The following is a 72089-nucleotide window of genomic DNA, read 5'->3' as shown; positions in this document are numbered from 1 at the left end:
AGACTCTTTCATGAAACAGGAACCCTGAAGGTTCATCTCACCTTTAGGCAAGTTCAGTCATCATTTCTCTGCAGGTTATGCATATCCAGTGAAGCAGTCCAGGCAAGAGCTGTTTCTTGCCCAAATGGCTAACCAACTCTATAAGGAGTCTCTTCAATGTTCATCATCCTTTTGAAGTAGCTTGATGCTGCCAGGAGCAGATGTGTCTCACTGTTATGAAAAGTTCTAAGTTCTTAAAACTTTTTAAATGCCATATTCCGAGGGTCTCTGAAAGATTTGAAGAATACCTAACTGAAATGTGTCTCTATACATTTAGAAAATCTAACTAATATGACTACAAACTTGACTATTATAGATGATTACCCATTAACCTGTATTTCTTAATTATACATTACATTTTTAAATGAACTACACAATCACAACACCTCAACCAAGAGCAAAAATATACATGTAACAAGATTGGCCTTAAATTTTTATCAATAAACTATGATCCATACCAATAAAAATTATTCATGCCTGTATCATATCCCCCTTTAAATGTAAATAAACATTTATAGACAATATTTGGGAGTATGGGCTCAGTTCTGTCAATACTTCTTCCTGCTGACTGGGGGCAGTGTTAATCAGGTCATTCATGGTGTATCCTGTATGCTAGGTTCATCTCAGTCAGCAGTTGGTCAAAGTAATTTTTCTAGGGTATTCACAGCAACCTTTCAGTTGGGCATGGTCTATCATACTATATTGGTCTAGAAGCAATATACAGGGTCTCATTTTCTATGAAAACAAAAGAAGAACCTCTTTCTCAAAGCAACTTCTCCTTTGACCCAAATTTTGAAACCATGCTGGTTTAGCTTAGTAATGCATGTAATGAAATGTCTATCTGTACTTAGCTCCTTTACAGTCAAAAAATTTAAAGACAACACAATAATATACATAATCAAGAGTCTCTTTTTATAGTTCATGTTTACAAAGCTTGTTTTTCTCTATTACTTTTAAATATTTATTTTATTATTTTTACTCCTTTAATCTATGACTGTCTTCTCTGTCTCTTTAAAGACTTTACTTTTTTAAGGCATTTACTTTATTTTATGACTCTATACTCTTTTATTCTATCTTTTAAGCTGACACACATTTATCCAGCAGTATGATCAATTTATAAGTCTTTTATGTCTGAATCTGTCCTACTGTATATTTGTAATTCTTTACTGTCCAGGTGCACTTCTGAAAATGCTAAGTGCTTCTTAAAAACTTAAACTGTGTCATTGCTCTGGTCAGTGCCTGTTTGCCCCACCCAGTCCAGCACGGCAGAGTCACTGGCACCTCTGAGCCATGCTGAGCCATGTGCACTGCCCCACTTCCATACACACAGAGAGTCCATGTTGCCATCAAGCAAGCCTTCGTCCTTTACTCACAAACCCCATCCAAATGCTTGGTCTCCTGAAAGAGCCAGAGGTCGCACTACTGGCATTTCAAAACTGCCACTTTTTTCCTGCTGTGGCTGTTGAGTCAGGAAAATCTCTCTTAAAGGAGCTCTGGCATGCCACCAGCAACCAGAAATAAGCTGTGTTAAACTCTCTTTCTCTATTTTTTTCTAGAATTCTTTTTTCAAGACCTCTCAGGTTTTATGTGGATTTAGTTGATCACGTTGGAGTGCCAATTGTTTCAGAGAGAGGGCCACCATGGAGCTCCCAGAGTCAGACATGTAGAATCTTTTCCAGTAAGCAACTGCCACATGGCGATATACAGATTAATAGAAATGGGTTAAATCAAAATGTGAGAGTTAGCAAATGAGAGGCTAAAGATAATGGGCCAGGCGGTGATTTAATTAATATAATTTCTGTGTGGTTATTTCGAGGCTAAGCTAGCTGGGCATCTGAAACGAATAAAAGGCCCTTTCTCTGCAACAATATATATGAAAGAAAGAGAGTCTTAAAAATAGTCTCTTTTATGTTTTAATATTATAATAAAATGGCATCATTTTTACCTTTTCTTTTGATCCTCTAAACACTACCACATACCCCTCTTTCCTCTCTTTTTCTCTTTTAAATTTATGGTCATTTTATGCATTGTTACTTCATGTTATTACATATGAATACATATCAAGCACACATATCATAAATCAGTTTTATGCACTTGAAATCAACTTATTTATTTTATTTTTAAAGGATGTTTGTTAAATAAATTTAATTTTTTTAAAAAAATTGGCACAATAGAATTTCATTCAGCTGAGAAGAAAACAGAATATGAAATTTCAAGTAAAATTGATAGAAATAGTAAAAATAATATTAATTCAGTAACTCGCAGTTAAAAATAGAAACATCCCCTGATTTTAAATCATGAAACCACAGAGTTTCCAGTAATTCAGAACAGATGACTATCTATTGTTTCAAAATTTGAAGTTAGCAAATTTGAATCTATGGTTGTTATCTTAGATGAAAAAGTAACTATATCTACATTGGAGTCAAAATAAAAACTAATAAACAGTGCAATAAAATGGGTGCCAGGTAAATTGAACATTTATTTACATCAGGCAAAAATAAACTTGTCTTTTTTCTGAGACAATATAAAATATAAAGATATGAAATCATTAAGAGAAGCCAAATCATAGGCATTTTAATGTATGTATAATTTAACCCTGTTCTATATATATATATTTCAAAAATTTATTATTTTATTTTTAAAAGCTGAAATATTTTATTAACTTACCTGTCATAAAAACAATACCAGAAAAAGATAACATGTCCTTCATACTAAGATATGATCATGACCCTGATATGCATATTTAAAAAATCTGGAAATTATTTTGATGTTTAATTTGATTAAACATCACTGACAACAGTTGTTGTTGCTTTCTCTCTTGCTCTCTCTTTCTCTCTCTCTCTCTCTCTCTCTATATATATATATATATGTGTGTGTGTGTGTGTGTATATATATATATAATAGGCTATATATAGAGTATAGTCTTCCTATATATAATTATATATAGTATAGGCTCACTATACTTCAGCAGTCTATAAAATATAAATACTACTATCATAATTTTTCTATGTAAGTGCTTCAACTGATTCAAAATTTCATACATTTCTCTGTCCTCTTTTCTATGTTTCTACTTATTTATTTTACAAACTATAATAAGTTTATTATACTCCTTTGTTATATAAAGCTTCTAAACAACATATTCTTGTCTAATAATTCTCCTTTGAAATCTCACACAGCATTTATCTTTAAAGTAAGAACTTAGAAAGAGATTTTGTCTTGTCAGAAAGCACATTTTGCTTTTCTTACTAGAGAACAAATGTTCATTATTTTTTTACTTTATTTTCCAGTAAGCTAAATACTTTACTCCAACTTTCACACAAACTTTCATATATTAAGGCTTGGTATCTATTTTTTCTTGTTTTGATGTTTTCAGTACAGCTATCCATTCTCCCAATTTATCTCTCCCATTTTGTTTTCCTTTCTTCCCTCCTTTCTTACTACCTTCCCTTTTCTTTTTTTTTTTTGTAGTGCTGAGAATCAAACCAGGAGCTTTGCATATTTTATATAACCAGGATTCTATTGCTTATTAAAGAACCAGTTGAAATTTTCTTTTGATTAAAGATGTGACAGATACAAAAAAAAAAAAACAAACAGTGTCCTTTGCTTTACAGAAGCTTCTCAGTTTCAGTAGGTCCCATTTATTCATTGCTTCTCTTATTGTCTGTGCTACTGGGGTTCTACTTAGGAAGTGGCCTACTATGCCTATATCTTGTAGACTACTTCCCACTTTCTCTTCTATCAGGTTCAATGTGGTCAGATTAATATTGAGGTCTTTAATCCATTTGGACTTGAGTTTTGTGCATGGTGATAGATATGGATCTACTTTCATTCTTCTACAGGTTGACATCCAGTTATGCCAGCACCATTTGTTAAAGATGCTTTCCTTCTTCCATTGTATGCCTTTAGCTCCCTTGTTGAAAATTAGGTGTTCATAGGTTTGTGGGTTAGTATCCGGGTCTTCTATTCGATTCCATAGGTCGACTTCTCTGTTGTTATGCCAATACCAAACTGTTTTCAATACTGTAGCTCTGTAATAGAGTTTGAAGTCAGGGATGGTAATGCCTACAGAAGTTCCTTTATTGTATAAGATTGTTTTGGCTATCCTGGGTTTTTTGTTTTGCCATATGAACTTGATTATTGTTCTCTCAAGGTCTGTGAAGAAGTTTGATGGGATTTTGATGGGAATTGCATTGAATCTATAGATTGCTTTTGGTAGAAATGCCATTTTTACTATGTTGATCCTCCCAATCCAAGAGCAGGGGAGGTCTTTCCATTATCTGGTATCCTCCTCAATTTCTTTCTTCAAAGACTTAATGTTCTTGTCAAATAGGTCTTTCATTTCCTTGGTTAGAGTTACCCCAAGATATTTTATGCTATTTGTGGCTATCGTGAAAGGTGATGTTTCTCTGATTTCTCTCTCTGCTTCTTCATCCTTTGTGTATAGGAGGGCAACTGATTTTTTGGAGTTGATATTGTATCCTGCCACATTATTAAAGGTGTTTATCAGCTGTAGGAGTTCTTTGGTAGAGTTTTTGGGGTCGCTTATGTACACTATCATATCGTCTGCAAATAATGAAAGTTTAACTTCATCCTTTCCAATTCGAATCCCCTTGATCTCCTTATGTTGTCTTATTGCTATTGCTAGAACTTCAAGCACTATATTGAAGAGGTATGGAGAGAGTGGACAGCCTTGTCGTGTTCCTGATCTTAGTGGAAAGGCTTTGAGTGTCTCTCCATTCAATTTGATGTTAGCTGTCGGCTTGCTGTACATTGCTTTTATTATATTTAGGTATGATCCTTGTATCCCCAGTCTCTCCAACACCTTTATCATAAATGGGTGTTGAATTTTGTCAAATGCAGATTGCAAGGCAAACTTGGGTACACGAGGGGGTAGGGGGGTGGAAGTATGGGGAGAGGGTTAGGGAGAGGGGAGAGGGTGAGGATCAGGGATGGATTGGGGGAATGGGAGGGGGAGGGAGGAAGGATGGTTATGGGAGCAGGGAAGTTTATATCTCAACTAAGGGAGCCATTTTAGGGTATGCAAGAGACTTGATTCTGGAGGGGTTCCCAGGCCCAAGGAGAGGTCCCCAGATTGTACTCTGGGCAGCAGAGGAGAGGGTGTGTGATCTGGCCTTGGCCCATAACCATACTGATGAACATTTTGCATATCACCACAGAACCTTCATATGGCGATGGATGGAGATAGAGACAGAGACACATATTGGAACACTGGACTTAACTCCCTACGCCCAAATGAGAAGCAGAGGGAGGGAGATCGTGAGCAAGGAAAGCAATATCAGAGGGGGCCTTCATCTGACGATGGATGGAGATAGAAACGGAGACCCACATTGGAGCACTGGAAGTCAGGACTGGGAAGGGAGCGTTCACCCACTGATACAAGGGGACTGAACGAATGAGAGCTCACCAAGGCCAGCTGGACTGGGACTGAACAAGAATGAGATCAAACCGGACTCTCTGAATGAGGTTGACATGGGGGCTGACTGAGCCCCCAAGGTCCAAATGAAGACTAAGAAGACATTGACAATGGCACTGGGTCTTGTTTTGTCTGCATGGACCGACCTTTTGGGATCCTGGCCTGTTTGGATGCTCACCTTCCTGGACCTGGAGGAAGGGGGGAGGAACTTGGATTTCCCACAGGGCAGGAAACCCTGACTACTCTGGGGAATGGTGAGGGAGGAGGAGAGGGAGTGGAGGGAGTGGGGGGAGCGGGAGGGTAGTGGGAGGAGGGGAGGAAGTTGAAAGAGTGTTTTCAGATACTTGAATAAACAAGTCTAACGGTAAAAAAATAAAAAGTATTCAAAAAAAAAACAGCATTGGTTTTGGCTTTTCTCAACATCAGCAAACTTACTAAGTGAACTATATTGTATACATCCATGCTATCCTATTGTTGTTCATGATACTTCACTTACTTTCTATAGTATGCTCATAAACATCTGTCCTAGAAATTTTCTGGTACCCATGTCTTACATTAATCCTAACATGTTTAATTAAAACTGACTTTATCTTTTCCTAAAAGCTACCCATTTGCCACTATCATTTTTAAGTTTTAAATTATCAAACATAATAATGGTTTTCATTATAGCATGTTAACACCTATTTTTGTGCTGATCCTCTTCTTCCAGATCCTACACTGTTCTCTGACTCATTTCTTGGTCATACTTTTACCACTCTGCATAGCCTTTCACATAGTCACAATTATCTTATAAGCCTTTTGCTCAAGGCTGGTCAATGATTACATTTTTTTTATCTCTCTCTAATGTTCCCTTCTCTTTTAAAACTTACTCACTTCATACATTCATATACAAATCAAATAATAAAATCTAGTATTTGTATGAGAGATAAAGCATGTGTTACTTGTCTAAATCTATGATGTTGCATATCATATTTGTTACTGCCATTTTCTCTTTTCCAACATATTATTTTTGTTAATTATTTGGAAATTTCACATTATGGATCCCGATCATACTCACTTCCAATTTCTCCCATGTCTTACTCCCATCCTTGAAACCTACCACTACTCCCCCCCACCAAAAAAAGATAAAAGGACTAAAAACATGTCCAATTTTTGATGTCCATATACTTACTGGAGAATGGTCAGACTCCCATTGGCCAGACCCTTACAGAAAACTGAGTCCTCCACCTGCACTCTGCCAACTGCCATCTATTGTAGAGAACTACACTTCAGTATCCTTATCACAATTTTTAAGGGGTTTCTTTGATGGTTTCCTTTTTAGGATGTTACTTTGTGGGGAGCTTGTGTGGAGGTTGTCCCAGATGCCTTCCATATCCTTCTCTCTCAATTGAGCATCAACAGTCATTGTTATCACTGTGAAAGTAGCTTCCTTGCCCTTTACAGTCCGTGGGAGCATGGATCATCAACTTCGACAAGCTTTGTGGTGATAGCACAGCCCGTGAACATTCACATGGTTTCTACTAATAGAACATTCCAAGGACTTCCACTTCATCACTAGTGGCATTGCAGTCCATAGTTCTCTGCTGAAGCACAGATCACAGACAGCACAGGCCAGGAGCATCAATATGGCCTCCAGGTTAACATGGGTCACGGACACTAATATGGACTCCTGAAGCTCCCCAGTCCATGGATATCAACATGGACTCAGGCTGCAACACAGACCACAGGCAGATCATAGACATCAACATGGCTTCAGGTGGCAACATAGCCCACTGGCATTGGCATACGTTTGGATGGCGGCACAGACGACATCCACACCACCTTAGATGGTAACACAGGCCATAGATATCAACGTGACCCACAAGAACATCAGGACCAAAGACCCAGACACAACCCTTGGTAGCAGCATGGATCATGAGCATCAGCACACCCCCGAGTGACTGCATGGGTCATCCACATCAGCATGTCCTCAGGTGGCAGTGCAGCTCATGCACTTCAACATGATCATAGGTGGCAGCACAGATCAAGGAAATCAACATGACCACAGGTATCATTTACACAAGAAAGCAATGCACTGGAGTCTGGGCTTGTTAGAGTAAAGTTTGTTGTGTTCCTTTTGTTGCTGTGATAAACATGTCGACCAAAAGCAATTTCTTGAAGAAAAAAAAATTATTGTGGCTTCCAGGGGAAGAATTCATAATGATGCAGGATGTGTGGAAACAGACATCCAGAGTACAAAGAAGAGTTAGGAATCGGCTATTACCTCACAGTCTTCCCACAATGATGTACCTCCTATAGCAAGTTTCCTCCTCCTAATTTATCCACAATCTCCCTAAATAGCCTCACTAACTGGGGATCAAGTGTTCAGATGTAGGAGCCTATATAGGGAACATTTGTCACTCAAAACACCACATTATGTGAACATTAAGACCCATGTTCAGATTTCTAGCGCTTAAGTACAGCACAAAAGACCAAAGAGATTCAGGGTTAGCCGATGGATAAACTAATGATTTGTTTTCTCCCTGGTTTTGTGTGCCTAACACCTTATGGCACTATGAAAGACAAGCACTGTATATGAAGCTTCCAGCTCTGCAATGTAATTTTTAATGGCTTTTCAAGACAGGGTTTCTCTGCGTGAAAGCTCTGGCTGTCCTGGAGCTAAATCTGTAGACCAGGATGGCCTCAAATTCACAGAGATGTACCTACCTCTATATCCTGAGTGCTGGGATTAAGGGTGTGTATCACCATTATTCTGCCTGTAATATATTTTAATAATTTCTGACTGGACCTCACAAATCAATCATTATAGAAAAGTATTTTTATCATTCATATATATATGTATATAATTATTGCTTTTGAAATTTTAGACACATGCATGAACAAGACAAATTAATTCATCATAATTTATATAAAGCAAACTTCTGATTACTTTCTTTATGATAAGTCTGCTCTATTTAAGGCTTTGATCTCTTCCTGGTTTAATCTTGAAAATATGAATGAAGATGTAAATTTGCCCATATTATTTATGATTTCTACATTAATGGAATATAGGTTTTAACATTATTCCTTTATCATGGTCTAAATTTCTTTGGGGTCTTTTGTAATAGTTCTCTATTCAATTGCAGTTATATTAATTTGAGGCTCCTATTCCTTTCCTTTGATTTATTAGGCAAAGCGTAGTAGTAAAAATCTTCAGTTGAAAAAGGCATAGATCTAGATGGATTCAAAGCTGAATTATTCCAGACTCTCAAAGAATATCAACAACCAATCCTTCTTTTTTTAATTAAAAATTTACACAATACATATTCATCACCGTTTTCCCACCCTCATCTCCTCCAGATCCTCACCATCTTTTCCTCATTCAACTCTACTTCTTTCTCCCTGTCTTTAGAAAACAAAATGAGTAAATAAAGAAATCAGGAATAACCACAAGCAAACAAACAAAAAAACCACAAGAACACAAACACATGCACACACACACAAACACAGAGAGAGAAAGAGAGAGAGAGAGAGAATAAATCCCACAAAAACACAAAATTGAAAAGCATAATGTACAAGTAAAAGACAAGTAAATTAAAAAAAAATACACTAACAAAGCAATGAGACAGAAAAACCTACAAAAATACCAGTAGGTTGGTTTTATGTTTGTCATTGGTTTTATGTTTGTCATTTACTTCTGGGCATGGAGTCTACAGTTAAATGTGGTTTATACATCCAGTGAGACTCCATTGGAAAGAATTGATATGTCTTTAATTATTAAACCAAATAAAAACTGAAAGAGAAGAGCATTTCCAATCTTTCTTTATGAAGCCAGTAGCACTCTTATACTGAAGCCAGGTAAAGACACACACACACACACACACAAAGAAAATTACAGGCCAATAGCCCTGACAAACATAGAAGCAAAAAATCTTAATTATGTGTTTGCATACCAAATAGGGGCGTATATTTCTCAGCGTGAATTTGCTATTCATATTTCTTTAGTTTTCCCTTAAGTCCTGTTTGTGTTCTTAGGCCTCATTCAGATATTATCTTGGATGTCATAGGAACACTGGCTTCTGTTTTTACTGACTGAATTTTACCATCTTTGAATTCAGATATGTTGGAAGTGTTGGGCAACTGCAAGCAACAATGGTAGCCATGAGTTTTGTAGAACATTTTTCAGTTGAAATTTATTTTGGTTATCATATGATTAGAATGGATGTTTATGTTTTTAAACTTCAGGTGTTTTTATTTCAGACATTGTATTTATTATAAGATCAATATGAAATATTCCATGTCTTAATCATCTGTTGTCAGTTTAAAGCTCCTTTTCTTCTTAAATATAAAATGTACTGATGACAGCTCTTGTTCTTGTCTCTTTTAAATATAGGTATGATTCACCTAATTGATTTATCCTTGTTATTAATTAAACTTACTTATTTCTTTGCATATTAGTTTAAATAAATTATGAATTGAGTTTCAGTTAATTTGAAATTAGCTTTGACCCATTTTAAAATTGAAATACTTCATATCATACTGAGTATTTTAAGAAACAGAAGTTAAGGGTTGGACATTGCTTTCATAATATTAAAACATCTACAATTAAAGAAACAAAATCACCAGCAATACAAATATTTAAAATTAAAATATATTCTTTCTATGTGTCAAAGTTCAGATATTTTCTACATTATTACAGTGTATTAAATATATTGTGATTTACTGTTTGAAAAGTATTGGGTATTTTCTCTGCTCTTTCTTATACAAAATATTGTTTTACTTATTATGCACATATGAGTATACTTCACTGAAAGGAGGGGAACTGAGAATATATAATATTTTTAATCTTTTTCATTATAGGGATTTATTGTATGTTTTATAGAAGTGATTATTCAAAAATTGTCTGAATATTAATTAAATTCTTAGAAAAATTCTATTATAAACCTTGTATCATCAACATACCAGAAGTACAATAAAAAATCCTTGTCCCAAGTTAAATATAAATATAAATTTAAAAAATGGAATAAAAATTTGCGGTATGTTAGTACTGTTTTTATTTATTTATTCTTAATGAGTTTTTTACTCTTTGAGGAAAAAATAAAGAATATTAAAAAGACAGATTCACCCACTTAACTACAGTAAACAACAATATTTGAGTCTATCAAACTAATAACATATACAAATATTCAAACTGTATTATAAAAATATGATATTATATTAGACCAAGAGTTGACAAATGCATTCCTTAAATGCTAATATAATATCATAATGGTTCATAAAATGGATAGTATGTGTAGCCATTAAAACACATTTCAACTTACATTTGAAATAGTACTCTCACTGTAAACTGATGGAGAAATAATCTAAGTACATAAAATGTAAAATGACCTTGAACTTTACACACTACATTTATTATAGAACTCATTGATACAGAATTGTAAAACTAAAAATTAGATAACGTTGCAAAGTGCCACTGTCAGGAAAAATGTTATTAATGTAGAATAAAGGAAAAGTAAACATGGAAAGTTAGGAAAAATGTTATTAATGTAGAATAAAGGAAAAGTAAACATGGAAAGTTAGGAAAAATGTTATTAATGTAGAATAAAGGAAAAGTAAACACAGAAAGTTAAGTTTAGTAAGATTTTTTAGTATCAATTAGACTTACTGAAATGGAAAACATATTAATGACAAGAAAATAGCAACCAGCATACATATTTTATTGACTAAGCTATTTGATAAGAATATCTTGAGTAATTGTTTGGATTAATGTTAAAAAGAGGAAAAGTACATAATTTTGGATCCTTTTGAAATACAAATTAATAGATTTGGAATGTTTACTTGGAAAGATTAGTGAAAAGAACTTAAAAATGTCTTATATCTTAGGCTATTTGCTGAGTGTCATTTACTGTGCTCAATACAATTGTAAGAAGAGGATAGTTAAATGAGGGAAAAAACCCTATTCTTAGCAGGAAAAATTGCCAAACACAAATACTCTTATGTACAATTAAATGTTTACTGAGAGAAGAAATATAAATAATATCAAATATAGAGACTAAATGTCTACATACGTATGTAATTAGCAATAAGTGGATAAAGAACATACTTCGTTTTTCTCAAAATTTCTCTTACAAATTTTAGATTATGTTGTGATATATTCTAGGCCATTCCATTGAATCAAGTTTGAATATCATAACTGGGTTCTCAAGCATGCCATTTCCATCGTCTGTGCCTTCTTAGGAATTTCTGTTAATGATCAGTTGTATCACATATTTAAGTTTCCATAGTTCTTCAGAGGTTTCTGTTTTTTTTTTAAATCAATGAGTACAGCTTCTATGTCTAGAAACTTAATAGTTTCTTCACTTTAAAGATACATGAGGTTGGAGTGCCGCCATTGCAGAACATTTGCCATGTATGTGTATAATACTTAGATTGATCCTTAGGACCAAAATAGATCATGAAAAACAAAGCAAAGCAAACAAATAGGCAATATCTTTTGTCTGATTTATTCAGACAAACATTTTTGTTTATTAGTTTCTTTTGAATATCAGTGAGCCTTAGGAATCTGTTCTTTTGTTTGTAAGTCTGATGAAACACACATCAGAATCTTCATTTCTACTCATTTTTACAAGAGTCATATCTAATCAGCTATACTAGTTTAGATGCTGTGGGGTAATGCTCTTGTATACTATAAAGATTTGTCACTCATATTGATTTAATGAAATGATTATTGGCAGTAGCCATATAGGAAGTATAGGTGGGGCAACTAGCCTAGGCAAATTCTGGGAAGCAGTAAGGCAGAGAGTGAGTCACCAGCCAGATGCAGAAGAAGCAAGGTGACAATGACTCACTGAGAAAAGATACCAATTCATGTGGCTAAACAAAGACAAGAATTATGGGTTAATTTAAATTGTAAGAGCTAGTTAATAATATGTCTGAACTAATAGGCCAATCTGTTTATAATTAATAAAACCCTCTGTGTACTTCTTTGGAACTGAACTTCTGTGAGACAGGCTGGGACAGAAACTTCTGTCTACATTTAGAGATATTTTTTCAAGCATTTTTCCATAGACCCTTTTATTGGCAGTAAATTGCATGAAAGTTTAATTTAAGAAGATAGACTAGTACACATGCCATGCTTTTCTATGCTTAGGATCATCTCTTAAAAGCCTCATGTTTCTGTAGTCACTGTTACATATTCTGCTGTTCAAAAACCCTTTGCCAGATGTTTTAAACTAATCATTTCTTTGTCCGTCTTTATATCTATTTCTCATTTTCTATCACTTAATTTTTCTATTTGTATTTCATTGCATGATTATATGAGATTTTACTGTTAACTTGATAACCTGGTCTACTTGATGATGTGGGTTCATTTCTCACAATAATATATCTCATTTGTCCAAATCAGTTGGTGACTGTGTATTATTTTCAATGGTAATTGATGTCATTTATTGAGTAGCATTTCCCCCTGTTATTCTATAAGAGGAATTGATGTAACTTCTGCAACAGAATATTTTAATCCTCATACAGTACTACCTTCCAAGCCTTTGTAAATGAATTGCATATATTAACTAATTTAATATTGAGAAATCTTAACTAACCCAGCATTATTATTTTCCACATTTAAAGAAGAGTTGTGTTTCACAATATATGAACTTTATTTATCATAAACTATATCCACATATCCATACATTATTACATATATTATAATGTTCAACACAATGTAAGTTAAAATGGAAAGAAAAAAATTAAATACAAATTAAAATGTTCCCCCAGGCTCTAATGGATCATCATGATTAGTCCCTCTAATGCCTGTAAACCAATTTAGGTATTACTACTTTCAGTAACCCTATAGTTTGATATTAGGATTTGGACTTAGAAAGACACTGAGGAAAAATAATATGTAATTTGCTTCTCTCAGCCTTTACATAACAGCTTATAAGGTGGAATGAATATTCATACAATATTACTATTACTCCCCTTGTTATATCCTGACCACCTCTAATAGTATATAATCTTTAATATTTAATATGAAATGTGCAAATTAATCTTAAAAGGTAACTAGAAGCTATATGTGAGTTTGCATTTTAGAAGCGGTATTGAAAAAAAAATCCAATATTTTCCTAGCTGCATCTCTAAACACAATATACTCTGTATATTCTCATAGATCCTAAAGGTTGGTTGACTATTTTAATTAGTAAAGAATTAGGGGCTTAATGGTAACCGATATCATCTGGTTTACTGGCCACATGAAAAGGCTGTCTGTCAATCAGACACTTGTTCCCAGAAGACAAGCGTTGTACCAGAGTGACTGCCAAAATGAACAAATAGTTCATAGATGTCACTGGCCCTTTGATTGGCAGGTTGCCTGTTTTGCTCTGGGTTTTTATTCACCTAGAAAATTTAGGGAAAAAAGGTCCAGTCAGAGCTAAACAGACTTAAATTGTAAGTACTCAAATGTGTGGAAGTCCAGAGAATATTTAATGCTATCCCAGGTTTCCAGCTACATACAGAGCATTCTTTGTTTATTTCTTCTCTGTGAAAACCAGAATTGTGTCACTATATTTTATTTTTAAACATTTTATTATAGAAGTGAAAATTATACCTGTGTGTAGGAAAAGAAAAATAATATTTCTCTTAGAGATACATAAGCAGAAACAAATATGAACATGCCAAATAGCACAAACACAAGCCATATATTAAAGGAAAGAGTAAACATCAAAATGGTTAAAGTTTAAAAACCAAACCAAACAAAATAAATCAATAAATCCCTGTGCCAACTGGTAATCAGCTTTTAAAATTCTACTCATCTTGTGCTCTTGAGCCAAAAAATACCTCTCAAGGAAGAAAGCTAAAAATTTTACTTTTTCTTTAGTTTTTAGCTTTTTTTTATTTTTTAACTCAGTGACTTCATTTTTCTGTATAAGAACTAATGGAAATAATAGTTAAGTAACAACTCTTAACAGCAGCTGTTACAGCCCGTCTTTCCAGTAATCTACTCTGTTCTCAGTTCCAAAATCTATTTTTTGTGGAATATTAGTTTGCCATGTTTATTATAAAAATGCTAGACAAACTGGATGGTGTCATATATTTTTAGAGACTGCAGTTCTAAAACAAGACATCAATAGAGCCATCCTCTTTTGGAATCCTTTGAGCCAAGAATCCTTCCTCTGTTCTTCAAATTCCTTGTAGCTACCAGCATCCCTCGACTGCATAAATATCAAGTCCAGACTCTAATGCCATTCACAAAAGACATTTTCCTTTGCTTCTTTGCATTATTTTCCATCAAGACATTTTATGTCTTAATTCCCTTTTTATAAGTGTGAGTAATATAAAAGGTCCACCAAACTGTCCTCATTTTACCTTGGTGACCTCTATAAACACCTCTTGTACAATAAGGTACCAGAGGTATTAGAATTAGTATGAACGTATACTTTTTACCATGCAGACTTTCACTGTCAGGTAAAACTCCTAATATTTTGGTGTCCATAGGTAAGACTCTTAATATCTTGGTGTCCATGGATAATCACCTAACATTAAATTAGGTCTAATCTACTTATAGACAGCACACTCATGTCTAGGTGAAAGACTTTTCAGTATTAAAACACATAATGCGTCCTTTTTGCAAGGTAATGGTTCTAAACTCCAGATATCCAAAAATGAGATTACTATCAATTTAAGGTTCTCCCAAACAAAATACATGATATTGATATCGTTTTCATATTTTAACTTGGTGAATTATCTCTTATTAACATTTTAGATCTTTAAATTTTACCCCAACATTTCAACCACTACAGTTATGCATGCATATTATATAAAAAAAAGTTGTTTTCATGACCAAATCAAATTAGGGATTCTTAAAATCTTCATGAATCCTCTCTATTTTCTGACATGCAGTTATTATTCTAATATATTGTTGACAAATTATATCACCAGGATTCTGTTTGCAATTTTCCATATAAACATTGAGTAGAAAGATAACAGCTTCTCCATGTATATTGTTGCTTTATTCACTAGATCCAGCCTGACTGTCCATAATCTGGTGAATAGACAATTAAAAACTGTTCCATTTATAGAATGCAATACTCAAACATGCATTATGCTGGATATGATCACTAGTAGTTTGATCACGCTATAAGGTCACATATCCAAGAGAATACGGGAAACAGACCGAATTGTTTTAGAGTACACAGAGTCAGGAGTGTAAGGAACAAGGGGGTAAATCTGGGAAAAGTAGAAGAAAGAAATTACTATGATTATAATATGGTATACAAAAATCTTAAAGAACTAGTAAGAATATAAGAAACAGTGTCAATGATATGACTAGTCTAGAATCAGGCAGCACATCAGGAGACCTGCCAAATATATTAACACTAATTGATTGCTTAATAGTCTTGAGGAGCAGTAAAATATCACCTTACTCTCCTGTTACGTATTCTTTACTGTGTCCTTGCAAAAAATTTCTATGAATCATCTGTGTTTTTGTCACTGAGTTAAGCACTAAAGAATGTACAGCTATGAAAAAAGTAGGAAATACAGTGTAAGCAAGGGAGGCAAGCCTAAAACATATTGAAAGAAGTGTAATAGGCTTTACCATATGTGATCCTGTATCATCATATTCTGCACAATGTGTAGATGAAAATTTTTTCTCTGTTATGCAGGTCCCAATGGATGAGCTACTCTCTGCTCACCAGGTGCCCGTATCTGCTTATGAAATATGCACTCTGATGCATAATATCAGTTACAAGCTATTGACCAATGGCCTGGACGTCTTACTACCTCTCTTTTATAAATTAATCCATTTTGTTAATCTGTGTATCACCACATGATTGTGGCTTACCAGTGATGCCCTGGGTTCTTGTTTACCTGGAAGCTACATGGCCTCTCCGTGACTCTGCCTTCTCTATCGCCCTATTTTTGTTTTCATTTCCCACCTAAGAATATTCTGCCTGGCTATTGGTTGAAACAGCTTTATTCATCAACCAATAAGAGAAAAACATAGTCACAATATACAGTAGGACATTCTACATTATCTCCCATTATCTGTTTAAATAAAAAGGAAGGTCTTAATTTTAACATAAAAATTCCATATAACAAAACAGTTTTTAAGTATGAATTACACTTACAATATTTAGTCTATTTGTATTTGACCAATTAAAAAATACTCTATTTGTCTATTCTATCTTTGTGAGTCTAAAATTTTAGACATAATATATCTTTTCTCATAACTAAGAAAAACTCTAACTGTTTTCAACATAATTAAAGACCCCAGAAAGATATAATATTATCTAAGTTGTTGCAGGAAGGGCCACTTGTTGGTCCAGGCTGCCTGGCTAGCTTAGCCCTGAAATAACCATACAAAAATTGTATTAATTAAATCACTGCTTGGCCCATTAGCCCTACCTTTTTATTGGATAACTGTTATATCTTAATTTAACCAATTTCTATTAATCTGTATATCACCATGAGGTTGTGGCCTACTAGCAAAGTTCCAGGATGTCTATCTCTGTCAGCGGATTGATGGTGTCCCTCTGACTTTGCCTTCCTTCTCCCAGCAATCAGCTCTGTCTACCCATCTACCTAATTTCTTCTCTATCAATAGGCCAAGGCAGTTTCTTTATTCATTAATGGTAATTACAGCACATAGAGGGGACTCCCATATCACCTCCCCTTTTCTGTTTAAATAAAAAAGAAAGCTTTAACTTAGTAAAATTATATATAACAAACAGGTATGAAATAAAAATTACAGTAACAATATTTATATCTATTTTATCTTTTATCATAACTAAGGAAAACTATATTATTACTATCTATTCTTCAACTCCATCAAAGACTCCAGTAGGATATAATATCACCTAAGTAAGCTGGACGTACACTATAAGCAACTTTCAAAACTCCAGAATTGATAGAGACATTTCACCTAAAGTTTTTCTGTACCATTGGGGTACCCATTTTCAGTCTACAGGTCCATAGTATCCAGTAGACTTTTCCACAAAGCAGGAAATTTCAAAAACAGTTTTGACTATATTGGTAGTTTGCCAGTCACTTTCTTTTGTAACATGCCGAATGTTTCGCAGACTCTTCCATGAAGTAGGAACCCACCTTTAGGCAAGTTCAGCATTCATTTCTCTGCGGGTCCTTCATGTCCAGTGAAGCAACCAGGTAAGAGCTGTTTCTTGCCCAAATGGCTAACCAACTCCAGAAGGAGTCTCTTTGATGCCCAGCTTCATCTTGAAGTAATTGGTGCTGCCAGGAATAGATGTGTCTCGTTGTCATGAAAAGCCCTAGGTTCTTAAAACATTTAAATACTATATTCTGAAGGTCTCTGAAAGATTTAAAGAATAACTATCTAACTGAAATATATCTATGTATCTAGAAAATCTAACTGACATGACAATTATAGATGACTATCTATTAAACAATATTTCTTAACTATACATTACATTTTCAAATGAACTACACAATCACAATACCATAATCAAGATCACAAATACATATACATATAACAAAATTAACCTTAAATTTGCATCAATAAACCAAGATCCATACCAATGCAAATTATTCACATCTATATCATATCCTTCTTGAAATGTAAACAAACATTTATAGTCAATATTTGGGAATATGGGAGTAGATTTGTCCATACTACTTCCTGCTGTTTGGAGGCATGGTTAATCATGTCTTTCATGGTATATCCTGTGTGCTAGGTTTATCTCAGTCAATAGTTAGGTGAAGTAATTTTTTGAGGGTGTTCACAGCAACCTTTTATGGGAAGCGTAGTCTATCAAACAATATTGGTCTGGAAACAATCCACAGGTTCTCATCTTCTGTGAAAACAGAAGAAGAGCTTCTTTTTTTCAAAACAACTTATCCTTAGACTCAAATTCTGAAGTCAAGATACCTTTATAATATACATGCTGGTTTAGCTTAGCAGCCCATACAATAAAATGTCTCTCTGTACTTAGCTCCTTCACAGTCAAAAAAATTTATAGATTGCACAATTATATATATATATATATATATATAACCCAGACTCTGTGAATTTTTTATTTTTAGATGGCTTATTTTTTACTCCTTTTAATCTATGCTTATTTGTACTCTGTCTCTTTAAAGACTTTTTAAAATGATTTTTAAACTCTCTATACTTTTTTTCTCCCAAGTCCATGTAAAATTTTCCAACACTGTGATCCATTTAGAGATTTATGTCTGAATCTGTCCTTATTGTATTATTTGTATTTTTTTTATTGTCCAGGAGCACTTTTGCTTTGAACTTTTAAAATGTTAAGCACTTAAGAATCTAAGTTGTGACATTACTAGTTCAAATATGGTACCACCCATTTACCTGCCTAGTCTAAAACTTAAGTTGCGCTATTACTATGGCATATATGGTACTGTCCCATGCACACTGTCCCAGTTCCAGGCATACAGCTGGTTCAAGTTGCCATCAAGCAAGCCAGAAGCAGCATGCTGCTCGCAAATCCCATCCAAATACTTGGTCTCCCTAAAGATCCAGAGGTCGCATTAGCCACATAGCCCAGAAAGTCAGCATTTTAAAACAGCCGAGGCTTTTTTCTTGCTCGGGCTAAATCAGGAATAATCTCTCTTAAAGAGCTATGGCACACCACCGGAAAACAGCAAGAAGCTGTGTTAAACTCTATATTTTTGTGTTTAGTAACTAAGTAATCAAAAAGCACATTGCAAGCAACTTCCGAAATTCTAGAAATGAGAGAGACATCTGGTTGCCTAAACAGTTACCCAAAATTCCTTTGCAATGTCAGGACAACTAACTTCAGTCTATTGGCCTAGAGATTTTGGCAGACTTCTTAGTGAAGCAGGGCATTTGAAGATCTGTTTAACCTTGTACTAGTAAAGTTTGTCAGTTGATTTCTTCTCTGTCCTGAAGAATGTATGGCAGCTTCCTTTGTGAAACAGGAAATAAGAAGAACTATCCCACCTTTTAGCAACTTTAGCAGTCACTTTTCTGTGGGTCGTTTGTCCCATTCAAAACACAGTTAAGCAGTCCAGGCAAGAGCGGTTTCTTATCCAAAAAGCAAGCCTTGCCACACTGAAGACAAATTCCATAATGAGTTTCACTGATACCCGTCATCTTCTCTAAAGTAATTGATACTGTGAGGAGCAGACGTGTCTCATTGTTGAAAAAAGCCAAAGTTCTTAAAAACATTTTAAATGTCATATTCTGTAGCTTTTGAAGATTACTAATTCAACTGAAATACATCTCTGTATATCTGAAAACCTAACTAACATGTCTATAAGTTTGACTATTATAGATGACTACTACATTTTTAAATGAGCTGCATAAACACAATGTGTTAAATAAAAGTAGAAATGTGTGTACAGTATAACAAAATTGACCTTATATTTGTATCAACAAATCAAAATCTAAACCAATGTGAATTATTTATTTATATATCATATGACCCTTATATCTTTAGAAAGAGATTGACTGTGACCACCAATCATTTATAACCAACTACCTTTAAATGAAAACAATCACTAATAAGCTATATTTGGGGAATTTGGTCATAGTTTTCTATATCACTTCTGGCTTATTAGAGGCATTATTAATCTTATAGTAGATTTTGATGATATCTTATTTGTACATATAAAGCTCGCCTGAAGAAAAGAAGGCAGAGCTAGCCACCAGCTAACCATAGAGGTCTGGAGGTATGTACAGACAGTAAGTAATATGACTGTATGGAGAGAAGAAATGATAAGGTGGGAGGATACATGAACTCAATCTCTTTCCAGTTGGGAAGTTTAGTAAGTAAGGTGACTGTGATTTGTTTCTTTGTCTTTCTGTTATCTTGACACTTCCCCCTATATCTGACCCTTGGCTTTTATTTTTAAGACCTATTAAAACTTGTACTACAACAGTGTTGTTCTTCTTGTGCTATATTTTTGTTATCAATTCAAATATTCTCATTTTTACATAATGAAAGGACTGTGTTTTTTATATCTCATCTGTTTTCTCAATAGCTTACATTTTTTCTAAATGGTAAATTCAAATGTATCATCTGTTAACTATACTTTCAGTAGTTTTCCTAAAGAACCTATCCTTTTCTACATAAAGTTAACCAAATAATGATGGAAGTCACAAAATAATCCCACACCAGTTCAGAATTATGAATAATAAGAGGGTTATTTGTTTAAGGGAAAAAGTAAAAATCATTGTCTTAGAAAACAGTCCTCTCTGCAAACAGGAACAGAGTCTTGCAGCTGGAAACAGGAGCAGGAAGCAAGAGAGGGAGCATATGCTTTATAGCTGCTTTTACAGTATAAGAGACCATGCCCAAGTGGGCTGGTATCTTAAAGACTATTGACTGAGGAGCGGGTTGTGTTCCCACAGTACCTCCCCATTTTGTTAAATAAGAGAGTTCCAAACCCAATAGAAAACTATATACACTAGGAACAGATATCAAGTACAAGATTAGAATTACAACCAGTATAAACAATATTAAGCAAGGAATGTATGTTAATGTTCTAATAAACATTCTATCCTAAGGAGTCTAAGTCTTGTATAGGAAATGGCTTGGTCAGATCATAAGAAAGTTGTATCTATGACTACCTAACCTTCAACCCCATCGAAGGCCTGAGAAGGGAGATAATATTACTTGAGTAGGCAGGAAGTGTAAACAGCTTCCAAAGTAAGCAATATATGATGGAGACAATTAGCTACCTGAGCAATCACCCAAAATCTCATTTGTATTGTTGAAGAAACCAAGTTTGGCTAAGGTCTATTGTAACTGACAGACCATTTTCAGAGGCAGGAAATTTTTTAGAACTGTCTTACTCTGTCTTGGCAAGATTTGACAGTTTTTTTCCTTGTGAGCTGAATAACCATTTCTGCATACCATGTACTTTGTCAGTGGTTGAGGCATGGGCAGTTCCTTGTCCAAAGGCCAAATGTGCCAAGAAGAAAACAAACTCCAAGTGGAATGCCTTCAGTGCTCAACATTCTCTCGGGAATCTGCCGTTCTAGTCAACCAATCGTGATAAACACAGTATGAACTCTTTACAAGATTTTAAATATTTTCAATAAAGTATTTATGAGGTTTATTACATTGAAGAATATTATTCAGTACTCATGAGATAGTCTTAGGAAAGTATGTACATAGTAGGGAAGCCAGGATTATTAATACCATGAACAACACTGATAAAAACAGAAGAAAGGAAAATCAAGTTATCATTCATCAACATGCCCAATTTTGAGTTACGTATCCTTAAAATAGCATATATGACAGTGTGTTTTATTTTATTTTTATTTTATCTTATTTTATTTGGTTTTTCGAGACAGGGTTTCACAGTGTCGCTTTGGTTGTCCTGGAACTCATTCCTGTAGAACAGGCGAGTCTGAAACTCACAGAGATCCAACTGTCTCTGCCTCCTGAATGTTGAGATTAAAGGTGTGCACCACCACCACTTGGCTGCCATTGTGTTTTAATTTCACAAATAAAAAAACTTAGATAACAGCTTATTCAAGTAAATTGTTCAAGAATATACAGTTTTATAAATGACAAACTTTGAAATTATTTGCTGAACTATTCGCTGATTTTATATTGAGATTAATTTTAAAATACCTTTGCTCTGGTAAATATGGGTAGCAGATCCCTTAATATTGCCATTATTTTAAGTCTACAATTCTATTGCATTGAACACATTCATATTAATTGTACGACCGTATCACCAATCATCTCTGGAATCCTCTCATCTTCCCAAATTGAAACTCCATAACAATTAAATACTAACTTTATCCCCTATACATTAACAATGCAAGAAAACACTTCTCTTTTTTTCTGTCTTTGTGAATCTATCTTGATAATTTACATAAATTTAATCACAGTTTTTTTCCTCTGTGACTGACTTACTGCACTTAGTACAGTTTGAACAGATTTCTGAAAACAGAGCAAACATCATATAAAAATTCTTATGAGGAATATGCAAGTATATCACATTAATTCATTCATTCACAATGGATACTAAATTGCTTCTATATTATGGCCAATATAAAGGTTGTTAGGGCAAAAATCATATCTGTCAGTTTTTGCTGTAATTTACGTTTGGTAATGACATGGATTGATCCCATAATATTTTTATATTTAATTTTGGATGAGTTTATATAGTGTTTTCTATAGCAAATAAATTATTTTATATTATAATTATCAAAAGGTTCCATTTTTTGTATTTTTCAAAACTTATCAATTGTTATATTCCTCATGATGTATGTGACATTATTATTACATTAGTGATTTTATTTTCCTTTGCATTTCCCTTATAGGTAGCAATATTGAGAATCTTTTCTTAAGCAATTTTTACATCCATATATCAATAGACAAATTTCCCTCCATTTCTATATGAAGTCAGATTGGCATATACATACATACATACATACATACATACATATACACATATACATACATATACTTATATATACATATAGACACAAAAATTTTCACTACTTGAGTGGGTTTCTCTGCAACTATACCGAATTTTTTAAATTATATATAGCAGCTCTTTGATAGAGTTTGTAAGACCTTTAATTCAATATATAATTTTAGCTATAAATAGAAGTATTATTTTCTTCTTTCAAAATTGGTTTCCTTTTTCTTTTATTTATTTGAGTTTTATTTATATGATTATGCGTTACCTGTTGGTTTGCATGTGTGCCTCATGCATGCTGTAATGCCTAAGAATGCCTGAAAGGGAGTTGGGTCCCCTGATCTGAGGTTAAAGGCAGCTGTAAGCTACATAGTAAGGTGCTGTGCTCTAACCACTTAAATATTTCATCCAGCCTTTTGTTTCCTCGCCTTGAGCACTTTATTTTTCCTGATCATCTGAACTACTAAGAACATGATATAGATGATGTGTCCAAGAGACTGGGTGTCTCAGTAGTCCCAAATTGGCAACAAGGACATGAGGGACTTCTGGTGAGGCACTGCCTCTCAGTCTACATCAGAGTTCTAGAAACATTGGTTCCAAAAACAGTAAAAGAATCAGATAAATAAGAAAATGGCTAATAAGCATTGTCCCTCTGCTACCAGAAGATACCTGCTACACTGAAATGAGTCTTCTCACAACAATTAAGGCAATGGATGTTATTCTTTGTTATCACTTTAAGAACTAAGCACGCCCACCTCAGCCACTTCGGCCCTTCCTCGCTGCCATCTCTCTCTCTCTCTCTCTCTCTCTCTCTCTCTCTCTCTCTCTCTCTCTCTCTCTCTCTGGTGTGTGTGTGTGTGTGTGTGTGTGTGTATGTCTTTGTTTTATGTTTGTCTATATCTCCCTTTTTAAGTAATAAATGTCTAGCTTTATATATAGCCTTATGTCCATTTACTCTGCCGTTCACGGCATCCAGCCTTGACTCTGCCGCTCGCCCGGGGACCCTGTACTGCTCCGGCGGCAGCTTCTGCCTGGCTTGCAGGCTGCCCAGACCATTATATCATATTCTTTTTAAAAGAACAAAAATGGAGACAATTCCTCAACTGAGCTTCCAGCTCAAGTGATTCTAAACTGTGTCAAGTTCAAAATAAATCTTCATACTTTTGCCCATTTCAATAAAATTTTGTGCTTTTTTAATGCTATTAAAAGAATATTATGTACCCTGATGTATGATTTTTAATGATAATATCCACCACAGGCTCAGACGTTTTAATAATCATTAGCCTCTAACTGGCAGCACTTGTTGGAGAGGACTACGAATTGCAGACATGTTAGAGAAAGTATGGAATGAGGGACAGGCTTAAAGTGCATAAAATTTGCACCATATTTAGTTAATTCTCTCGACTTTGTGCTTGGGATTAAAGATGTGAGCTTTCAGTTTACTGCTCCAGCTTTGATACCTATCTGCAGCCATACAACAGCACTATGATGATGATGGACAATTATTTCTCTAGAACCACAAGCCCCAAATAAGTTATTTTTTCTTATGAGGCACCTTGTCCCTAGTATTTTAACACAATAGTAAAAATAACTAATACATCTTAATAGAAAGTTCTTTCCATATGTGTGAATTTCCAGTTTTTATTTCTTTTCATGAATTAATTTAGCTCTGTTGACAATGTCTTTTGTGTATAAGAAGTATTTTTTAACTCAAGTCCAATTTTCATTTTGTTTAGTCTGTGATGTTGGAGTCCTATTCAAGAAATACCAAACCCCAAATCATGAAAGTTTCCTACTGTTTTCTTCTTGCAGCTTTATAGTTTCAACTCTCATATTTAGACCTGAGTCATAGTCAGATTTCTTCTTTTCTTTTTTTGTTTCTTTCTTTGTTTGTTTCTTTCTTTTCTTTTTTATTTAATCAATTAATTATTAAAATTACTTAATTTAAATAATGAAATTTAAAGTGTGCATTATTACAACCAAACAAATGAAAACAAAATAAATAGATAGACAGATAGATAGATAGATAGATAGATAGATAGATGGATAGATAAGTAAATCTAAGCATTATAAGGAATCATAAGCTAAAAAAACCACAAAGGTACAAACTAATTGTACCTATAAATATATCTTCATTACATTCTTAGTAAGTTGTGATTTCATTCATTCATGAACAAGATACAGATTTTAAATATGTTATATCACTTGTTATTTGAGAAAATAGAGTCATGGTAACTTGTAGCATGAAACACTGTACAAACTGCCAACAGAGATACTCAGATGAATAACTTAAGTATAGTTTGAAAATGAACTTATCAATTATGGTTGTTTCCTAGTACATCTCATCAATTAATTCTAACCCTTTTGCCTCTATAACTTTCCATTTTTATCAAAAGCTTTCCCCCCTTTCCTAATTGTCTTCTACATATATTTCTGATGCAAGATACACTAAAATAACACCTTTAAAGGCAAGCTTTCCTTAGTTCCATGTAGACTGCTAAATAAATTCAACTAGATAAATTGATATTCACCAATGTCATCAAACTAATCCTAAACATTTTTGTTTTCTTGTTTGGGAGGCACTTGTAAATCAATGTCTATTATGGAGGAACAGAAAACCAAACAGGATCAGAGGAAGGGATCACGGAAGAATCCTGTTTATAATCTTGGTTTACTACCTTTGTTTTTAGTTCCCTCTTACTTTTAATTAAAAGTAATTTATGAAATTTCTACCCCTCATCTCTTTCCTCCCTCCATCACTTCCATGTTCTAAATTTCCATATTTTCTTTGGTAAGACAAGTGGTAAAAGGAAAATTTTCACACAAACACACACACACACACACTCATACAGCTACATCTCCTTATTACCTTCACATCTTGGCTATTATTCTTCCTACTACAAATATTGCTTCTTCACTTTGCAAATATTTTCCTAATCTTTAAAACTGAGATCAAGTGTCACTACTTCTCAGATTTGTTCTGTGACTCTTTCAACACATATCAAGTATCCAATATGTATGATTGCATTATGATGAACTTCCCAAATTTAATTAAAGTTTTAATTACTTTGTTTTTCTTCTATTAGAAAATTAACTTCAAAGAACAGGAGTAGCATTGTATTTACCTTTATAATTTAATGTCTCACTATCTGCTTGTTATATACTAATTAAGTTAATGAAACAGAAGCTTCTTCCATTTATTTATAAATTATAGAATGTTCTGGACAGCTTTTATGCCTTTAATTTTCATCAGGTGACCTCTATTGCTTTCTAGTAGTACAATGCTAAAATATTAAAAAAAACCCAGAAAGTCCTCTACTTTCCTTGTCTTTAACAGAAATAATCCATTTCATTCTTTCCTCATCACTGTTAATTGCATGGCCATATATTCATTTCACCTCTAGTGAATTTTATCATATAAAGAAACAAGCTCTTCTATCACCTAGTCTTTTGTTTAATGTTTTATATTACCTGATAATTATTTATCTTTCTTACCCTATCTCTGCTATACTATTTCAATCCAAGTACCACAAAATTCATCCAAGAAAAGCTTTTCACTAGGTTCCCAAACTTTCCTGAACTTTCCCTTTTATTCTGTACATTTTGCTCTTCTTCCATCCAAATTATCCCTGGAAAATCATGAGACCTTTCTAAATTGTCACCTTTCACAGAGTATTCCTTGGTTCTTGTACATAAGCATAAGTTATTCCTTTAACCCACTATACCATATTCTCTATGTTTCTTTGACAGTTGTCAAAGTCTATCTTCCACTTTAGTAATGAAGTATTTTTTTTGTTATATAAGGACCGGATGGAAGAATTCATTTGTTATGACTCTATTCTATTTATTTTACTGTTCATGTGGAATTTTGATTTAACAATATTATTTCTTGAAAGTATTGTTATCATTGTGTTTATAAAAGGGATATTAAGATGATGTGTTACATATAACAAGGAGAAGCAGTGAAGATCCACAAACAGATTTATGATCTTAAAATACATCAGAAAATTTCAAAGGCTGTGAAGTAAAATAATTCAATTAATGACTGAATACTTGGGAAAAAACTGTATAGCCCTTGAAAAGCTATAAATTAGTACAGATATATGCTTATTATTTAGTTTATATTGTGCTATTTTGAGTTTTGCCATGAAAATAGCCATTTGAAAGGTGATGCAAAGCAAGTAGACTGATTAATTTTAACTATAATTTTGACACAAGCAAGAAGTACCTGGAAAGAGAGCATTTTCAAATAGTCTAGATCATAATGGTATATAGGGGATTGTTTTGCTTCTTAATTAAAACAGGATGACCAACCCAAAATATGAAAAGAACAAACTCATGGGATGGATTTTGAAATGTGTAATAGTAGAGAAAGCTAGATGAACATAAACAACAAGAATGGATCCATATGTTTATTCTTTCTATGCTCTTCTCGTTGGATATGATGTAACAATGTGCTTTAAGTTTCTGCTTTGAATTCTTTGCAATGATGGATTACAACCTGGTATTGTAAGCTGAACAAATGCTCCCTCCTTTATGTCGTTTGTTGTCTGGGTATTTTACGACAGTAGCAGAAATGAAGCTAGAATGAGAAATAAGAAAAATGGTAGGTGTTTCCTTGTGGAATATAATATTTGTTTAACTATGTAAAGATGTGCTATATTTGCATTAATTAAATCAAATTAACCTGGGCTTAGAGAGGCAGAGTTTTTAGCTAGTTGACAGGAAGTAGCAGGGAGGAGCAGAGTCTGTGTTTTTTGGGGGGCAGTGTGGAAGGACAGGAGACTCTGGGAGTACCACCAAAGAAAGAACGTTATCTACTTGCTACTCTAACTCTCTGAGCTTTCATGGTTTTTTTTTCAAAGTTTATTAAATTATGAAAGTTTCCATTTCCGCCCCTTCTCCCAACACCCTCCCCCTCCCCCTCCTCCTCCCTCTCCATCCCTAAGAGCAGTCAGGGCTTCCAGCCCCTTGGGAAGTCCAAGTTCCTCCCCCCTCCCTCCAGGTCCAGGAAGGTGAGTATCCAAACAGACTGGATCCCAAAAATCCAGTATATGCAGAGGAAACAAGTCCCAGTGTCATTGTCAATGACTTTTCAGAAAGGCTCCGGGCCAGCCACATTCAGAGAATTCAGCCACATTCAGAAAATCTGGTTGGATCACATGCTCGTTCAGTCCCAGTCCAACTGGCCTTGGCGAACTCTCATCAGACCAGTCCCCTTGTATCAGTGGGTGATCGCACCCCTCGCGGTCCTGAATTTTTTCTTCATGTTCTTCCTCCTTCTGCTCCTCATTTGGACCATGGGGGGCTCAGTCCGGTGCTCCAATGTGGGTTTCCGTCTGTATCGCCATCCATCGTCGGATGACGGATCTATGGTGATAAGCAAAATCTTCATCAGTATGTTTATAGGCCAAGGCCGGTTCAGGCACCCTCTCCTCTATACAGAGAACAATCTGGGGATCTCTCCTTGGACCTGGGATCCCATTTATAATCAAGTCTCTTGCAAACCCTAAAATGACTCCCTTAGTTGAGATACATTCTTCCCTGATCCCATATCCATCCTTCCTCCCTCCCCCATCTCAGTCCCCCGAGTTTTCCCCATTCCTCCCCTACTCCCTTCTCTCTAATCCTCTCCCCTTCCAACAACCCTCCCACCCACCCCCCCATGCACCCGAGGTTACCTGGGACTCTTGTCTATTTCCAATCTCCAGGAGGATAAGTACATGATTTTCTTCAGGTTCACCTTCTTATTTAGCTTCTCTAGGATCGCGAATAATAGGCTCAAAGACCTTTAATTATGTCTAGAATCCACTTATGAGTGAATACATACCATATTCCTCTTTTTGGGTCTGGCTTAACCTCACTCAGTAAAGCGTTTTCTATGTCCATCCATTTGCATGCAAAATTCAAGATGTCATTGTTTTTTACCTCTGAGTAAAACTCTAGTGTATATATGTTCCACACCTTCTTTAACCATTCTTCTATTGAGGGGCACCTAGGTTGTTTCCAGGTTCTGGCTATTACAAATAGTGCTGCTATGAACATAGTTGAACAAATGCTTTTGTGGTATGATAGGGCATCTCTTGGGTATATTCCCAAGAGTGGAATTGCTGGGTCTTGAGGGAGATTGACTCCCAGTTTCCTGAGAAACCGCCACACTGATTTCCACGGTGGCTGCACAAGTTTGCATTCCCACCAACAAAGGATGAGAGTTCCTCTCTCTCCACATCCTCTCCAGCATAGGCTATCATTGGTGTTTTTGACTTTAGCTAATCTGACCGGTGTAAAATGGTATCTCATAGTTGTTTTGATTTGCATTTGCCTGATTGCTAAGGATGTTGAGCATGACCTTAAGTGTCTTTTGGCCATTAGGAGTTCTTCTGTTGAGAATTCTCTGTTCAGATCAGCACCACATTTTTTAATTGGGTTAATTAGAGTTTTATTGTCTAGTTTCTTGAGGTCTTTGTATAAATTTTAAGAGATAGTGGAACAAGCCTAAACTAAGGCTAAACATTTAAAATTAATAAGTCTCCATATCTTTATGTGAGAGCTTGTTTGTGTTTCAAAAAAGACCTGCTACAGTATTTATGCCATATATGATTTATGCTGTTTCCCTTGTGAAAATCATGCAATAAAAAATAAAAATGAATATATGTTATTGAACATATTATTTAATAGTATCTAATATAACAGTTACATTTTAATATTTAATAGAGAAACAAGACCTTTATGAGATAAATTTTTATCACATTAAAGATACATTGAATATAATGGAATAGTGTAATTTTGGAGTATTTTGCCTCTTGACCAGCTAATAATTACATCAAAATCTTTTTTAAATATACATAGACTTATATTTGCAGTTGATATTACAACTGAATTTAAGCTTTCAAATATTATGTTTGCATTATTCTTAAGCAAAACTTGGTCCTGAATTGATTAATAACTTTCAGTTGAACAAAATCATAATGTATATGCCTTTCTATACAATTTCTTCTCCACGTCTTTTCTATTGGTACTTCTTTAAAAGGGGACTCCAGTATCTTGTACAGTATAACCTATAACTTATCAAACTTACAATTGAATTTTTTGAAAATATCCACATAATGTCATTTCCTTTATGTGGCAGATTGGGTTGTTTACCATTATTCTGTAGTTTAGATTTTTGTTGTTGTTGTTGTTGAAATGCCTTTGTATTAATTCTGGAATTGCATTATCAAGTACCAAATTACAGCATTGTAAGGGATTGTGAAGATTAATGTTGTTACAGCAATGCTAATATTTGTTAAAACAAAATGGATATGGATTTGTGTTAATTTTTGATACTTTGAACTTACTCAAAAGACAAAATTCCAGTATTTAACTTTGAATTACATTGCTTGATATTTTGACATTTCACAGTTATAATCAAGGGAACCTTACAGAAAAAATAACAAATGTTTTATATTGTTATTATAACCTAGTATATACCAACACAGTGTTTCCTCAGAAATTCATTTTATTAATGATTTAATTTCTTATTTTTCCACAGGATTTGAGGTTCTAATTAAAATAGTGTTTGGGCCATTGAGTTACTACCTGATAGTGCTTAATCTTTACTGAAAGCCTCATCATTTGTTCTTAAAAAGAAGAGGTGAGGAGAAAAGTAATGAAATATAGTGTAACAAATTTTTCACCATAAAGCAAAGTAGCTTCTAAAAATGGCCTAAGATAATGCCATTTAGAAATTTTTTGCTGAACACTATTTGGGTTCAAGGTGTCATCCATACTCCAAAATCTCTGTCTCACATTAAGAAATGAACCACAAAGTCAAATAGGCTTATTGTCACCTCTTTTTTTCTTTTTGCTATTGCAGTAGCTTCAGGATTTAATTATAGTTGTGAATGATATACCTCAAGTAATAATGGTTATTAAAATATGAATCATCTTTTTGAGCTGGTAGATTTTCTGTGATGCTGTGGTAGTGAAACGATGAATATAATTAATATTCTAAAATGCTATTATTTTCCCAAAATGTAGACATTTCTCCAGTTATTCTTATAACAAATCATGTATATCTTTTGCATGTATAATGGGGTCAAACTTATCAGTGTTCTTCAAAACCATCATGATGGCCTTGAACTCTAATGTGGCTATTTCATTATTTTGTTTGTTGTTGTTGTTTGTTTGTTTTTTCGAGAGAGGATTTTTCTGTAGTTTTGGAGTCTGTCCTGGAACTAGCTCTTGTAGACAAGGCTGGCCTCAAACTCACAAACATCCACCTGCCTCTTCCTCCCTAGTGGTGGGATTAAAGACATGCATCACCATTGCCTGTCTTTAGTTAATCGTTTTTAAAATACACAATCTGACATTTGTTTGGGTTGTTATGTCACATCAAATAGTAGCATTGCCTATACAAGAAGAATGATATAATCGAAGATATAATTTTAAAAAACCATTTACATACTTAAACCAAAAATTTAAGGCAGGAGGAGCCTCTGTTTCAGGCCTATCTGTATGGGATTTTGCATAGCATGATTCTCTCAATACAAATCATAACATTACTTTGTACTCATGACAATGTACAACTATTCTTTTTTACTCTTTTTCTATCATTTTCATTAACCATCTTGTTCCATCTATCTATCTTTTTGCTACCCATATATCTTTCTGTCATTAGTTTTTATATGATCAAACTAAATATTTTATTATAAATTGAAAAAAAAATTTAGCAAAACCAGATAAAAATTCTGTAAACACATTTTCCAGAATCAAAATAAATTGATGTTTTAATTTTGCAAAACATATTATTAAGCATTTAAAAGTAAGTTTTCATATTAGCCAACTAAGACATATTTCTAATAATATCTTTGCTACGTATCATGTATTTGTTTAGTAAAGATTCTATAAAATCTCTCAGAAATCATCTCAAATCAAACCACAAATAATAATTTGACAGATACATTAATTTATACCATGTCATTAGACTGAGCATAGGGTCACCATATAATTGCTTAATTGTAAAGTATTTGTTACAGGCATTATTTACTTATTACCATCATCAGCAACACGATCATCATCACCTGGCTATTATTCAGAAGCATCTTATAAAAGGTAAAAGTACATTAACTTTTAGAGAAATTTTAATACATTCCTTAAAACTAAAAAGTTGTATTTTTTAAATAAGTTTATAAATATCATTATGTTCTTGTTTATAATATAAAAAGTATATCATTTGGATGTATAAAAACTAAAAGTACAAATCAGTCTCATATTGGGTAAGGGAACTATTCATAAAAAAGTTGGTAAATAACCGAGAAATGAAAACTTAGTTGTAGAGTTCTTCTACCTCTCCACAAATAAATGTAACAATCAATCTGTAATATTTTCTATTCTGGATGCTTACAAGCAGGAAGGTAATTTGTCAGATTTTGTGATTACCCATTTCATGGAACCATTTGACTTTCTAAATATAAGCCAATGTCTCTTTAAGCTTTGCCACAGATTTATCCCAGCTTTCTTGGTCTTATGATTTATGTTTTATTTCCCTTAGCATTTACATATGACTATCTTTGCAGATGAGTTATAAGGATTATTTACATACAGTGGCATATTTTTAAAAAATTATGCACTTTGCAAATAAGCAAGTTTATTGTCCTTTGTGCAAAGTAACAAGTCATTCTGTCGTCGGTGAAAGACCTTGATTTGGCTGCTTACAATGTACAGTTCCTTCATGGCTGAAAGCATTTAGTTACTTAAATATTTCTGCCACACATACAAATCTCTTATCTACATAAACAGTTGGATGAACATTTATTTTCATTTAGTAGTTGCAATTGTTTCTGGATTAAATGTGTCTATAACCAGCACTGTTTCATTCCTTCACAAACATCTTTTCTTTTCCCCAAAGGCACCATTGACAACAATGATCAGCACAATTTTATTTAAAAACAATATTTAGCACGGTAATATTGGTTGGGATGCTGCAAGGAATTAATGCCAGATTATGTGTGCATCAATGGTCCTTATTTTCACTTGGAAACTATATTAAATTTCTCTCTTACTTTTAAAAGTCACTGAAGACTACTAATACTGAATTTGAAAATTCTCAATAATTATATATTTTAAGAAACTTTATATAGAGTAAACATTAAAGGTTTGTGTATGCAGGATTCTCGGCCCATTGGACAGTATACTCCCTGTGAGTGAGTTGCTATTACTGACATTTGGCAAGTACTCAAGTTTTACCTAATAAATTACTAAGCAGTGGTATTTTGGGATAATCTGCATCAGTGTTTTTCATAGCCAAAGAGACATACTTGATAATGAAAAATTTTTATTGTTAATGGGAAACACCCTTAATGGGAAACACACTTATATATTTGCAATTACTGTGTCCTTAACCCAGTATCACAATCTGAGATCATGTTTGCAAAGCACATAAATAAACTTCAATAAATGAAATGAGTTTTGCTCCCATTTTAAGTTCTGAGGAATGAATAATTTAATTAATTTTCCAAAGTTACAAATCACATCTATGGGAGAGATTGAAGTATACATTTATCATTGTCAATAATGTGTTTTTTATTTCCAAAGCAATCTCTATCATTCTTCTGAGTCAGGTTTCTTAAATAATAACTTCTGATTAATCAATGAACACAATTATCAGGCTGAGTCTGAAACAGGGAAACAATAAATACTTAGCAAACATTTAGTATTTGAACTATGCAAAATATTTCATATTAATATTTTTTGTCTCTCAAAATAATCTTAGCAGCAGTGAGGAGAGAATTACCATCCTTATTTTAGAATTAGGGACAATAACATTTGAAGAGGTTATATAGTAGTTTGAATGAGATGTCACACATTAAGTCTCAGCATTTGAATACTTGGTTTTCAGTTGCTGGCTATTTGAGAAGGATTAGGTATTGTAGCATTGCTGAAAGAAGTATATCATCTGGACAGCTTAGGGTGTCAAATGAGTCCTGCCATTCTCAACACCTCTATGCCTGCCTCCTGCATGCTGAAGACATGAGCTCTCAGCTGTTCCTGCCTCCATGTCTTGGCTCTACCATCATAGACTATAACCCTCTGGAACTGTAAGCCCAGGTAAACTTTTATAATATGCTGTGGTTGTGGTGTTTGACTATAGTAATAAAAAATAAATAATACCATTTTACTTATATTACTAAAGGCACGGAGCTACAAAGTGGAACATTCAAAAGCTTTATCTAGATATTCTGCTTCCACTTATGGTGCTCATTAAACTAAAGCAGTGTTATGCCACAACTTACTTTAGACAATGTCTGAAAACTCAAACCTAATTTCTTAAATAATTTCATCTTAGTTAATCATACCTTTGCAGTTTTCCTAAAGTTATAAATAGTAAAACACGAATATCTTTCAGAAATATAGTATTATCTGTCTATCATATTTTAATTTAATTTTTTTCTATTGATTTTATTGAAATATACATTTTTTCTCTGCTCTGCCTTTTCCCTCCCATTCAACCTTCTTCCATGGTCCCCATGCTCCTAATTTATCTTTGCTACTTCTGATTTAAATTAGATCCATTTATGTCTCTCTTAGCATCCTCATTGTTGTCTAGGTTCTCTGGGATTGTGATTTGTAGGATGATTTTCTTTGCTTTATGTTTAAACGCCACTTATGAGTGAGTACATATGATTATTGTCTTTGTGAGTCTGGGTGACCTCACTCAATATGATGTTTTCTAGCTCCATCCATTTTCCTGCAAATTTCAAGATGTCGTTATTTTTTCTGCTGTGTAGTACTCCATTGTATAAATATATCCCATTTTCCTTATCTATTCTTTAGTCAAGGGGCATTTAGGTTGTTTCCAGGTTCTGTCTATGACAAACAATGCTGCTGTGAACATAGTTGGATACATGTCCTTGTGGTACGATTGAGCATCTGTTGAATATATACCCCAAAGTGGTAGTGCTGGGTCTTGAGGATGGTTGTTTTCTAATTTTCTGAGAAATTGTCATACTGATATCCAAGTGGCCCTACCAACTTGCACTCCCACCAGCAATGTAGGAGTGTTCCCCCCACACACACCATCTCTCCAACATAAGTTGTCAGCAGTGTTTTTTATCTTGGCCATTCCTACAGGTGTAAGATAGAATCTCAGAGTTGTTTTGATTTAGATTTCGCTGATGACTAAGGATGTTGAGCATTTTTAAGTATCTTCCAGCCACTTTAGTTTCTTTTGTTGAGAGTTTTCTGTTTATGTCTGTACTCCATTTTTATTGGATTATTTATTCTTTTGATGAAAAATTTCTTGAATTCTTTGTATATTTTGGAAACCAGACCTCTGTCTGATGTGGGGTTAGTCAAGATCTTTTCCCATTCTGTAGGCTTTCATTATGTCTTGTTGACCGTGTCTTTTGCTTTACAGAAGCTTTTCAGTTTCAGGAGGTCCCATTTATTAATTGTTTCTCTCAGAGTCTGTGCTACTGGGGTTTTATTTAGGAAGTGATCTACTGTGCCAATGTGTTCAGGTGTACTTCTCACTTTCTCTTCTATGAGGTTAGGTGTGGTTGGCTTTATGTTAAGGTCTTTGACTCATTTGGACTTGACTTTTGTGCATGGTGATAGATATGGATCTATTTTCATTCTTCTACATGTGACTAAAATCAAGTGTAATATTTGATAAGTCCTCTATCCTATTTTTAAAATCATATTGACCTTATCCACCTGTTAAGTAATTACCTAAATCAATATTTTATGCTATTATGTATTGGATTAAAAGAAGATGGTCCCATAGGCTCATAGGGAGTGGCACTATAAAAAGAGTAGGTTTGGCATTCTTGGAGAACGTGTGTTACTGGGGGACAGGTTTTGAGGTCTTTCAATGTTCAGTCCTGGCCAGTGTGAAACAATTAACTTCTTGTTGCCTGAGAATCATGTCTCAGTCACTTCCTGATGCCTACATATTAAGATGTAGAACTTTCTCCAGCACCATGTCTGCCTATATGCTTTCAAGTTTTCTGCCATGATAATAATGGTCTAAACCTCTGAAACTTTAAGTGAGCCACCCCAATAAAATGTTTTTCTTCAGAAGAGTTGCCATGGTCATGGTGTCTCTTCACAAAAATAGGAACAAGAACTAAGACACCATATTTTATGTTTGAACAAAATCAGTTAAAGTAGTTAATTACTCACCTCTGATGGCATAGATCAATTTGCCAGCAACAGGATTCCAAAAGATGATTTTTTTCTCTGAGTGTTTAATTTTTCCTATGCCATCTAAACAGTCAAAAATTGCAGTTTTTGTTACTAAGAGATTTCTTGGCTAGATGTTATTTGATCATTTCACACATAAATAATTTTGGTAAATATGCACCAAAACTCTAAGCTGAATTTTTATATTCTGAGCTCAAGATTGAGGTTTGTAACTAAAACTTGATGATAATCCATTTACCGACTGTATTTTGAGATAAACAAAAACAAATTGAATGTTTCTTTTGTCAGAAACGTTCCCTGTGGTCATAGGATAGAGAGGGGTTTAAGCTGTGGTCCAATATCTTAAAGAAAAAAACTGATTATTTACTCAAGAAGCTTGCATTGGACCTGTAATAGAAAGATGAACATTAATAAAAAGGCATATATCTATTAACAGGAATCAATCATTGATAAAATAAAAAATATATTCTACTAGGTTCTAATTTTTTGACATTTTTACTTTTTTTCTTTTTTAGTTTTAACAGAGCTTTTATTTTAAAAGGTAATGAAATCCATTCAAAGATTTTTATGCGTGTTGATGGAGATGATCTTATGATAGCTATTCTTTTATTTATTTATTTACAAAAATTTCCACTTTCTCCCCTCCTCCCAATACCTTCCCATTTCCCCCACTCCCTCTCCTCCTCCCTCTCCAGTCCTAAGAGCAGTCAGGGTTTCTTGCCCTGTGGGAAGTTCAAGTTCCTCCCCCCTCCCTCCAGGTCTAGGAAGGTGAGCATCCAAACAGACTAGGATCCCAAAAAGCCAGGACATGCAGCTTAAGCAAGTCCCAGTGCCATTATCAATGGCTTCTCAGTCAGCCCCCATGTCAGCCACATTCAGAGAATCTGATTTGATCACATGCTCGTTCAGACCCAGTTCAGCTGGCCTTGGTGAGCTCTCATTAGATCAGTCACCCTTGTATCAGTGGGTGATCGCACCCCTCGCGGTCCTGGCTTCCTTTTTCATGTTCTCCCTCCTTCTGCTCCTCATTTGGACCTTGGGGGCTCAGTACAGTGCTCCAATGTGAGTCTCTGTCTCTATCTCCATCCATCGTCGGATGAAGGTTTCCTCTGATCCTGACTTCCTTGATGGAGGTTCTATGGTGATATGCAAAAAATTCATCAGTATGGTTATGGGCCAAGGCCAGTTCAGGCACCTTCTCCTCTCAAAATATTTGTGAGCAGAACTGCCCCGCGCTCGGCCTCGCCAGCAAGAACGACGCGGGACACTTAGGATTCTTCTGCAGTAAAGCTTTATGCGTCTTGAGAGGGAGAGCATAAGCTTACATGGCGGAGACCCAGAATGAGGGGAACCCAGCCCTTATAAAGCAAACAGTCCTCGCTTCTGACGTGTCACTCTTGGATTGGTCCACTGCCCATTATCCCAGATGATGCCTCGGGAGTAGGCAGGGACGCAGCGGTAGAGAGTTAACAAGCACATGCGCTGGGATTAAAGGCGTGTGCTACATCACCTTGAACTCACAGAGATCTGCCTGTCTCTGCTTCCCAGGCATTGGGACCAAAGGCGTGTACTACCACGCCTTGAGGTCACAGAGGTCAATCTGCCTCTGCCGCCCAGGCATCAAGACTAAAGGCGTGTACCGCCACACCTTGAGGTCACAGAGGTCAATCTCTACCTTTGTTCCTAGAAGCGATGGAGAATGTGGTCCGGCCCTCCACACAGAACCTTTTCAAAATGCTGCCAAAAGCAATATTATTTTTCTCATTCACATTACTTAATGAATGTATGTTAAGAATCAGCATCTGCCCAGGTTTTCCTCAGTGACATAGTATTGTCAAGGCTGTTAATTACAGAAAGAAGTAGGTCTTGGTATAGTTGAATTCCAATATGTTATTTTGTATAAATTTACACATTTCAGGAAATATAATTGTTTCCTAATTTATTTATAGATGCATATGTCTTAACTTGTTCCAGCAATCTTTACTGTTGTAATCTTGTCAAACATACACAATAGTTTTTGAAATATCCACTTTTAAACCTTCAACTGCTTTGATATGCAAATCAATGAGTCAAAAACTCAGTATAATTAAATTAATCAATAGGATAGATACAAGACAAAAAGGGATCAGTAAATGTCTTCAATATCGCTCTCTGTACATAGTGTGTTAAACTTAGATTATTCTTTCATTGACAGAGTTTAAGAAATTCAATAAGATTCAGCTTTATGTGCTTCACATCACATTGTATAAGAATTCAAGAAACTGCAAATTGCATAAACTTTATGACTTATTTTGTTTTTGAACATTGCTGTATCAATGAGTCAATACAGTTAGAATGTCTGATTCTTCCCATTTACTAAATGTTTATAAAAGCAAGACCCTCTAGTTATACATTTTAAATGCATAGTTTATTCATTTCTTTAAGCATTAATATTTTTCTGTTCAGTGGATGAATATTGAGTTAGGCAACTTGCCAGCTCTCCACTGGAGAACTGGGATCTGGCATCCCTCTCCAGTTTCTAAACAGTCAAGCAAGGCTCCTTGTTCACATAAAGCTCACATTAAAAAGAAAACTTAAAATATCTTCAAATAATATGAAACACCCTGATTCATGTACTTAAGGAAGGTCAGCAGTCTTTCTTATGCCAAGGAAAGCATATGACTTAAATTTTAGCATTTGATTTCTTCTAAAATTGAATTTTTTTTATTTGAAAGATAAGGCAAAAGGGATTGTTGATGCTTTCATGTATGTACACTTGACATAGTCAGTGATATTTGCAACCACAAAGGCTTGCATTTTGTCAGGCACGTAACATAATTTTTTAAATTATTAGGATTTCAAAATCACATTGTTATACTTTTGTATAAAATAGCTTTGCTACTAAGTGAACAGTGTTTGAAACTTTATACTCAAGAGCAGTAGGTGGGGAAAAAGAAACTTCTGAACAGGCACAAGAACAGCATGTTTAAACCCTTAATTTTATCACTTTAAATTTATTTTGATTTGTCTCTGGAACACAGCAGGAACAGAAGATAGAGACTGCATGCAGAAGAACAAAAATAGCTCTTTTAAGTGCATAATACTACATGGGTGTAAATTAAACTCTTCATTTTCAAAGTTTAAAGAACTCTAAGGTAAATCATAAGATATTTCTCTTGTTGCAAATGGCATATTTCCATGTATTACCTTGTCAATCTTTCTATTCTGGGATATGCCAATATGTTCAAAGGATGGAGGCCAAAGTAAAATTTAAAAAGTATCTATGTTCTTATTCAACCCACTTTGTATCAATAAGAGCTATATCCACTTGAAATGGGGAATGGTAAATTATAGTTTTAAAGGAACCAGAATTATAAATTTCACTATCAGTCTTGATACCTAGGTAATGCTTTTACAAGTACAGTACAAGATTTTAGTTTCTTATAAATCTGTTTAAAATGTTGGCTTTTACAGCAAAACACTCTACTAAAATAGATCAAACTGATCTTGAAGTAAAAAATATTAACTAAATCTCAGTGGTTATCTTAAAATTTTTAATCAGTTATTTTGACATAATACATATACAACTCCATATCTTATAAGTTCAAACCTCTTGAGAATTTTATTTTTCATTTTAGATATTTTTTGTATCACTAATAAACACCTGGAATATTTGAGTATGGACATGTCATGATATTTATTGCCAAGGACTCCAGTTTTTGTAGTGCGCCTTTTCTAATGTTGATAAATCTCTTTCTAATGTCACTTAGGTGTACTATAAGCAGATGAACCCAGAAAAAACAATGATAATGAAAGCTGCTATTTTTCTAATTAAAAAGAAATTTTCTGCCCAGGCAAGAGTTAATGTTATCATCTCTATAGCAGTTAGAAATATTCATTCAATCTTCTACTATTCTTGTTGATTTCTTTTCCATGTCTATACCTTCTGGGTGCATGTGAGGAGCGATTGATAAGAGAAAAAGGAAAGGGCATGATCAATTAGATTGTAATTTTAGAATAAAAATGGAATAAATTATGAATTTAAATCTTCTGATTTTTAAAAGTTGATAGTGATCATAGTGTTAAACTAGTTTCAGTCTTTCCTAACTACCTACTACCAGAGTTTATTAAGAAATTTTAAAATAATTATTTTATGATATTAAAAAGACAAATATAAAATATATGTTATCTGTATCACATTTAATAGGTAAAGAAACTCGTAATACTATGGTATTGTCATTGTAGATTCTAGTATGAAGGAGTTAAGAGATAACAATTGATTTGACTCAAAGGACTCTGGCAAGTTATAAAGATGCATATTTTGCACTATTTTTATTTTGTCACCTTAGTTCAGTCTCTCCATTTTTGATTCAGGTAGATATCTCCATTATCACACTCCTTGTTTTTCCTATATATGTGCTCTTAGTTTTGTATTCTTAAGCTCAAAACTTTATACATTTCATAATTTTATGGATAATTCTTCCCCATCAAATCTTATACTCTGAAAATAATTGAGTTTTCATTTTTGTAATATTGTTAATATTTCAGTCATATATCACACAAGCTTTATAAGCTTTATGAGAAAATATTAGAAAATACCCTATTTCACTGTGTATTGGTTGATGTACCTTGTCTTCACAATATTGTTTGCTGTTTCAGTCCACAGTTAATGATTCTATACTCATCCCATAATCTTCTCAAAACATAAGGTATTTTTTCTATGATTCATCACTATTTTCAAAGACTTCTATGCCACTTCAATTATACTTCTTATTTTACAAAATTGTCTACCCTGTGTTCCCATGTTATTTAAATAAAACTTTGTGGTTTAAGAAAGCCACAACTTTTCTATTAATTCTTCTTTCCATGGAATAACTTATGGTTATAAATCTCCTCAACTTTCCTACAAGGTATTAAATGTCTCCTTTTATTAGCAATTAATTTATTATAAATGTTAACGCATGCTCATCATATCACGTTAACCAAAGGGGATCTCAGAGCATTTGTTATTTCTTTAATGTTCTCTGAAGAACTGGTATGCCAGTACACACCCAATAGGTTTTTTGTTTCTTTTCTTTTCTACTGATTTTATATTCTTGTCACAGTTTTCCCTTCCTTTATGCCTTCCACTGCCTCCCCACACCCACTATGTTCCGACAAACCCTCCAATCTACTCCTCCTCTGTTTCTGTTCAGAAATGGCAGGTCTCCTATAGATACCAACAAAACATGAATACCCCCCAAGTATTCAGACTGAGCAAGGTGTTTGAGTATAAGGAATAGGTTACCAAAGTCAGCAAAAGTGTCAAAGACAGCCTCTGCTCCCATGTTAGGAGTCCCACAAGAAAACCAAGCTACACAATTGTAATATATATGCAGAAAGCCTAGGTTAGTCCCATCTAGACTCCCTAGTTGTCAGTTCTATCTCTGTGAGCCCCTAAAAACCCAGGTTATTTGCAGCTGTATGTTTTTTTATGGTGTCCTTGAACCCTCTGACACCTAGAATCCTTTCTCTCCATTCTCTCCAGGATTTCTCAAACTCCACCTAATGTTTTGATGTGGAATTCTGCATATGTTTCCATCAATTGTTGTATGAAGCCTCTCTTATAACAATTGTGCTAGACACCAATCTATTAGTATAGCAGAATATCATTTGGCAACATTATATTAACATTTTTTCCTCCAGTGCATTTGGTTCTATCCTAGAAAATCTCTGGTGTATATCTATTGATATATTTATATATCATTTTTTTGATAAAGAAAATAACATGAGTTAAATTACATTTCTTTTTCTTATAATTTCACAAGGGAATAAAAGTGTTTCCACATTTCACTTAGTTTATTCACTTAGAGAATTTCACTAAACTGAGAGAATAATTCATGTTTTAGTAAAATGGTCTTGTTATTTTGTGTTTCTGTATACATCTGTTTAGCATTCATTGTGTTGCTTATATTTATTGACATAAATATGGTCTGCATTTGTGTGTTGTGTAGCTTCTACATTCAGAAGAACATTGTTTTTGCAATGATAAACAGCATAGTCGCATAGTTATATTGTTTGTTTTCAGGGTTATTCACATACTTTTAATGTAGGAAAGAGTTTCATAATTTCTGTACCTACAGTGACCTGATCTTTAGTAAAAATTCCAAAAATGAAGTTTTTTAAAATAAACACGTTAAGTAAATGTTGGTGTAAAGCCTATGTTTCAACATTCAGGAAAATCAAATTGTATCTGTACTTTCTTCTCGCACATAACTCAACTCCAAATGTGCTGTGGGACAATGGTCTGTGCCCTGTATTATTTTTTATAAAATGTTGATTGTTCAGCAGCCAGGCTACTGGACAGAAGTGTAGGTGGAGTGACAGAGACCAGGACGGAAGTAGAGGCATGACAAGGAGAATTAGGGGAAGAGAAAAGTTTCAGTCTGCAGCCATCACCCACATGCTGAGGAAACAAGATGTGACTGTCTCATTGAATAAGGTACCAAGCCACGTGACTAACATAGGCAAGAATAATGGCCTAATATAAAATATAAGAATTAGTTAATAATAAAAGCCTGAGCTACTAGGCCAATTGATTTATGATTAATGTAGATCTCTGTGTGTTTATTTGGGACTAAACAGATATGGGACCTGGTGGGACAGAAACATCAGTCATACAAATAAATCAAGGATCTTAATATGAGACCTGATAGCCTGAAGCTGCTAGAGTAAGAAATAGAAAATACACTTCAACTTGTAGGCACAATTTGTAAGGGTTTTCTAAATAAAATTAGAGTACCTTTGAGTAAAAGATGAATAGCTGGAAAATTGGATATCACAAAAGTGAAAAGGTTCTATGCAGCAGAGAAAATGGTCAATGGAGTAATGAGGAGATTAAAGAGTTGGTAAAATAAAATGCCAGCAATACATCTGACAGAGCATTAGTGTCTAGAATGCACAAATAATGCAAGCATCTAAACACTAAGAAAATCACTTAAATTGGTCTACAGAACATATCAAGAAATACAAAGAACTAATAAACACTTGTTCTACATTGTTAGCATTTTGGAAATTAAAATAAAATATTAAAAGTTAATTACAATTCCATCTCACTACAGTCTGAATGGCCATACTCATGAATACAGATGATTACAGATGCAGCCATGGATGTAGGGAAAGAGGAATTCACTTAATGTTGCTGAGATTGTAAACTATTATAGCCACACTGGAAATTAGCCTGGTGGATTCTCACAAATAGAAATATATGTACTTTATTATCTACCTATACCTCTTGAGGCCATAGCAAAGGAATTTGTATCTTACTACAGAGGGACATGTACATCCATGTACATTGCTGGTTTATCCACAACATCTATGCAATGAAATTAACCTAGATGCCCATCAACTAATCAATGGATAATGAAAATTTATATATATATATAAATTTTAGATGTAAATAAAAATAAAATAATAAAATACACATGTACATATATGGTACTAGAAAAAATTATACTGAGCAAAATCTCAAAGGCTTTAAAAGAGAAGCCTGACCCTGTTGGAGGAGTGGATTGGGGGTCCAATTGCAGCAGGTAGAGTGAGTGAGAGGAGGGGAGAGAGTGGGAATTGGGATTGGTATGTAAAATAAGAAAAAATTGATTTTTTTAAATAAATAAACAAATACTACGGTTTTAAAAAGAGAGAGAGAGAAACACCATGTGTTCTTACTCATATGAAGGTCCTAGTTCCAAAACTTTTGTAGGTTTAATATAGAATATATGTGGAAGCTATGAAACTAGAATTGGGCATTGGTTGGAGAGACACTTAGCGTGGGGATAAAATAGAACAATGGAAAAGTGGAAATAAAGAAATAATACTTGGGACAGAAGAATTAAATAGGTTAGGTAAAGTGAGGAAGACAGGAAAGAAAGGGCCCTAAAGATTAATCAAACTGAAGTGAACATGAAGAAGCCAGGTGAGAACCTGTAACTGTGCAATCCACATAAAAATACAATAAAATTAGAGAGAAGATGATATGTGTCATAAGGGAAGAAAATGGTATGTAAAGGTTTAAGCTAGAATGAAAGAGAAGAGACGAGGAGAATGTGGAAGAAGAAGTACTTAGTATGAGTTAACAAAGAAATAAGGATTTATTAAGAAGCCTTAGAAAATTCCACAGCTTTATGGTCTGTTTTACATTTTTAAATAGTTTTGACCACAAAGCCTATCACTTTAGGACACAGTGTTTCTCCCAGAAGATGAGGGCTGTTAAATGAAAATTTCAGTGCTAGGCATGGGTTATCTCTAATAAAGTTCTAAACCTGATGAAAAAACATTGATAGGGCATAGACTCTACAGGGAAATCAATTGTTTCTTTTTTCCAAATGGTCATGCTATCAAACTATTATAAATATTTATGTTTATATCTATAGATCTGAATTGCCTCCATCCTTGGTCAGAGATCCTTCTTATTGTAGCAGAGAATGGGTTAATTAGGGTCTGATTATCATTCAGAGTGCTAAAAATATATAACCGTGAGTACTTAGCCACAAAAGTAGATTGGACATATATGTCAATTCACAACCCTTCAAAACTTAGGCAATACTGTACAATGTGGATGAAAAAAATGTAATAAGCTGAAAATGTTAAGAATGTTTTCCTCTGATTATTCAAATGACTGTTTTCAACAACAACTCTCAGTATATATGGGGACCTTCACAATGTCTGTGCAAAATTAAGACAGTTAAAAACAACAGTATGCCTTAATATGCCAAGTTTTGTTGATTCTCATGAGAGACATACCTTTCTGTAACAGAAATGGAGGGGGAGGGTTGAGGCAGTGAGATCATAGAGGGTTAGGAGAGAGGGACTGGGATGAGAGGAGGAAAGGGAAACTGTGACTGGGGTGTCAACAAATAAATAAATAAATTTCTTTAAAAACAAAGAAAAGAAAAATACAGAGACTTCAACAATTTAAGAAATAAATCAAAATGCTATGTGCCTCTGAGAAACAAACAAACAAACAAAAAAAGTACAGAGTATATTGGAGAGATACTCTAAAATCCCCTACTATTAGACTGAACAACTCTTTGCTTATCTCAAGGGCTAAAATAATGGGAATATTTGTGTTCTGTTAAATGAGCAATCCAATTCAAATCAATTTCATCAATCTGGAAGTTTTTTCCTGTTATGTAATTATTAGTTTTGTAAAAAAAAAAAACTTTGTTTAAACAAAGAATCTCAAAATTATATTACGAGGAAGTGTTTATTGTCAGAAAAAAAGAACAGCCTTTCCATTAAACTTATGTTGAACCAAGAAAGTCTAGTACAATATTTTTAACTTACAGAATCTTTCAATAAACTATTTTTAGGGGCTGGAGAGATGGGTCTTTTCCAGAGGACCTGGGTTCAATTTCTGGCACCATGGCAGCTCACAACTGTCTGTAACTCCAGTTCCAAGGGATCTTATATCCTCACATAGACATACATTTAAGAAAGACACCAACACAAATAAAATAAAAATAATTAAATTATAAAAAATGAAGATTCTTCAACATAAACTACATTCAAATTGTCATGATAATGACATAATATCATAGTTCTCCTAGAGATAAACATGGAAAATGATCACTCATATGGACATAAGAACAGCTTTAGTCCTTTATTAGTTGTGAACTCACAATTGTTTCTCATCTTCAAAGGGATGTTCCAAATACAGCAGCTCCATCCCATTAGAATGAGCCACTGAGATATCTACTAGGAAAATTAAATGGATATAGTTTTTCTTAAGTTATTCATACAAGTGTTGTTCCATCACTTTTCCAATATCATATTATTTAGAATAAGTTAACTTTTTCATAGCAGATGAAAAATGAAACTAAGGTAGGAAGACTGTGCTATGTTTAAGTGTCTAATCCAGCCATTCATTTTAAAGAGAAATCTCCAAATCAATCAATGAATAGTCATTAAGGCTACAGTATATCATCTTACCTAGTTCTATGTTTGTGCCAAACTTTTATGTACTCTTTAAACATTGGTGAATCTATAAAAATAAAATTATAGTGGAAGCAATGTGAAATATAAAGGGGAAGATCTCTAGATGGTCAATCCTAACTAGTACTAGTTACTTATGCTTTTTAAAGCCTGAATATCTTAATCTAGAAAACTAAAAGAAAATGACCTTTATTGTAGGTGTATTAAAGAGTTCCACAATAACCCAGAATGGAGCATAAAAAGGTTTATTTATATGGGGAACAAACTTATAGTAAGGGTAGACTTGAAGCTGGAACCTGAATTCAGGAGAAACGGGGCCACACATGCTTTTTCTTCTGCATATATAGTACCTTAGACCATTCCCCAAATGGACCGATATCTAAAAGGCTATGAGGGGAAGAAATTTCCACAACTACCCCTTTTATCTAAAAACAAAGATTCTAAGTCTAATACAAAACTATGTGCAATAAGAACAAATATCAAGTATTGTCTAGGGAAGAACTGAGACACAAAAATACATAAAAATTAAAGCTAGAGTCAATGTTAACAACATTAAGCAAGAAATATATGGTGAATTTTCAGTCTAAGCAAATAGCAGAGATTATTTTAATAGTTATCCTATCCTAAGGGGGTCTAAGTCTTCCATTAAAAGTGTCTTGGCTAAGTCATGAAAAGAATGTAGCCACAACTATCTAGTCTTCAACTCCATCAAACACCTGAGTAGGGAAATAATATTATCTGAATAATCAAGAAGTGTAATCAAGCAATTTCTAAAAGGTGCAAGAAATGAGGGAGACAGCGAGCTATCTGGGCAATCACCCAAAATCTCAAATTTTAGCAATGGGGAAACCAACTTTGTTAAAGGCCTAGAGTATCTGACAGAGCATTTGCAGAGGAAATAAAATTCAAAAGACTATCCTACCCTATCTTAGCAAGGTTTGGTAGTCATTTTTCCTTTTATCCTGTTTTGTCCTGTTTGGATGCTGTGTATTTTGTCAGCAGTTGAGGCAAAGGCAGTTCTTTGCACAAAGGACAGTTTTGCCAAGAAGAAAAAAGCTCCAAATGGAGAGCTTTCAATTTCCAACATTTTCTCAGGAATATATCAGTACTGACAGGAACAATCATGTCTCATTTGAATAGAATTCTTAGTTATTTAAATGCAATATTCTATACTTCATTGAAGTTTATGTAGATTATTTGTCTATGTGGAATACAATTTTTGTTCATCATCAATTTTTGTACAATAGCCTGTTTAATCTCACTATAAGTATGACAAATATGACTTATAATTATTAATACTACATAGTTTAAAGACTAAGGCTTCACGTTGTAAGACTGAATAATCTATAAACAAATGTACAGAGAATGAGGGCAATGACCCCCAAATGTAATATATATATATTTCTTCTTTAGGCATCAAGATGACCAATATCTCTTGAATTCTCGAAGATGGGTAATTTCTATTTTCTTACAAAGACAAGAAAAGAACCCTGCCCCAACGCTTATGAGGATTCCTTGAAAGTTGTATGACTGTCACTTCAGTGGAAGAGCAGCAATTTCTCTTTATCCAAAGGCTTCTCCTTTGCAAAACGAATCTTGATTGATTTTTATGGAATCCATACCTGTTTTTTCTGTAGAAAGAAGGAAAAAACCTTTCCCAATGTAACACATCTCCTGGTTTCCATTGTTAGGTCTTTATATCCTTGGAGTAAGCTGACTGATTTAATTCAGAAGGTTTCTCTATTGTTCAGTGTTCTCTGTATCTGTTGTTCCTGTCTCATTAGCATCAAAAAAATTCAAGGTTAATAAAGCACTATACATTCTATTTTGGGGGCTATTTATCATACATTTTTTGTTTAATTAACATATCCTTTATAGTTAAATGTGATTTTTCCATAACTGCCTGACCTGTAGGATTCTGTGGTTTACCACCAGTAACATATGCTTTATATTATAATAAACAAAAAATGGTTGTGGGAATTTCATCAGTCAATAGTGCTTTAGATACTAGTCCATTTTGGGCATAGTCTAAGGTACTATAAGCACAGATAAAAAGCATGCACCTCTCCTTTTTCTATTGAATTTGGTTCCCAGCTTCCTGAGCACATGGAGGACCATGGATATTTACCCTTCCTGTGAATTTGGTCCCCAAATAAATAAGCTTTTTTAATGCTCCATTCTGGGCTATTGTGGAACTCTTTAATATGCATACATCTGGCACCCAAACATTTGGGGTTATCTCACATGCCCTCCACCCACTTTAGATCTGGGTGCTTGTACGCCCACTTGGAGTTAGGAGAAAGTTAACTGAGAACATGCCAGCAGCTCAGCACTCCCAGCCTGGGCAACCAGTCAAATCAGATCTGCTAGGTCTGCATAGGCAGAAGAATATGGTGCATTCCTGCTGCCATACACAGAGACATTTCCAGGCCGTGCAGTGAGCTGCATGGCCGATTTAGCTGTTACTCAGAAAAGAAAAAGATTTATGTGCTGCACATTCCTTCCCAGAATTGAGGCGGTGAGCCTGGCTCCTTCCTGGTCATCCCAGACCTGGTGGTAAACATACCTTCTCCGTATTGAAAGGCTATATGAGGTACATCAAGCATCCAGGGCATCAAGAATATAGCTACTTATAATTTTAAAATGCTCCTTGTCCAAAAAAGACTTCAGATATACAGTAGCAGAGATTTATAGATAAAAATCCTCTAAAAGAAACACAGTGTGTTTAAAACATGTGTAGGCTTAGGAGAGAGACAAAAAAGAGTATAAACAGTTTTGAAAAAACAAAATCTTAAGAGACAGTAAAAATACTATAAAACAAATAAGCCAGGTAAAATGGGACATTCACAGAGAATCTGGATTATGTATACTATTGTTGTGTTTTCTTTGAAATTTTGACTGCTAATGAGCTAACAACAGAGAGGCATTTGATTCAGGGGGATGCTAAGCTAAACCAACATAAATATTTTAAAGTTATATTGACTTCAAAATTTTGAGTCTAAGGATATATTATTTTGGAAAAGAGTTTCTGCTTTTGTTTGCACAGAGGATAGATATCTGTGAATTCATTCCAAACTAAAGCAGTTTGATAGAACAAGACCCCCAGAAAGGTCTCCAAAAACCCTAAAAATACTTTATCCAACAAACAACAAGAAGCATTTTGGAAAAAAATTAGTTCAAATCCCAACGTAATTGTATATAAATGCTTATGCTTATTTTTATTTAAAAAATGTTGATGATAAATGGTTAATAATCATGTTTAGAAAAAATAATAGAGTTATGATATAGATGTGAATAGTTTGCATTGGTTTGAATCTTGATCTATTGATACAAATTTAAGATCTATTTTTTACTCTACACACACACACACACACACACACACACACACACACACACATATATATATATGCTCTTGTTTAAGGTATTGTGTTTGTGAAGCTCAGTTAAAAATGTATCATTAAGAAATACAAATTAATTTTTTCTGTAATAATCAAACTTTTAATTATGTTACTAAACTTTTCTTGATATAGAGAGATAGATAGATAACCTTCACCATTTCAAAGACCTAGAGAATATGTTACATAAAATATGTATTATGTTTTGAGAACATAAACTTTTCTCATCAGTGAGAGATGTCTGGTTTTGGCATCACCAAGTATTTGAGAGAAGTTGATGGGCATTGAAGAAACGTATTATAGGATTTACCTTTATTGTGACAAGACTAGCCATTTGGGCAAGAAACTACTCTTGCTAAGACTATTAGATGGTATGCTGTATAATCTGAATATGCAGGACCCACAGAAGAATGACTGCTGAACTTGCCAAAAAAGGTGAGAAGATCTTTAGAGTTCCTGCTTCATGCAAGTGTTTGCCACATATTGTACAGGACACAAAAGAAAGTTACTGACAATCTGCCCATATAGGTGAAACAGTCTCAAACTTCCTTATCCATGAAAAAGGCTGCCAGATACTATAGGCTTGTAGGATGAATATGGTTGCCCAATGTTACAGAAGAACTTTGGGTAATTGTCCAGGCAGCAAGATGTCTATGTTAATTTTAGAGTTTTGAAGTTACTTACAATGCACTTCCTGTTTCTTTAGGTAATATTATATCCTTCTGGAGCCTTCAATGGAGTTGAATACAGATAGTTTTACAGATAGTTTGAATACTGACAACTTTTTCTTGGCTATGATAAAAGATAAATTAGATATAAAACTTGAGACTCACAGAAGTAAAATAAACTATTGTAACTTTAATTCTTGCATGATACCTGTTTTATTACATGTAATTTTACTATGTTAAAGTTAAAACTTTTTTATATAGACAAAAAATGGGAGATGATGTGGGTTTCCCCTTTGTATGCTGTGAATATGTTTTATTACCATTGATTAATGAATAAGCTGCTTTGGTCTGTGGCAGGGCAGAATATAGCTAGGCAGGAAAACTAAACTGACTGCCGGGAGAAAGAAGACAGAGTCGGGCAAATGCCATGTAGCCATCCAAGAAGGAAGATGTGAGATGTGAGGGAATAAACCACTAGTCTCATAATAAAATATAAAATAATATAAATGGGTTAATTTAAGATGTTAGAGTTAGTTAATAAGAATCATGAGTTAATAGTACAAGGAGTATGTAATTATTATTAAGCCTCAGAATGGTTATTTCATAAGTGGCTGCAGGAGCTGCTGAAAAGGACCTGGTGGGTGGAGAGAAATCAGTCCAGGGGGACCAGTGGGACAGAGAATATTTGTAGCTATGATATATTATGCAAGCTGCTGTATAGAGTTTAAATTGTATATGTATATATATGATTTATAGTACTGTGTTTGTCAAGAATAAATATAAGCTATATTTTTCTTATATGAATTGGTTGTTAAGACAAGGTTTCATTATGGAGCTCAGATGACCTTGAGCTCATGATCCATTTTCACTACCTTCTCAAATAATTGATGCAAGTAAGCTGCAGAGATAAGAATATTGAAATTGTGTCAAAATAGTTTCCAATGCTTTTTCTTTTTCTTGTAGTGGAATATATAAGATAGTTGTTAAGTGTGTAGGCATGGCTCATGAAAAGGATAAAATAATATGGTACCTATAATCTTTGCTTAGCCTAACCATACAACTAAAGGTATATGTACTGCTTATCTGATTATACATGGAATAGGAAATACATAAATATATACTGCTCTTACAAATCTCTGACAAGTTTCAAACATGCAGAATTTATCCAATAATTATTTAGTGAGTGAGTCTGCTATATTTCATGATCTATCCATTTTACATTTTTGTCATAAGCAAATGCCAATCAACTTTAAGCAAAGGCTTCAAATCTCATTAATCTTTGCATTTCCTATTATTAATTTTGTTTAAACCATATCACAGAAATTTCATTAATCATTTCTTTTAATAATTACAATTACTTATTAATTATTTTCATTGCAATCTACTTAATTACAATCATATTGTGCCACCTTTTCTCCATTTTTTCAAAGACACAGCACTGAGAAATTTAAATATAAGTTCTGTAGTTGCTCTTTTTAACTACTGAAAATGTTGGAAAGTCATTGTTTCTTCTTTTTTAATAAAATAATTTATTTGTTCATATATGTGTGTGTGTGTGTGTATACGTGTGTGTGTCTGTGTGTGTGAAAGAGAAACAGAGAGAGAGAGAGAGAGACAGAGAGACAGAGAGACAGAGAGAGAGAGAGCACACATTTTTATAGACATACCTAAACAGGTACTTTTAGAGATCAGAAGACAAATTTTCGGAGGAAAATAAATCCTGAGTATTAAACTCAGATTGTCAGGATTAACTTCAGGCAAGCATCTTTACCTCTTGAACCCTCTTACCGACACTCATTGTTTCTTCTTTAAGTCATTTTACAGAGAATAATATGAACAGGTTACGCTGAAAAACTGAAGCATGCTAAATAAAAACTCAGGGATATAAATTGGGGTTTAACCTAAAGACCAGAAAAGCAAAGCAGTCAGTTACTGGCTCTTACCTCAAACTCAGTCCAAAAATGGCAATACTGCTTTCAGCAATCTCAGAATGAGACTGTGTCTGTTAGCTGTATCCTTCCATTGTATAATCCTTTCTAGGGTGGGATTAAAGGCGTGTACCACTGGAATAAAAGGCATATACCTCCCAGTTTCTATGGCAACTACTGTGACTACTGGGATTAAAAGTGTGTGTTACCACTGCCTAGTCTATAAGGCTGACCAGTGCAACTCTTTTACTCTCTGATCTTCAGGCAAGCTTTATTAAAATACAAATGAAATACCACTACAAAGCACAGTGAGATTACAGAAAAATACTGAATATGTATTCTGTATTAATTATTTTATTTCATTTTATTTCAATTTTTTAGCATGATTTTCTTTCTATAACTCATTTCTTTATATTATTATTCTAAGGATAACTCCAACTTTAATGTCTTTGTTTTTAATTATAACAAATCAATACTACTTAAATATATACCCGAATATTTATATTTCATTTATAATTTTTATATATTTTTATATTTATATTTCTTTTTTTTTGTTTTTTTGAGCCAGGATTTCTCTGTGTAACATTCCTGGCTGTCCTGAAACTTACTCTGTAGACCAGAATGGCCTCTAACTCAGAGATCCACCTATCTTAGCTTCCCAAGTACTGGGATTAAAGGCATGTGCTACCACCACCTGGCTATATTTCAAAATTCTTATCAGAAGTGGATTTCCTAGAATAGTCTCTAAATGTGGCATATATGGTATTATGGAATATCCAGCAGAAACACAAAACAAGGGAATTCATCACTGTTACATTTCAACTTTTCCTGCTCTGTTTGAAAATTATAACTTTAGACTTTGAATTTAGGGCTATTTTTTCTCAAAAAGAGTGAATAACACGTTTTAATATTCTTTATACTTTCTAATTGGTTACATTGATCTTAAAACATCATTATTTTTGAAAACTCATATGTGAATGCAAATGTATTTTCATCATATTTATCCTTACTTCTCTCTCTAAGTCTTCCCAGCTCCACTCCCTACTTCTCCCCCTTTTCACTTTAAAAAAAATTGATTTACTCAGTCTAATTCTTGATACTCATATATTCATGAATGTGGGGTTACATTGTGAGTCTAGATTGTGGTTGACTCACTAGAGATAATACCTTTAATAAAGACTGAAGGCTCCTCCCTGAGAAGCTATCAGCTGTCAATAGTTCCTAAGCTAGGAGTATGGAATCAGGAACCTCTCTGCCTCTCTTTGGTGCAGTGTTGAATGATTTGATGTTTATGAATGCACACATCCTGTAAAGTCCAGAACATATTGATTTCTCTGGACCTCCTTGACATCTGACTTTCACAACATTTCTGCTCCTACTTCTACAAAGGTCTCTGAGACTTGTTAGGAAAAGTATATGATATAGAGATCCCATTTGTACCCAAGTACTCCATAGACACTTAAGTACTCTATACACTACTACGGTGAAACTTACTCAGCCTTGCTCACTGATACTGTATTCACAATCACTAAGAAAGACAGAGGAAAAGCCTAGATGTTCACCAGTTGATGAAGAAGTAAGTACGTTAAAGTGACATTATAAAATCTGTACACAAATGAATGTAAATGAATTATTTTCCACATTATTTGTAATTTTCATATGTTCATATTATGTGCATATATGTACACCATGTATGTTCAATTCCCATGTAGGGCAGAAAAAGATGTTAGATCCCCCTGTAGTTACAAATGACTGTCAGCTACCACATAGGGACTGGGAATAGAAACTTGTTCTCAGGAGGATTTGCTAGGTATTGACAGAGACTGCTCCTTTTATTTTGTGGCTGTCGAGAACCAAAATAATCACACAAAATTATATTAAGTACGACACTGTTTGACTAATAACGCAAGTGTAATTTTAGCTAGCTAGCTCTTATATCTTAAATTAACCCATTTTTAATTAATCTGTGTATTGCCACAATGCTCTGGTTTACTGTGTAGAGTTCTGGATATCTGTCTCCTTTAGCAGCTACATGGTATCTCATTGACACCACCTACTTTCTATGTCTCTGTTCAAATTTCCTGCCTGACTGTTCTCTGCTAAGTCATTGGCTGAAACTGCTTTATTCATTAGCCAATGGTAATAAAACTTCTTCACAGCATACAGAGGGGAATCCCACATCAACTAGTACTCTCAACTACTGAGCCCTCTCTCTGGGTCCAAGGAATATTTTTTTTAAACTTCAAAATTAAACTTCAGGATGAAGAAACTGAAATTTTTCATATAGTTGTAATGATGATTAATCATTGCAATGTCATTTTGCTTCCTATAAACCAAATAAAAAATATTTTTAGTACACATTGAAGAAGTATTATGTTTAAAAAATATATAGATGTTCATATATATATATATGCACATGTATTCACAGAGATTATTTAATCCTCATTTTATAGGTGAAGTTAATGACTTTAGAAAAAATAACTGAATTTCTAGGTGGAATCACAAGGTCTCTCCCACTTCACAGCTCCTACTCTCACACAGTTCACATCACCAGAAATGAAGAATATAATAATTTCACAGAGATAAAGGCTTCTGACATCAAATTATAAAAGTTAATTTACTGTGTGACTTTGTACAAAGGAGTCATTTAGCAATATGATGAAAAGTGTCCTTCATAACACATTTACAATAAATGCAGAGAGGATATTCATAGAACTGTTTATAATGACCTCTGTGAACCGTTTAAAGGATAACATTAAAGTGCTAGTGAGTGAAACTGATTAAGCATATAGTAAGGTAATATGATCTTATGGAACAGTAGCCTAAGGTGATTCAAGAATAAAAGTGAGAGTATTTGAATCAACCTTCTGAATGCTATTATACTGAATTAACAATGGTCTTGATAGAAGACGAATTCATTTGTACATTCAATCAGCAAATGCATTTGTACAACTAATATGAGAACACTGTGCAAGATATTGGGCTCTAAATATATGTGCGTGTGTTTGCTGTTTATATGCATGCTGAAATTTATTTCTAGTTAATAAATAAGCCAAGCCAATTTTTGAAGGAAGGCAAATTAATTACTATAATGAAATAGCGTATGTTATATAAAAGAAGATGTACTTAAAGCTATAATCAAGTAAATTTTCATACCTTGAGATAGGTTGTAAAAAAGGTGGGTAACTTTAACAAGTACACAAGGAGGAAAGAATACACAGATAGCATCACTTAGTTAAATTGTTGGGAGAAATCTGAAATACTGGAGGTCTATGTTCATACTTTATATCATCGATGACTTTCCAATCATTTAATTATATACAACTCTAATAGAAGAAAATTTAACACGTTCAGTGGTAAAATGAGACAGAAAGGAATTTCACATTATAAGAATTCATGGTCTTTTATTTAAAAAGGGTCATGTTATCATCTCCAGTAGCATAACAATTGCTAACTTTCTTATTTTTCTCTTTTCAATTCTTTTTTTTAATTTAAATTTATTTATTTAAAATTTCCACCTCCTCCCATCCTCCCATTTCCCTCCCCTTCCCCCCACTTCCCCTCCCCTTTGCTTTCCGTACTAAATGAAGTCAGGGTGCCCTGCCTTGTGGGAAGTTCAACCACCCACATCCTAGGACGGTGTGCATCCAAACACACTAGACTCCCAAAAAGCCAGTACATGCAGTAGAATCAAAATCCAGTGTCATTATCATTGGCTTCTCAGTCTGCCCTCATTGTCAGCTACATTCAGAGAGTTCGGTTTGATCACATGTTTATTCAGACCCAGTCCAACTGGCCTTGATGAGCTCCCAGTAGATCAGTTCCACAGTCTCCGTTGGTGGACGCACCCCTCGTGGTCTTGCCTTCCTTTTTAATATTCTCTCCTTCTGCTCTTCGTCTGGGTTTTGAAATTTCAGTCCAGTGCTCCAGTGTGGGTCTCTGTCTCTATCTCCATCCATTGCCAGATGAAGGTTCTATGGTGATATACAAGATATTCATCAATGTGGCTACGGAAGAAGGCCAGTTCAGGCACCCTCTCCTTTGCTGCCCACAGACCTAGTTGGGGAAATTCCCTTGAACACCTGGGAACCCCTCTAGAGCTAAGACTCCAGCCAACCCTAAAATGGCTCCCTTAGTTAAGATATCTTCTTCCCTGCTCCCATATCTACCCTTCCTAAATCTCAGTTATCCCATTCCCCCAATTTCTCCCCAATCCTCCCCTTCTCCCTTCTCTCTCCCCATCTCCTCTTCTCCCCAACCCACCCCAACACCCTGCTTTTAACATTTGCCTGGTGATCTTGTCTGTTTCCAATATCCAGGAGGATAACTATATGTATTTATTTGGGTTCAGCTTCTTATTTAGCTTCTCTAGGATCATGAACTATAGGCTCAATGTGCTTTGTTTATGGCTAGAATCCACTTATGAGTGAGTACATACCATATTCATCTTTTGGGGTCTGGGTTATCTCACTAGGACACTGTCATTAAGACAAAAAGTCATCCTACTGAATGGGAGAAGATCTTCACCAACCCAGCATCAGACAAAGGTCTGATCTCCAAAATACATAAAGAATTCACGAAACTAGACATTAAAACTCTAATTAACCCACTTAAAAGTGGGGTACTGATCTGAACAGGGAATTCTCAACAAAAGAAGTTCAAGTGGCCAAAAGACACTTAAGGTAATGTTCAACCTCCTTAGCGATCAGGGAAATGCAAATCAAAACAACTTTGAGATACCATCTTACACATGTCAGAATGGCTAAAATCAAAAACACCAATGATAACCTATGCTGGAGAGGATGTGGACTATGGGGAACACTCATCCATTGTTGGTGGGAATGCAAACTTGTGCAGCCACTTTGGAAATCAGTGTGGCGGTTTCTCAGGAAACTGGGAGTCAACCTCCCTCAGGATCCAGCAATTCCACTCTTGGGAATATACTCAGGAGATGGCCAATCATACTATAAAAGCATTTGTTCAACTATGTTCATAGCAGCACTATTTTTAATAACCAGAACCTGGAAACAACCTTGGTGCCCCTCAATAGAATAATGAATAAAGAAAGTGTGGCACATTTAGAACACTTTAGAGTTCTATTCAGTGGTAAAAAAACAATGATATCTTGAATTTTGCATCCGAATGGATGGAAATAGAAAACAATTGCTATCTTTCTATCTTATCGGTTTTGGCAAGCTTGAGTTATATTTTCATCTGATGAAACTACATTCTATTTGTTTATTAAATATAAAGCAAAAAAAGCCTACAAACCACAATCCCAGAGAACTTAGACAACAATGAGGACACTAAGAGAGACTTACATAGATCTAATCTACATGAGAAGTAGAAAAAGACAAGATCTCCTGAGTAAATTGGGAACATGGAGACCTTGAGGGAGGGTTGAAGGGGGAGGGGAGAGGAATGGAGGGGAGCAGAGAAAAATATAGAGCTCAATAAAAATCAATAAAAAAAGAAACTTGGTGGCAGTAACTTAAGAAGAAAACAGGTATCACCTAAGATATTTTACTGTATTTGATCAAATGTACCCCTTATAATCCTAAATTCTGATTATGTACATAGCTTTGATTGAGAAAACGATCAAAACATGTTCTGTAAATACAGAAAAACTTTGTGAAGTCTTTTATAAAGCAGTAATTCACTACCACATTTTATCTTTGATGTATCAGCTGCCAAATACACCACATTCTTTAAAGTATCTATTCTTCATGAAATAACTTTGAATTTAACATCTGAGTTTTAGAAGACTATTTTCAACATCAATAGTATTAGCATAATAATAAACTGCAATTAATTGTACATTTCAAAGTAACTGGATACAAATTCCAAAGTTCCCAAAATTTGGAAATGATAATATTTAAGAAGATGAAATTACTCTGATTTTATAATCACACAATGAATGCATATCTGTTACATTTTATCTTACACACACACATACAGAGGCATGATTACAATACTGTACTCTCTAAATAATTATAAGCATTACACTTCAGTTGTTTTAGAAAAGTATTTCAGGGAATTGCTATTAAATCTTATGATAATTATGTCCATTTTTGCTAGGTGTTGAATGACTAAGTTTCTATTTAAAACCATAGCACTCTGTCTTGCTTGGTGCTTGTCACTGAAGTTATGATAACAGCACAAAGCTGAAAATGGTCTTTAGCTTCTGTTTTTTATATCTCCACAGCTGAAAGAGAATACAGCAGTGGTTGACAGTACTGTATTGTGCTTCTGATCTATTTGTATATGCGCTCTAGAGCTGTCTATCACATCATTAAGTCTTGAGATTTACAGAAATAAACTATTTCAGATTGTATTTTTAGTATATCCAAACAGAATTGTGACTCAAGTAAGTGGAGAATAAACAATTTGAAACATAGAATGTCAGGTAGCAAAAGATTGTACCTTCAAGTTCTACTAAATAAGGACATGATTGATCACAAGGTATGAAAGACTAAAATACATCAATAAAAGTTTCAAGGTCTCTAAATGGTCACTCAACAAATACTGATTTCTTACTTCTAAGATAGGCTAGACACTAGGCACAAAAAAAAATGAATCAAATGTATTCCTTCTCTCCTGCTCTCAGGCAGTGATCTAGCCACCAATTATACAATGAGTGATACACATTCACATAAAATCTTAATGTGACAAAAATAATGAAACTTGACATTGACAATGTTTTATAATAGGGTACCATATTCTAGCCTATTCTGGGGCTCCAAGGGATTTTTCTGTCCAAAAATATGACATTTTACCTTTGGTATTAAAAATAAGCAGTTAACAAATTCAGATATCTGTGGGAGGTAAAAGGTAAATGACCCACAGGCAGAAAGTATTTCAAGCAGAGAGAACATGATGCAAGAAAGATCTGAAGCATGACATTATGAGACAGTGTTGAGAACATTAAAAAGGTCCATTGTGGCTAAAGAATAAAATAATGAGAAAAAAAGAACTCTGGCAAGGTAACATAAATTATATCATGCTGGGCTTGGTAGAGTGTTTTGTGAACTTTGATCTACGTTATATGACTGCAAGTAAGTACAAATTTGTCTAAAACTGTGTAGTAGAAAGACAGGATTTGCAATAAGTTATTGCATTGACTCTAGAGTGGAAAACTTAGTGGAGGAGGTAAGGGTGTGCATCTCTTGAAAATGTCATAGCATGATACTACAGTTATACAATCAAGATTAAATAGGTTTGAAATCTAGGAGTAGCAGTGAAAAACTGAGAACTAGATGATTATACAAATGTTAGAAGAATGAATATTAGAACTAAACCCAGGGGAGAGATATGCGTCAAGGATAATTATTAGAAATTTTTTTGAAAAACTGAATGCATGGTAGTGAAATTCACAAAGGCAGGTAATAAGAAAAGTTCAGAAATAAGAGGACTGAAATCTTGCCAACCCCACAATGCCTCCCTTAATTAGGATATCTTATTCCCTGCTCCCATATCTGTCCTTCCTCCATCTCAACCATCCCACTCCCCCAAGCTCTTCCTAACCCTCCCCTTCTCCCTTCTCTCCCCCCTCTCCTCTTCCCCCATCCCACCCCACCCCCACGCTCCCAACTTTTGTTTGCTTCCAATTTCCCAACGGATCTATATGTTTTACTTTGGTTTCTCCTTGTTACTTAGCTTCTCTAGGATCGCGAACTATAGACTCAATGTCCTTTGTTTATGTCTAGAGTACATTAATGAGTGAGTACATACCACATTCTTCTTTTTGGGTCTGGGTTATCTCACTCAGGATAGTGTTTTTTTACTTCCATCCATTTGCATGCAAAATTCAAGATGCCATTGCCTTTTACCGCTGAGTAGTACTCTAATGCGTATATATTCCACATTTTCTTTATCCATCCTTCCATTGAGGGGCATCTAGGTTGTTTCCAGGTTCTGGCTATTACAAATAATGTTGCTATGAACATAGTTGAACAAATGCTTTTGTGGCATCTCTTCTGTATATTCCCAAGAGGGGTATTGCTGGATCCTGAAATAGGTTGATTCCCAATTTTCTGAGAAACCCCCGCACTGAACTCCTAGAGGGGGGTCCCTGATGTCCACAGGGATGTCCCAAGCTAGGACCCTGGACAGTGGAAGAGAGGGTGCCTGAACTGGCCTGTCCCATAGTTAGACTGATGAATATCTTGAATACCACCATAGAACCTTCGTTCAGCGACAGATGGAGATAGAGACAGACACCCACATGGGAGTACTGGACTGAGCTTCCAAGGTCCAGTTGAAGAACAGAAGAAGGGAGAATATGACCAAGGAAGTCAGGACCGTGAGGGGTCCACCACATAGACAGTGTGTCTGAACTAATGAGAGCTCACCAAAACCAGCTGGAATGGGATCAAATTGGATCCTCTGAATTTGGCTGACAATTGGGGCATACTGAGAAGCCAATGATAATAGCACTGTGATTTGTCTCTATGGCATGTATTGGCTTTTTGGGGTCCTAGTCTATTTGGATGCACATCTTCCTAAGCCTTGATAGAGGGGGAGGGCCTTGGACTTCTCACAGGGCAGGGTACCCTGCCTTAACTTAGGACTGGAGGGGAAGAAGGGAGGGTGAATGGGGGAGCAGGAGGGAAGTAGGAGGAGGGGAGAAAGTAGAAATTTTGATTCCTAGTATTAATAAAGTAATAAAAAAGAGAATTGAAGTCAAGATTCTTGGATTATATATGCTGATTTTGAAATTCTCTGTTGATATTTAAAATGTCAAGTAGGAAGTTGAACAAAAGTTTGTGATGGAAATATAAAATTAGGAAGTACTGGCATATACAATACTTTTGAATTGAGTGATAATTAGGTTTGAAGGGTAAAGAAAATAATTGAAATCTATTTTTAGTTAAAATACTGCAGAGTGCAGAGTACAATGCTTTCTCAATCCAGTTCACTGACTTGATTTTATCCATTCTTTACATAACTAACTGATATCAATGCATGATTTGTTTAAATTTTTCATCACTCCTATCAAATTTACCTAGTATAACCAGATATGAAATACTCTATGTGGAAGAAAGTATAAATTATTTTTGCAATGCATATTTATATTAGCAACTGTTAAGAGTGAAGCCCAAATCTGGATGTCTCATAAAAGAACCCCTCTGAATTTCCCCTTTAAGATCCACTAGCACACTGTAAATTTATTTCCAGAATATATTATTCCCTTATGAATATTCATCTACAGTTTCACAACACAATTGAGATTTATGGAAGTAGAAGAGTAGCCAATTCTAAAAACATTTTGTTCCAGAATATACAAGTTTTTATTAATGATAAATATATTTGTTTTTCATTATGGTGGGTCTCAAAAACTGGACACTACAGTACCTTTCTAAAGTTAAATAGTGGAAAGAAAGAAAATCAGCCATGTTTTAAGAGAATCTTATTAAGTGCTAATAACATGTAAATTTCTGTTTCTATCTTCCTGTTGACTCCTCCACTCTCTTTCTCTCTGACACAAAAATATTCATATACAGAAGTACAAACACACAGAGACACACACACATACATACAGAGAGAGAGAGAGAGAGAGAGAGAGAGAGAGAGAGGAGAGAGGATTATTTACCAACAAATGACCATGTGATGGGTGATATTATCTCCATTTTTTACCTCTTCCTGCCTATCTATTGACCAGTTAGCAGTTTATTAAAACAATGAGAGTATTATATATTCACAGTATACACAAGGATTATTCCACAGCATTATTACAACTCAAAATATTTTATTTTGTCAAATCAAGGAATTTCATTTCAAAATGTCTCCAACTTTTTGTGTAAATTATTTTGTTTATTCTTTTTATTAACTGACCATAACATTTTAAACTGGCCCATGGGATTTTGCACCTGGAATTGGTAGACTTGAGACAACTTTACAAAAATAAATATGTAAGGCTGTGTATAAGGAAAGCCAACAATAAAACAGCTCCATTATTTCATATGACTGGTTAGATACATTAAGTTGTACACACACACATAACACATGCCTCCATCTTAACTCAATGAATTTTGTGAAAGAGATCAGGTACATGCACTTCTGTGAGAGCCACCAATCTCCCACTCATACACACGCATTGATACTGGTCAGGCTTAGTGTGTGACTATAAAGGAACTGGATACAATGAAGCTGCACAAGAGCCACACATCCCCTTACTCCCAGAGCGGGTCAAAGCCCTTACTCTGGATATCTGCATTTTCACATTGTGTCCATATTGTTCTATTGGAATGTTTTTCTTTTCCCACTGTGCCTGGGGACATCTGGTGTGTTCCTCAAGCCCCTTCCTGAGGTTGACACTACCTCTCATAGGAAATGGAGCTGACTATGTGGACTGTTCATTCCCTAACTGGAGAATAGGAGCTTGCCTTTCTCTTTAGGACCCCTTCCTTGCCCTTACTCTGGACCCCATGATCTAAGGCTTCTGAGGTTCCTGAGAAGTTAGTAGGTAAGGAAGCACCATTCCCTTCACCTCTAACAGGCTGTCCCTACCTGTGTGCCACTTTTGCACTCTTAAAACCCTGAGGTTCAGTTTTGACACTTTCACTACCATACCCTGACTCGAACTGGGGTCGAAATGTGGGAATCAGCAAGGGATTCAAATTCAGTAGCTCAGCAACTTCAAGTTCAGAAAATAAAAAGGAACAAGAGAAAAATAAGATTAGAATGGTTGAAAACTCAACCAGCAGAAGGGCTTACAAGAAGAGTGCACAAAGAAACTAAAGAGGGTACTTTAAAAGCCTCCCATTCCTGGTCCAGTTCAAAGAACAACCTTTGTCAAAAGTGTTCCCACATGCGAATTTATTTCTTCCCACATGTCATGCTCAGTGCTCCTTTTGATTTTCTGCTTGACTATATTTTAGGTTTTGGTTTTAAGGCTAGTTGGAAACTGTTGTGAGGTTTATGAAAAAAACTTCTGTTAGCTACTAAGCTCAGCCCTCTAGGAATCTCCCCAGAGTTTCCACACAGCCCTCCCGCGCGCCCATCCCCTCTGCTTCTCCCCAGCCCCCACTCAGATTGGTTTGTGCTACCCAGCAACCCAAGGCCAACTGCCCCTCCCACTGCCTCCGCCCCTCACCCTCAGGTCTCTAGCAGACTCTTTCGCCCCACACTGAGTTCACCATCTCCAAGAAGGCACCACTTCCAGCCCTCGACCAGGTCCTCTGCACAGCCACCACCCTCAACACCTCTCTCTGCCCTTGCTCCTTCCAAAGCTCAAAGTACTTGTCAAGCCACGCTGCCACCTTCGCCTCTTTTGCCACCAAAGCACCCGGGACCCAGGACACACGGAGCCCCAGGAATCTCCCAGCCTCCTGCCCCTGGGACCCAGTGCCAGCCTGATCGATTCGGAGACACAGCCATTCCCTACGACACCATGGCCAACACGAGTGCCACGCGCCGCCGCCGCCGCCGCCGCCGCGCCGCCACCGCCTCTGCAGCCCGCCCGCCGCCCACCATGGCCCCTCAGCAAACAGGTAGCAGGAAACGGAAAGCCGCCGAGGTCGAGGGGGGCGCCGGGAGTTCTTCGTCGCCCGGTCCCGCTTCTGCGGCGGCTGGGACCGGCCACGCGGAGGGGCCATTGCTGCTGGCCAAGAGGCCGCGGAGGCCCGTGGCTCGCCGTTCCTTGGTGCACTACCTGAAGGGCCGGGCGCTGGGCGACGAGGGCCACCCGGGGCTGGCGGGCTTCAAGGGAGACCTGCGCAGCTATGGGGTCCTCAGGCTGCCAGAGCTGCTGAGGGAGCGCCAGCTGGCGCTTGGCCCCCTCAACAAGGTGTTCGCGTCGCAGTGGCTAAATGCCAGGCAGGTGGTGTGTGGCACCAAGTGCAACACACTCTTCGTGGTAGACGTCCAGACTGGCAGAATTACCCGCATTCCCCTGATGCAGGACAGAGGACCTGGACAAACCCGTACCCAACCCACCTGTGGCATCCACGCCATCCAGTTGAATCCCTCCAAGACCCTCTTGGCCACAGGGGGTGAAAACCCCAACAGTCTAGCAGTATACCAGCTGCCCACCCTAGACCCTGTGTGCTTAGGGGATCGCAATGGCCACAAGGACTGGATCTTCGCCATTGCATGGATGAGTGACACGGTGGCTGTGAGTGGATCACGGGACGGCACTGTGGCACTCTGGCGGGTTGATCCTGACATGTTCAATGGCAACATTCCCTGGCACAATAATTCAGAGATTCCACGGTATTCGCACATTCGTCCAAGGGACATGGAGGCCATTCCCAGGGCCACCACTAACCCAGGTAATCGCAAAGTGAGAGCCCTTGCATTCAGTGGCAAAAACCAGGAGCTGGGAGCAGTGTCTCTGGATGGCTACTTCCACTTGTGGAAAGCCCGAAGCTCCCTGTCCAGGCTCCTGTCCCTAAGGCTGCCCTACTGCAGAGAAAATGTATGTCTCACCTATTGTGACGAGTTGTCCCTCTATGCTGTGGGATCCCAGTCTCATGTTTCATTCCTGGATCCAAGACAACGCCAGCAGAATATCAAACCCTTGTGTTCCCGAGAGGGAGGCACAGGTGTGCGTTCTCTGAGCTTCTACCAGCACATTATTACCGTGGGCACTGGACATGGTTCCCTGCTCTTTTATGACATCCGTGCACAGAAGTTCCTGGAGGAGAGGGCCTCAGCCAGTCCAGACTCTTTTCTTGCGCGCACAGGTAGGAAGCTCAAACTCACCTGTGGCAGAGGCTGGCTCAACCAAGATGAACTCTGGGTGAACTACTTTGGTGGCACTGAGGAATTCCCAAATGCACTCTACACTCACTGCTACAACTGGCCTGAGATGAAGCTCTTTGTGGGTGGAGGTCCACTCCCTTCAGGCCTCCATGGCAACTATGCAGGCCTCTGGAGCTAAAGTCTCTAAGCACTTGTGAAGGTGCACAGATTTATCTTTTAGTTCAGGCTAATGTTCTTCACATATGTTCTTGTGTGTGATGTATGCATGCACACTTCTAATTGTGTGTGATTTTATCTCCAAGGGGACTTACCCAACTTTCTAATGCTCAGTCACAGAGAGAGGGAAAACAGAAAGGAGAGAGGAGAGAGGAGAGAGGAGAGAGGAGAGAGAGAGAGAGAGAGAGAGAGAGAGAGAGAGAGAGAGAGAGAGAGAGAGAGAGTCACATCGTTTTGCAATAAAAACTTGATGTGGCTTTGGCACTTTTTCTCAGAGCACTACATTTTTGCTGTATCATACAAAAATTGAATTAGTCTTAATCTTTCCCTTCCTGGGTAATTTATGTATTTTCTTTCTTTAGGTTAATGTAGTGGTTGTTTTCACTGCAATTCAGCAGTTTAGCTTTACCAGCATCTCAATAATATGTTCAAGTCGTTTAAACATTTCATGTATTTGGCATTTTGCGAAAACATGTTTATAAAATGTGTGTTGGGCTGATCTAAGAAAATATTCATCATTTAAAACCCAATCAAATTAGAAAATGTGCTTCAAGATCTAGATTATTACCATTTGGAGTATCTTTTATCTGAATGTAGGGAAAATTAGAACTGGTTGATTGTACCTTATGGGTACATAAAATGCTCTAAAATGTATTATCTTACAGAATTATATAATATTGTTCAAATTATTAACCAATTTTTTTACTTCAGAAAAACCTAAGAACTACCATGCTTAGTACTAAAACTTTCTCTTTTAAAAGTACTGTATTATGAACTACTTTCCTCAGTACCATCTATGTTTAAGAATTTCATAACTAATCAAATCTGATCTAAATTTTCAGGATAATTGGGAAGATATTTTGGAGATTAATATTACTTTAACTTTCAAGAAGCAGCCCAGGTAGTCATTTCCAATGAAAGCCCAGTAGTTATGTCCAGAGTAGGTATAGTTGATTTTTGTATTGAATGCATAGATAGTTATTTTATGTGGATCACTTTTGAGTATGTGGTGTATTGTAGAAAAAATAGAATACAAATGTGTTCAGCATCATAGCAATTAAACTAAATTTTAAAATGATTAAATATGCATTTTATTATTAATTGTACTTATAGGAATGTATGTATCAAAATCAACATTTTCTAGGAACGGAGCTTTGGCTTCAGCTATGCAAAGTTCATTTTGCACATTTGCTTTTGTAAAGAAACTTTTATAGATTAAAAGATAAATAATACTGTGTCTGGAGATAATGGCTCAGCAGTTAGGATCTCTTTCTCTATTCCTGAGTTCAGTTCCAAGTACCCAATCCAGCTCCAGGGGATTTGACACCCTCTTCAGTTCCCTGAAGAACTTTGAACACTTATTGCCAACACTCTCATAGACACACAAACATTCACATAAATAATGTTTTCAAAAGATATATAGTGAAAAGTCTCCCCCCCCCGAATACCTGTTCTCTGGCCATAGTTTACTACAAGAACATTTTTGTGAGTATGTAACCACTCAAAGAGATTTAATGCATACCTAATGATACCTGTGAATATATGATTTACCCATAAATAATAAAATAAACTCTAGATATGTATACACTTTTGTCAAAAAATTTATACAGATGCAACTAGTTTGATTTTATTGTATGTTACCCACTACATGGTTGGAATGCTGTATTTTTGACAGGCATTATTGATGCAGTAAGTATTTAGATGCATATATTCTTGTACTTGTCACAGTATTTGTATAGAAGAATTCCTAGAAATTAAATTTTGGGTAAATGATGGGTGGAGGCCTATCATGACCCTTTTCACGGTGTACCATCAAATTCTCATATCCTCCAATTCTTAATATTTCTAGGCCAATGTGAATGAATTAATCACATATGTGGTAATCATAAAAGCTACATTCTAAAACAATTATTAAGAACATAAGGAATAAGAACAAGCAATATAAATGCTCTCAGACGAGTAAACAAGGTGTAAATTTGCATACACGGAATTGAGTTAATCAAGAGTACCCGTAATTATTTGTTTTGTAGTCTACGATACCATGATTTCAGTTATACTAAATGAATCAGATGACATTGAAAGAGCTTTAAGAAAGATATGAGGATTAATACATTAAAACATGAGCAAGAAATAAAGTAAAAATTAATATTTGGAATTTTATATGGAGGTAAAAAACTAAAAAAATGGTGAATGCTGATACTCTGCCTTGGACACAAAATTTGTGGCAACAAACAAATGTAGATACATTAGCATAGAAGATGCAAGTGGAAAGTGACCAAGTTTAGTATGTTGAATCTGAACCACATATCGGGTTAGTATACCCAATGAAGAAGTGACTATAAGGATATGGTATAATTTCTCAGTGTTAGGATGATAGTACCATGAAATGATGGTACTCTATTACTTTTAGAGAAAAATAAAACAAATGCTTAGAAAGAATACTAGGAAGTAATTGGAACAAAAGATATGTGGAAAATGTAAGTGACATATTTTACAAAAAATGCTATGACATCCATCATTATAAACAAAATGATAATTTTTCAATATGTAAATTATGATATGAGTTTTGATCACTGTCATATATGCCAGCCAATTTCATAGTTAAACTCTCTAGATAATATTTCAGAGCACTTAGGACTGCTCGGATTTGTCCATAGCTGATATTTTTTTGAAGAATGGAAAGTCAGACTTAGATCACAAAGCAGTACTTTAGCTGCAGTATTTCTGGGCCACTAATTCTAACACAGAGTATTATATTTAGTACTCACAACACCAGCATGCCTAGAAACATTATGAAAACCATCGCATCTTCATAGGTGGGCCATCACCTCATCATCTGCTCTGACCTCGACTTGCTGTGGCTGTCTCACCCCTAGCCCTCTTTCACACACATTCAGGTGATTAATCTATATTTCATTTCAAAACTCAGCAACATAAAAGTAGGTCTCTGCAAACTTTTCCAGGTCATGAGAATAAATGATGTACTATAGGAAATATAGTCATTTTCTCAGAATTATTATTTAAGTTATAAATAAAATAAAATTATAATTGTATTTATAATGAAAAACATTAAATATAATCATTGGTACATTAAAAGTAAATAATACCACTGGAGGGTAAAGTTAGTCTTAAACGAAAACATATTCATTTCCTGGGAACCAGCAAGATGGGTCAGGAAAAGATGCATGCTGCCATCCCTGATTATCATTTACAGATGAGACTATTTTTAAGGTTATATGGATAAAATGCTAATATCAAAATGAAAAAGTATACAATGGAATGGAATCTAAAAGAAAGCTAGTATAATTACTTAGATCAAACATGACAGAGGTTGTTTACTAACAATTTTAAAAAATACATTGGATCTTTTGCCTCATAATTTATGATGCCTACTTTCTTAGTATCTTTTAAGAACTGAAATTAAAAATGGATTGGGAAACTCCATGTTAGTGCTATAATAAGGAAGAAGACCATAATCATACCAGATTTCTCTTTTCAAGACAGGGTTTCTCTATAACTGTGGAGCCAGTACTGCAACTCACTAGGTAGACAAGACTGGCTTCAAATTCACGAAGATTCACCTGTCTGTGACTGCCAAGTGCTGGAACTAAAGGAGTGCACCACCCTCGCCCGGCCCGTACTAGAATTTTGACAGTATACTAGAAATCAGAAACTAGAGAGTGTCTGACAGATAAAATTGAGAAATATCAACTCAAACCTAACTTACATCTATAAGACCTTTGTGTTAGAAGTCAACTTTCACTGACATTTTTTTTCACATGTTCCAAGCTATACTTCCACATTGAACATAGGACTGATTTTTGAAGTAGCAAGCACCATTGATAAGCTGTACATGTATGCTTATCTAGTTAGTCCCTCTCCCATTAAAAGGGATATTATGCAATTGATAAAATACTGGGGAAATAAATTTCTAGTGTACTTGGAAGTTTAAATTGTCATTAATGTTATTGTTAGGTAAGATTAATAACATGCAAATAAGATGTATCTTATAATCCCACTTTTTCTTTGAAAATGAAGGAAAAATCATACAATGAATATAATTATATATGCAATATTATTAACAACATGTTTCTCTATAGAAGGCAATGGAATAGTAAATTTGTTACATATGTCATATATTTATAGAATATTATAAAAGTCCACATTGTAATGTGCCTTTCTTAGAAGACAGAAGAGGAAAATCAGTGAAAATAGTTTTCTAATCCTGAATTGTAAGAGGAAGGAAAATGATAAAGGAATGTAATGATAGCAAGGATATAAAACAGGCTAAATATGAAAGAATTCATCTCAACATAGTATGGAAGTTCATGAAAACATTTATAAGAGCATTTTTAACAGTAAATAAGCAGCTATATTGTTTCTATGAAAGCAGGTTAAGAATTCAGTGTTAAAAAATTAATTATGAAATTCTTTTTATACTCACAAATATCTGGTAGGTTCATAATATTATGTTTCTCTTCTCAACTCTTCAACCACATCAATTCCAGAGAATCACTGTGAGACTTGGATAAGCACAACATCAAAGTGGCAGCAGAATGGCGACACAAATATTTCTGACCCAGATATAGGTGAAGAAGATATGACTTCATACCTACCAATTGGAAGAATCTATATTTTTTTGAAATTTCCCTGAACTTTTATTCTTAGTTACAAACATCTTCAAAATATTTTCTAATATATATCTATTTAGTATATGACCAAAATTTTAGTTTATTTTAAAATACCATGACATCTATTGGCCTTACCTACTCTCATATATTCAGCTATAATTCTGAAGATGAGAGGGGTCTAGCTGTGAAATATACCAAAAAAACCCTTCTCAGTCAGTAATTTAACACTTACATCCATACATCTGGGGTCATAAACTAATAATGCAAATCCTACACTATTTTATTCTCAACTCTGACAAACATGAAAAGATCAGTTTTATTATGTGGTGTTGACAAAGAGAAAAATATTATGTAAAGAGGATAAAGATGATGTGGGATTTCCCTCTGTATGCCATGATTACCACTGGTAAATAAAGGAACTGCTTTGGGCCTATAGCAAGCTATAGACGAACAGAGCTAGGTAGGAAAAACTAAGCTGAATGCTGGGAGGAAGGAGGTGGGGTCAGAGAGAAGCCATGGAGCCACCACCAGAGTCAAACATGGCAAAATTTTGTCAGTAAGTCACTGCCATGTGGCAATACACAGATTAATAGAAATGGGTTAAATTAATGTAAAAGATTAGACAATAAGAAGCTAGAGCTAATGGGCCAACCAGTGATTTAATATATAATGTTTCTGTCTGATTATTTGGGGTTTAAGCTACCTGGGTGACTGGGAACAAACAAGCAGCCTTCCTCCAACACAAAGAGATAAAGAGAGGGTAGACAGATAAAGTAATCACTCCAAAATTTACAAGGGTGTATTAGGTACATAGTCACTAGAAAAGAAGATGGGTACTTTACAAATTCTTCTATTCATTATATTAAAATAAAATAATATTTTTATTTATTGTTTTTACTCTAAGATTATAATTGCATATAGTTTATCTTTTTAATCTGTCCTAAATCTTTTTTCAATTAAACATATTCATTTATTTAATATCCTGATCTCAGCTTCCCCTTTCCCTCCTCTGTTGTAAGGAGGCTGCTTATTGGTTCCTAGCTGCTTAGCCCATAAATAATCACACAGAAACTGTATTAATTAAATCACTGCTTGGCCCATTAACTCTAACTTCTTATTGCCTAACACTTACATATTAATTTAACCCATTTATATTAATCTGTGTATCACCACATGGCTGTGGCTTACCGGCTTTATAAAGTTCCAGTGTCTGTCTCAGACAGGGCTACATGGCTTCTCCTCAACTCCTCCTTCTTTCTCCCAGCATTCAGCTTATTTCTCCCCACCTACCTCTATTCCCTGTACAGGCTAAAGATAGTTTATTTATCAGTGGTTATCACAGCATACAGAGGGAAATCCAACATCACTCTTCTGATTCCCTCCCTGTACCCCTACTCTCTCTCCCCTGCCCAATTCACCCCTCTTCCACATCTCTTCAGAAAGGGGCAAGCCTTCCATGGATACCAACAAAGCATGACGTATCAAGGTGAGGTAGGACTAAACTCCTCTCCTTGCGTTAATACTAGACAAGGCAATCCAAAATTAGGAAACGGTTCCCAAAAGCCAGATAAAGTGTTACGAAAAGGCCCTGTTTCCACTAACAGGAGTCCCACAAGAAGACCAAGCCAAACAACCATCCCTCATGTGGAGAGGGCCAAGGCAAGTCCCATGCAGGTTTCCTAGCTGTTGGCCCACAGTCTGTGAGCTCTCATGAGCAGGCCAATTGTTTCTGTGAGTTCTCTTGTGATAACATTCTACGCCAGCTCATATGATCCTTCCTGCCTCTCCTCAAAGCGATTGCCTGGGCTTGGCCCAGTGCTTGGGTATGGATATCTGAATTTTTTTTCAGTTACTCGTGACAATTGGTGTAGTTACCAGTCTGATTGCAGGGGAAGGCCAGTTCAAGATACCTACCCAGTATTGCAAGATGTCTTAGCTGGGGGTCATCCTTGAAGATTTGTGGTAGTTTTCCTTGTATCAGGTTTCTATATGACCCAAAATATTTCCCCTATCAAGAAATCCCTTTCATTACTCTCCCTGTCCATCCACCCTTCAACCAGATCCCTTAAGCTATGATCTCCTACCACTCCTAGTCTAATCAGGAGATCTCTTCTATTTCCTCTTCCCAGAGAAATCCATGAGTGCCCCCTTTGGGCCATGTTTGATACTTAGTGTCTCTGGGTCTGTGGATTGTAGCATAGTTATCTGTAGCAGTCTTTGTGAGGGGGGCACAAAACCGCTCACAAATCAATATATGGAGACTTAATGTTAGTTATGAATTCTCAGCCTTAGCTTATGCATTTCCCACTAACTCTTATAACTTAAATTAACCTGTTTCTCTTCATCTATGTTTTGCCTTGGGGGTTTTTGCATTTCTTTAATTCTGTATGTTCTACTTCATGTCTCTCTGTCTGTTCGCTGCATTGTTGGCTGTCCCCTGGCATCTTCCTCTCTTTCTCTCTGGTTCTCTGTTCTCTTGAACTTAGATTCCTCCTTCTACTTATTCTCTTTGCCAGTTTGTCTATCCTTTCTCCTCTCTAGCAATTGACCAATCAGTTTTATAT

At 35.2% G+C, this 72089-nt stretch overlaps 1 protein-coding gene across 1 annotated transcript; it reads left to right on the top strand.

Moving 5' to 3' along the window:
* Positions 1-63437: 63437 nt before the first annotated feature.
* LOC125403670 (DDB1- and CUL4-associated factor 12-like protein 2) lies at positions 63438-66477 on the top strand. The gene has a single exon (XM_048439206.3). The coding sequence runs from the start codon at positions 63447-63449 to the stop codon at positions 64854-64856; it is 1410 nt and encodes a 469-aa protein (XP_048295163.3). The 5' UTR covers positions 63438-63446; the 3' UTR covers positions 64857-66477.
* Positions 66478-72089: the final 5612 nt, after the last annotated feature.

The sequence above is a fragment of the Myodes glareolus genome, chromosome X (assembly GCF_982192425.1).
Source record: "Myodes glareolus chromosome X, mMyoGla1.1, whole genome shotgun sequence".
Taxonomy (NCBI): domain Eukaryota; kingdom Metazoa; phylum Chordata; class Mammalia; order Rodentia; family Cricetidae; genus Myodes; species Myodes glareolus.
This window is presented reverse-complemented; position numbering and strand designations above follow the sequence as displayed.

Excerpts from the sequence above, each read along its gene's own strand:
- LOC125403670 (XM_048439206.3), top strand. The coding sequence starts at position 63,447 with ATGGCCCCTCAGCAAACAGGTAGCAGGAAACGGAAAGCCGCCGAGGTC.